The sequence below is a fragment of the Gouania willdenowi genome, chromosome 17, assembly GCF_900634775.1.
Source record: "Gouania willdenowi chromosome 17, fGouWil2.1, whole genome shotgun sequence".
Taxonomy (NCBI): domain Eukaryota; kingdom Metazoa; phylum Chordata; class Actinopteri; order Blenniiformes; family Gobiesocidae; genus Gouania; species Gouania willdenowi.
Window position 1 is genome coordinate 28,695,904 of NC_041060.1, and position 72,089 is coordinate 28,767,992.

The following is a 72,089-nucleotide window of genomic DNA, read 5'->3' on the forward strand; positions in this document are numbered from 1 at the left end:
TAAATTGATTTTGGTATATGACTGAATCAATGAAAACAATAAATGAGCTTAAAAAAACAATATTTAATCCCTGAGTGCTCAAATAATATGCAATATAAATAAAGAATATTGTGATTGCTTTGTTCAGAAAGCACAAACTTGAATTTAAGTAGACTATATTCAGGCTTTTCTGGATTTTTTGTTTGTTCTTGAACAAATGTAGTTTTGTGTATTAGTTAGAAGATCTGTGGCATGAAATAAATAGACCAACAGATGAAGCTGATGAATTTTGTTTGAAATTGTGTTTAGTCATAGCAGTTCATAAGTTGGGTCAGACGATCTGTATCTGTAGCATCGCTTCTAGCCCCATATCCTCTACCACCGAGAGTGGTCGACAATCCGCTACATTCATTCATCCAGTCAGTCATAGACCTACTCATATTGTCTCTGAACCCTGTCATCTTGTCGGGTGTGGACTGGCAACACTGCCTACTTGGACTAGGACCGTTGTCTGTGCTAGCTGCTACATGTTTGCATTGAAGCGATAGTGGGGGCTGGAAGAGCTCTGGTGATCCACAAACTCTTTCTAGCACAATTTGCACACAACTGGGCTTTTGTTTTCCATTCAGTGTTTTTTTTTTCTTTTTTTGTTCATTTTTTTAAAAACAAAATTAAGGATCACAAAGCATCGCACTGACTTCTCCCGTTTCTTGTGTTGTGGTCAGTGCATCAGTATTATGGGTATACCGGGAAGAAAAGCAATTAACTGCATTATTTATTATGTGTGTGTTATTTTTTATGTAATTAATGAATCACAATTAACACAATAAAGTCCCAGCACTAGTTTAAATGTGTACTTTTTATGCTGTAAAATGCCATTTGAAATTATATTCAAAGAACGGACACTAACAGTGATTGATTGATAAATATATACACTCTTTACATCTGTTTAATAGCTTCACAGACTTAAAAAAAAAAAAAAAACTCGGGAAAAGGAGCTCAAAGTATGCCTTTAAATGTGGTTTCTAATAACTTTCTGGCAATAAACTCAAACATGAATCATGATGAAGAGATTTTCTTAAAAAAAATCAACATCTATAATAACATGAACCACACCTCTGTAATTAGACCATTATTGGGCTATCTGGGAGAGTTTGAGCTGATAATGATAACTTTCTGCCCATTCATTAGTCTGTCACTCAGTTTTCCATGTGTGAGGCCAAATTAAAAATAATTATAATGTTTAAAATGCTTCAAAGCAAAAATTGACAGAAGTTCACATCTATAGACTTATCATATGCACATTTAGCTTCAATTAGGAGTGCAGGGTGCTGGAGCCTGGGATGCAGTGTTGCTTCTGTAAGCAAAGTTGGAATTAAACTGAGTATAAGGAAATGATTCAGGCTGATCTTTTGAATCAATTAATCATTTATTAAAAAAAACTTTTATTAAAAAGGAAAGTAAATCAACATAATTAACAATGCATTGGTTTTTACCAATAAGATACTCATCTGCTTAACTGTGGGCACAAAGCAAGCCCTTGCTTAAACGCACAATGACCAATGGCACACAGCCAAGAGCATGACAACCATGAGACTGGGCTGAGATATCACATTATGATTTATCTACCTTGTCTTCTTTCCTAAGCTGTGTGTCAACAATACACTGCAAAATAAAATAAATAAATAAATAAAGGAACACTTAAACAACACATCCAAGACCTCAATTAATCATTATACATTACATTACGGAATGCGTTGAGAGCAAAATAACGCAAAAATGATCGATGGCTATCAAAATCAATATACAATGATTTCAGAATTATACTGAAAATAAAAATAGAAAAAATCTGATCACAGGCTTATCCAACGTCTATGGAAATTCTTAAGGAAAAGTCAACATGAGTCTTAGTAGTGTCTGTGGCATCCACGTGCCTGAATGCACTCCATACAGGGCCTGTTCAAGCTCCTGACCTGGATGAAAACATCAGTTGACTCCTAGACAGTCTGTGGTGCGACGTGGTGTTTGTGGTACCTTATCAGGGTACCACGGGCTAGCGCATGGGGGGATGAGCGGCCATACAACAAAATGCCTTCCCACACCATCACGGACCTACCGCCAAACTAGTCATGCTGGAGGATGTAACAGGGAGCAAACATTTCTCCACAGCCTCTCCAGACGTATCTCACAGAGCACAGAGAAATGGTCCGTGATCCCCACCTGCATTACTTCGTAGAGATTGTCTTGCTATATGCCTCTCATTTCCACCTGTTGCCCACATTTGCACAACAAAATAAGGTGAAATTGATTTAGCGACAAGTTGGTTTCACAGAAGTGTGATTGACTTAGGGTTAAAGGTGTCGTTTAGGTGTTCCCTTTATTCATTTATTTATTTTTTTTATAGCAATGTACTTATTTTGTCTAAAACTACACAGTAAACATATTGAATGATTGAAGCATTAGATAGTCTATGTTTACTATTTTATATGATACCTTTTCATTGAAAACAGCTTGATTTAAAGTTCATAATGTCAGCTTGCACATGATTGGAAAGCCCCACTAGTTTTTACAGCATCACAAGTCTGTAATTAGTTTTCGAAAAGGTTCCTTGATGCACGGAGAAATACTTTTTCTGTTTCCTAGCATAGTCAGAGCTGCCACCCACAGTCACACACAAGATTAATTATGATAATGCATTTCTTTACCCCTTTGTCATCGTAATGAATGTCCGCCTTTCTGGAGGGAAAACACACACAACACAGGCAGAGACAGAGAAACACACTTTTCCTTCAGTCTTTGTTAGTGCAGTTGTAACAGAGGCATTGTCAGATGTGGATAGCCGGTGGTAATGCCAACACAGACCTATGGCTTTGAAAGCAGGAGTGAAGCCCCACCAGTGTGATGTGGGCTTGTCGGTATATAAAAAGTAATATATGAAAATATCTTTCAAAAAGGTTCTAGATTATCACTTAAAATCTTTTTGGAACCCAAATGTAATTTTGAGTTACAAGCTATCCACCCTAAATGTGCTTGAAAGTCTTTTATCTCTTGCACATCTTCTTATAAATGTTCTCTTTTTTTTTGCTTTAATCTGAGTGAAAAGAATAGTGTAAATCCAAAAATATTTGCCTTCTAGGACTCTTGGAATTGTATTTGAATGGAAATCCTGATCCATATGTGGAGCTTCACAATTCTGATTTAAAAGTTAAAGGGCAGGGAGTGACTGTTGTGGAGTTATAGTGTGTTAAAACGTCCTTTGATTCAATAGTTAGAAACTTGAAGCAGCAAACCATGCAGCTAATGAGATTATGGAGAAAAGGGCATTACAGGATGTGACGCTGGTAACTTATGCAAAAGATGTGATCGTGATGAAGAACAACCCATGTTTAAGTCATTAGCTAGGTGCGAGTATGTGTCAGCAAGAATGGGTAGCAATACCTGACTGCCTGTGCATCACGGTTGTTTTCCTTCAAATGAATGATGCATGCACTTTTTCTTGCTTAAGCAGCATAAGCAACTGTTTTATCTAAACAGCTTGTTAAAAAGGGTGATTGTGTGCATTCAGATGAGATGTTGTTGGTATATATGTGTGGTGAAAAAGAAGAGGAGGGTGGCCTGATATTCATTTGTGGCCGGAGAACACAGAAGACAAATTGAGGAAGTGTTGTGCTAATGCGTAGGGGTCAGCAGCAAACACACGCAGGTTTCTGACTGCCTGCCACTTGGGTGGCCTCCTCTCTCGCTCTTTCTTTTCCTCTCTGTGTCTGTCTCTCACTCGCCCACAATCAGCCCTCAAGCCATGAAGCCACCCATCTACTAAGCCACACCCCCCGACCACCACCCCCACACTACCTCCTAGCATCTGTGGATGCATCACTCTAACCTCCACCCAATCCATCTGTCTCATACAAGGCTTCTTTATTTCTATATTTCCACTTACAGCACGACTGCACACATCGGCCACACTGTGAAGGATGGGAAGATTCAGCTCCCTACAGTTGTATTACAGTATTACAGTTTTATATGAATTACTCAAAGCAAAAATAAGCTGGGTTTGACTGCCTGAAATATGAGATCTCTAAGGGTGGAATTTGCATTTTCTTCCTGTCTTTGCTCCCAACATTCACTAGGTTGGCCAAATTCATGATGAAATCCCAATTATCCAAATCCCAGTGACAAAAAAAAAAACAGAATCTTCGACAGTGGTCAAAATCCCTTCTGAGTTTGAACTTTTTTCTATTGATTATATTTTGATGAATCATTTAAACTGACTCAACCATTTTCCTGACCATTAAGCTAGATTTAAAATAAGTGTAACGTGAGTGTTAGGGAGACGAATCATTTGAGAAACCAGTGGAGCTTTTTGGTAACAAAGCTACTTTTCAGGAATAAAACTCATTAAAGTTGTTGAGTTGTGAAAACTAACAAATTAACATCATCGTCTGACTAGTTTGTTCCTCTTCAGGGGTTTTTGTCATTAATTTAAAATTCCAAAGCATGAAAAAATGGGGATCGCTTTAGCAACAAGTCGTTATAGTCTGTTACATTTGTGTTCGGTTAGACGTTCTGATTAAAAGCGTTTTTTCCCTTTAATGAACTACTGAACTATACAAGCTGGACCACTCCTGGGTAAAACTAGGCTGCAGTAGCCCACATGTAGCTAGAGCGATATTACTGCTGTACAGGATGAAGCCAGTTTAAAAGAGGAGTAAATAAACTCCAGTGCTCCAAACAAATGTCTTCATTTCCATTTCATTCTTGCCACAGGGGGAAGTGAGGTCGTAAAGCCCTGCACTGAGTGTTGTGACTACATATTCTTTTGGTTGAACTGAGCCTTTAAACTAACTACCAGCTGGAACTCATTACACAAAGCTATTTTTTGGTCGGCAGATGTAAGAGAAGGGCTGGTGTTAGCACAACATGTTCAGAAGTGACATTTGATGCATACATCATGGCCGAATGCATCAAATGTGGACAATCATACAAACGACAACGTCACCACCCTATGGAGTCTATTCCCAGACTGTTAAACTGGAGACCTCCAAAAGCTTTGAAGTCTACACAAAAACACTGAATAAGGACCCGTGTTGCACAGAAATACACAATAAAGAAACCCAGGATTGCACTTTGAGAGACTGGTGGCTTAAGTTTATAATTTTAACCCACCCACCCATCCATTTTCCGACTCGCTCGTTCCTTTTCTCAGGGTCACGGGGCTCTGCTGGTGCCTATCTTCAGCTCTCATTGCGCGTTAGGCGGGGATACACTGCAGACAGGGCACCAGTCCACCGCAGTATAACTTGAACCTTCACTAATAATTTTAAACAGTCACAATTGTTTTGTAAAATAGGCTGTTGTCGCTGATTCCTTTTGTTTAAACAAATCGAGGGGACAAATGTGAATCCAGCTGCTGGTACACTTTGTCTCCGTTTGGAGCATCATACAGTAGGTATATGTGGGATGCATATTTGTACACAAATACATAGGTTGAATATTCGTGCAATACTCGCTGACACGCTTCAAAACACTCCGATCGGTGTTAAATGCTGCTGATTTGGGGATCAACAATAGTTGCACACACATTGCATGAGAAGACGTGTGTTTGCTGGATGACTACTTCAGCATCCCTGGTGATGCAGTGAGGGGATTTTGGAGTCTCTGTGTAAATACAAAAACTTTTCACCCAAATGCAGCCAAATGTCATCATGTGGTTGAGGAGAAAAGGCAGAGTGTGACACTGTTGGAGGGCTGACAGCAAAAAAGCCCAGACAGGGTTAGAATTAAAAAGATGATTTCAAATGCATATATGGATATAAACTACTATAAATTGTATCTAAAACACGTAACAGCTCATTTTAGGACATATTTAGTTATCTGCATAAAAAATTTAAGATTTGCTTTTGCATTTTCTATTTCATTGGCAAAAATCAACCGTATTAATATAGCTGGGTTAAGTATACATCATCAGCTGTTTTTCTGAAACAACATCAACGTCCTAAGCATATGTGTAAGGGTTTTCTCAGGTTGCTAAGGTGACAAAATAAGGGCTGGACTTTGTGCAGGTACCAATCCTAAATTAAATGCTCAGCCATGTTTTCAGGCTCGTTCTCCATTGGCTGCAACCACATGAAATGAATGGCTAATGCTGACTTTGCACCTGAGTATGTTGCCTAAGAATTTAATGATGTATGTAACAAAGGGAATCACGCTGGGCTGAGGGTAATGCGAGACTTTGTGTCACCCCACGTGCACATCCAGGAGTCCTGCATTATTATGACACAGTGAAGGGAAAAGGAAGAGTTGTCTCAGCGTTGGCTGCACAGGGTTAGCTCTTGAATCAGCTCGTATTGGGCACCTCTGCTTGTCTAGAAACCTATGATAGGTCATCAGATGAAAGCTTAATTGAATGTATTTTCATTGAATACAACTTATTAAAATTTAGGGTTTTTTTTCGTGCTTGATGCTAAAACAGCTGTTTATATTGTTTTCCAAAGATGTATCTTTATAGGCTTTGATTAAAATGTTGCTAATGAATAAATAGTATATTTCCTGCTCTAACGTCCTCATTTTAAATGAATTTTGGTCCATTTCCTTCCTTTTAGACATTGGCCTATTATTGTATATTGTATCATCTCAGCTTTTAAAGCACCAAATATAGATTAATCTCACAATTCAACCAGTTTTGAACTACTTATAAACACAACAGTGTGACAAAGTAATGTGGCCCTAGATGTTTCATGGGCTCAGTTTGCGTTTGCCTTGGTACGACGTAACCAGTTTATGTTGACCATAATTGTCTGCATCCTCTGACTGGTTCAAATGGTGCACCATTATTTCCTTATGTTCAGATAAAGCCATCAACACTGAACATAAACTGAGGTTCATCACAAACACAACCATTGAACATTAGGCTATATTATAACCTCAGAACTACACCAGAATTTAAAAAACACATTTTTCTCATGCTCGCTCAAAGACCACATAGCTAGGCCACAAATGACAGCCTAAGTAACCAACACACACAATGGAAAACAGAGGAGAGTAAATCACACACACACCAACGCCTCTACAAACACCCTGATTCTCATCTCCGCCTCATGACTTCAAACCTGTAGTTTGAGAAAAGTCTCTCCTGTTTGAATGTATAATAAAATATAATATAATATAATATATCTGGTCAAACAGCATAGAAAGAAAAAAGGAAGTGGAAGGTAAAGGGAGAGACAGAAGTCGGCTTCCTCCTCCACTGCATCTGTGTGTGTGTGTGTGTGTGTGGTGTCGATGTTAACTGATACACAATCAAGCTGGGTGGTCCTCCTTCTACACATGCATCGTTTTTGTGTACAAATAAACTTAACCCCCCCACACACAGTCTTTTCTCTCCATCTCTGGTCTTCACAGCTGCACAGCGTGCATGTGTAAACACCCATGTAGAGTAAGCGTGTACCATCCCGTGCCCCTCCCTCTAAACCAGACTGAATTAAGGTGGCTTCTGAGGAGACTGTAATGATCTGATAAAACCTGGTGTGATGACATCATTACTGAGCTCTACCTTCAGGTGTCAATCATCACTGATCACTCAAACACGTTGAAGAGCAAAAAAAGAAACTAAATGTAAAGATAGCTCAGTAGTAGAGGTTAGTGATGCCATCATACAGTGAGGTGTTTCTAAGGTGGGGTTCTTCCCAATTACAATTAAATTACTATTATTTTTTCAATTACAATTACATTCTCAATTACTAAAGTTCAATTATTTTGCCATCTATTGCTTACCTTGTTAAGGATTACTCATCAATGAAAATATAGGTTTTAATATTTTTGGTGTGGATGTCTGAGCCTTTTTCTTATCAGTATAGCCTTCAACTTATTTCTTTTTTTTTTTTTAAATGGTAAAATGTGTGATAGCTTGATATTAAACATATCTGAATTAATGTACATATGTGCAAAACTGTACATAGAACTGTAACATGGTTCCCCAGTTTAGCGTTAAATTATAATTGACAATTTTTATGGAATTTTCATGGCAATTATAATTACAAAGTCAATTATCTGAACTCAGTTACAATTTAATTGTGATTACGACAGAAACGGTTTTTTTTTTAATTACAATTACTCCATAATTGTAATTAATTATCAATTACACGATTACAATTATAATTGAGCCCAACCCTGGTGCAGAGCGTGCAGTGATCAGGCACCAACAGCTGTGGATCGAACACGAATTAAAACAAAAACATACAAACTGTAATGTTTCATACTGGCATGTGTTTATTTGCACTTATTATACAAAAGAAGGATGAGAACATGCTTGTGACGTGTCGGTTAGTCCAGGGGTTAGTCAGCCTCTTCAGCATTTTCACTGAATAATGAGATGATGTCTCTTCTTTGTAAAAGCTAGATTTCCATGAGCTGGTCCGTTCCAACGATGACCTCGTTAGTCCGCTCGGCTGAGGAAAAGAGAGGAAAAGTAAACAGTGTGTAGTGCATTTAAACACCATCACCTTCATGACACTGAAAAATAATCTTATGAACAACCACTGATGATTGATCTGATCTAAGGGGCCTGGCTACACAGTAACTAGTGATTTGACTGTGTTGGCATCCTTGTCGACATGATATAGTGATACTGATAAAAAGTTTTTGGTGAGTGAGTGAGTGCAGCCTCTATGACCCAGGTGTATTTCAGAGTGTTTAAATGCTTTGATTTCATTAAAAAAGAGACTGGAGGACAAAATACAGAACAAAACCTAAAGCAAACATGGTTGAACCATTGATTTCTCCACTACACAAATCATTCTCTCACCAAGCAGCACTACAATGAACACATCAGCAGACCTGAGCATTTTACGGGATACATTCAGCCTCCCCCCCCTTTTTTTTTTTTTTTACTCGTGCACAACTTTCCCGGTCACTAAGCAATGGTGGTCAAATAAAAGTTTGTATAATATTACATACTGACATGCACTTATTTTGAAGGAAGCTGCTGATATAGGATGTAGAGTTTGTGGTAAATAAAGGCCATGTAAATAAGAAAAGTAGATGTGTTTTAATTAGCTCAGTATATGACAACCTTGAATTAACCGTATTTATGAAAAAACTGAATTTGAAATGATTATATGGCAAAGATATTACAGTTTGACAAGCACAAAATTGGTAGAAAAACACATTTTAGCATACTTATCAAAATGTTCATTATTTTAATGATTGATTGGTTAGGTAAAGATAATAAGAAATACTTAAATACAGACGACACGCAAACATCAGTGCGGAAAACCAGGAGTATAATTTGTGTATGTTTATTAGTGAAATGTGACCCACACAATAAAACCTCATACGATCATGGACATTCTAATGCAGGTTTGCATGTGGAGAGGAGGCTGACTCAGTTTTCTTCTATATCCAGCACCAGCACCAGCGCTGATCCAAAGCTAACGGTGACTGAGAGTTATGTTCCTTCAACACAGACAGGTTTTAGTGTGAAGGAATCTCCTGCTCAGAGCAAACTCAGGCTTTGCTGCACAGAGAGGAGGACAAATGAAGCATGGACAGCCCAGAGAGACAGGAAAGGTTATGCAAGTAAGGCCAGATGATTTGTCAGTAAATAATACAGTTTGCAGATGTATTAAAACCATATGTATTGACATAGTTATGCTGCTGGGCTGGTGACATGTTTTCTAAAGGGAACAACTTTGATCAGCAGAATGAAAAAATATTGTTTTGGAACTAATCAAACTTAGATATTTTAATATAAGAACAAATGTATTTATAAGATATTTAAGAGACAAATGAGTGTTGTGAAAAGTTAGCATTGTCTGTTTAGCAGTGCATGACTGGCAGCTGCATTACCACATGTGCGATCATTGCTAAAAAGCCAGGCATGTATCTTTAAATGTATCAACACGTGATGGATCTGGACGTTTGTGTGTGTGTGCTAACTGTCAGGGTGGTCCTTTGGCTGCCGACAGATTCAGCAGTGAAGTGGGTGTGTAATGTCTTTAGCAGCCGATAGTCAGCAAGCTCAACTTGTGGCGTGAGAACATCGCATTATTCCTTACCTCCCAATGAAAGGTAGAAAGGAAAATGACATTTATTTAAAATATCAAACCATTAAACGAATAGTTGGGTCAAGTCTGTCTGTTTATGTGAGGATTTACTAATGTTTTATTTTTTTCTTAGATCTCACTCTATCCCATAATTAAGGCTATTTATACATGTACTACTTACTCTAAGTCAGTGGCTAATTTTAAGGTATGGAAAAGTTGGTGAGGACTTGAAGCCAATCAGAACTAATCATTGTATAGATATATTTTTATCTGACAAACTCCATAGATTATGTGTCAAACTCAAGGGCAGGGGGCCAAATATGGCCTGCCAGTGTCCAGTACCAACATTTCAACTAAAACATGAACCACCATATCCATTGTAGAGATTCCTATACTTCATAATTCACAAGTTCAGTGACAAACCCCGATATTTACAGGGGCTTGCAATTGCACACTACATGATTATAGTAATATTTATTCACTAATTATTTGTAAGAACTCTGAATTTTCTTTTGCTAAAACCCTACAATCTCTCAAATATTCCTACAGAATTCCAGCAAGTAACAGTGAATGTTTGAGTCAAGGTGCTGGAGGTACTGTTGTCTATGACATTGCTTTACAAATGACTTATTCATATTTTTTGCATGTCAAAGTGAAAACTAGGACACAGCAATATTAAAATGGAGGTTTATTATATCTTTCTTTTCTTATTTGGGGGGGATTTTTCTAGTCTGGTTAAATTAAGATCAACATCTGTGGCCTCTGAACCTAAAAAGATTTTGACACTCCTGCACTATATAATAAATTGATTTAAATATTTTTTATTTACTCAACATAAATGAAAACAAAACTATTAATAATACCTAATTAAGTGTAAATTTGCTGTCAAAATCTGCACTGATTTGATCCGCAATTTCTTAAATTAAATTGTTTAAAAGCTCTAAGAAAATATGTCACCAGCGCTACAAAATAAATATATAAGATATATTTCCCCCAACAATTGTTTTGAAATACAAAATGATTTGAATTCAATATACTGTAGTTAATGGAGGTGGGAAATTGTTAATTGTTAATTGTCCATGTTTAGTGTGGTCACATGTTCTTACTGTAAAAGTGCTGGGTTTAAGTTATAGGTGCCAGGTGTAGCCAAATGTGGTGATATATTCATGTAAAACTGATAAAACATCTTTTTTTATAATAAATAAGTTGTTTGCATCGATAGTTTATTGCCACCTTACATGTAAGGTGTTACTACTGTAAAGGTAAGATCACAAATAGGCCATTACTCCGTTAGAAACATTAGCTTGATGGACAACGTGGTGTTGACAGTGATATAATTTAACAGCATTACACTCACTGTGTATCATTTTAAAAACTGGACACAAAGAACAATACAGTAAATCAGAAAAGTTGGCCCGCTTGTTCCTTTTTTCAGGGTTGCGGGGTTCTGCTGATGCCTATCTCCAGCTCTCATTGAGCGCTAGAAGGAGGTACACCCTGAACAGGGCGCCAGTCCATCGGGGAAATGCAATACGTTTAGAGGAGAGAACTTTCAACGTTTTCTATCTGACATAAAACTAAGAATAATTGGATGGAATAAGTAACGGTTCCAGTTGTCAAAAAGAATGCTGTGAAAAGTGTGGAAAAGTTTATGGTTCTTTCTACAGTGAAATGCTTCACGTGCCAAATGTAGTAAACAAAGTAGTTTAAATTTAATTTAATGGATGATTCAGCAAAAAGTCATGCTATTTTTTAAAAATGAATTACTATTATTTTCTAATTTAAAAAAAAGTTATTTATAAATGTATGTGTTTCTTTTTGTGCATTTCAATATCAGTGTTCTAAAGACAAAAATACAGTCCATATAGACTTACTCTATATAAAATGATCAGTACTCACTAGTGATGTAACGATTCACTCAACTCCCGATACAATTCAATTCACGACACTGGGTTCACGATGCGATTCTCTCCCAATTTATTTTATAAAATGAGAGTATAGACAAATGATGACTGAAAAATATTCATTTTTTTCCCTTCGAAAATAAAAACTAAAATATTGTACTATTTTCTTTTAACCTTCAATTGTCAATATAATCCCTTGATAACCTATACAAAACAATGCAATTTAATTTTAAATAAATCCTGAATGAAATAAACAATAGTACAAATGAAGAAGAAGCCTATTCATTGAAATTCTGGCTCTACAGCAATCTATGCAAAACTGCATAATAATTCCTTTTCTTTTTAAAAGTGCAATTCCAAAATTATTTTGTGCAGTAACAATTGGACTTTAAAACAAATCCCATATCAAAGAAATAATATAAATAAACAAACTATGGCTTTCATTCTCTCTCTCTCTTGTTTCTCCCTTTCCTCTCTGTGACCCTCTTACCTTGGATTTCACATGTTCTCTCTTTCTCACCTCTTTCATTTTGTCTTGGGGAAGCCAAAATGCTTCCACACTTCTGATTTAAAACACGGTGGTACGTCCCGAATTTTAAATTCTAAATAGATAGTGCCCTTCGCTGTACAAAAAAAAAAAAAAAAAAAGTACTGCGATTTTAATTTCAGAGTATCGATGTGAACCGTGACATCTTTGAATCAAATTTAACGGCCTCACGATTAATCTTTACAACCCTAGTACTCACTGTAGTGAGACAAATACAGTAAATTCAATTTAATCTTACTCAGAGTGCCAAATACCACTAAGTCATCTGATTTCACTTACATCACATTTTGAGTGATAATCATTAAACATAAAAAGCAGGCCAGGAAGTTTGAAAGAAAGGTTTTTGTTCTGCCGTGTTGTGACAGGCTTGGCTATCATCTGTGTGTGTATGTTTATTAGAAACTTGCAACTTCAAAAAGCAACCATTGCTATAACAATAGTTAACGGGATGATCCAAAAAAGACTGGTTTCCAGGATTTGTCAGAGGAGTTTAGCTCAAATTCGGAATGTTGTTACTTAAAGCACCCTGTTGTTCACTCAATTAGGCAGCCCAGTCTGGTAGCAGATCTGGCTCTCTTTTCCTCTGTGTGTGTGCGCGCGCGTGTGTGTGTGTGTGTGTGTGTGTGTGTGTGTGTGTGTGTGTGTGTGTGTGTGTGTGTGTGTGTGTGTGTGTGTGTTTGTGTGTCTGAGAAGATTGCTGCTGTTGAATTCTGGGTGGTCCTGATCTGGCCTTGCTCTCTAACCTCTCCATCAATGTGACACACACATACCGGTTCATACACACAGACACACAGTGAACTTTGGGTATGAGAGGATTTAGGAAATTAAAGAACTGAATCGAACTTGATAATAAAAAAAACCTGACTTTTATCTGCTCAATGCAATTAGCTAACACACATACACATTTACATGAGACGGACACTTAACAAAAGCACTTAAAATATGACACATATAGACCTTCTCGAAGGTAAAAATTAATAATTTCTTGCATCACATCCTCTGCCCAAAAGGTGTGATGATACTTTTAATTTCTTATATATAAAATGTCTTTCAAATTGGAAACGCAATCTGTGCTGGTCAGTGTTGGGTAAATTACTCTAAACTTGTAATATATTTACATTACTAGTTACTGGGATAAAAATGCAATATATTTGGATTCCAATAATACAGTTTTTAAAAATGTAACTGAGTTATGCTACTTTGAGTTACTTTTGGTCCAGAACACTAATTATATCACACTGATAGTGTTCCAATAACATCGGTCTAAGTTTTGTTTCTAATACTTCTATTGTTCCAGGAGCAGAAAGCTCCTTTTTTGTTCCCCATAAGTTATATTTAACTATAATGATCACCTGTTTTTTCCTCAAATAATTGCAAACAGCGAGAAAACAAAGCAAATATGCACGTAAATTAAATATGTGTGTAACTTGAGTTACTTTGATTGTAACTAGTAATATATTACCACTTTTCACTTTTGTAATGAGTTACACTACTGAGTTACTACAAAAAGGAAAATATTACTGTAATATATTACAAAAATAACTAGTTACTCCCAACACTGGTGCTGGTATTACATTACTTGTAAATGGCTCTGCCATTTCAAATAAGGTACTGCTTTATAAATGACACAGAAGAAAGATCCATAAGATTGGTATGTGCTGACATAGCTGAAAACATATTGTCAACTAAGTGCAACAAAGGAGATGCAGGGAACTAGAAAAATGGATGGAAAATGGTCAGTAGCGTTACAATTTATCAGTGAAATTATAGCATACCTATCATTACAATGCTGGAAGAAGTAGGAGATTTGAGACATTCAGGAAAAAAAAAATCAAACCAGCCCAAATGTAACAGAAACTTCTAAAAGTATGGATTTCTTTGTGTTTGAGTATGTGTCACCTTCTGGTTCGATTCGTTGTCCATTTCCTACCAAGCAGTATTTGAGGTCCGCACCACGTCCAATCACAGCATTACTGCAAATAACACTGCCTTGGATGTTACACCTGAAAAACACACATGCGTGGAAACAAATTAGTTTCTATTATGCCTCCAATTAATATGTGCTAATCAATAAGTCACAGAAAGAAGAAACTATAGTCTGAACTATTTTCTAGCTTTTTTTAATAGCGCAGATATTTTGAAATAAAAACATACAACTTTTAGAATAAACGTAACGAATGTGTTAGAATGATGCTACAATACTGAAACCTCATTCATAGCGATGCAGGGAGACTGTTCAACCTGAATATAGTAACCAGTAGGTTGAAACATTTCTTTTAAATTTGACAAATAGCTTTACTTGAGGGCTTATTAGAGCCCACTCTTCCTATTTCTTACACAGTTGTGTGCGAAAGTCAGGGCACCCCTTTAAAAACAGCATATTTTATATATTTAAAAAGTTATATTCATATTTACTGTCTCTCTGGTATATGGGAAAAAAAGACAATATTGTCAGGAAACATTAATGTATAGTTACATTTTATTTTATAAATTGAACAAAATTACAAAAATGAAAAACATAATTTTGGCATGTGCAAAAGTCGGGGCACCCTACAGCATCAGTACCTTCAGTACTTAGTAACACCCCCTCTGGCAGATATCACAGCTTGTAAACGCTTCTTATAGCCAACAACAAGTCTCTGGATTCTATTATTTGGGATTTTTCCCCATTCTTCCTTGCAAAAGGCTTCCAGTTCTGCAATATTCCTAGGACGTCTTGCATGCACAGTTCTTTTAAGATCTACCCACAGATTTTCGATAATGTTTAAGTCGGGAGACTGTGAAGGCCCTTCCGAAACCTTCAGCTTGCGTTTCTTGAAGTAGTCCATGGTGGATTTGGAGGTATGTTTAGGATCATTATCCTGTTGTAGAAGCCATCCTCTTTTCAGCTTTAGCTTTTTTACAGATGCTGTGATATTTGCCTCCAGAATTTGCTGGTATTTAATTGAATCCATTCTTCCCTCCACCCGAGCAATGTTTCCTGTCCCACTGGCTGCAACACAACCCCAAAGCATGATGGATCCACCCCCATATTTAACAGTTGGCAAGGTGTTCTTTTCATGAAATGCTGCTCCTTTTTTTCTCCAAACATACCTTTGCTTATTGTGGCCAAAGAGTTCTATTTTAACTTCATCAGTCCACAGCACTTGTTTCCAAAAGTCATCAGGCTTCTGTAGATGTTCTGTTGCATATTTTTGACGTTGTATTTTATGATGAGATATTAGATAAGGTTTTTTTCTACAGACTCTTCCATAAAGGTCTTGTTTGTGCAAGTATCGGCGCACAGTGGAAGGGTGCACCACCACTCCTGAGTCTGCTAAATCTTCCTGGAGGTCTTTTGAAGTCAAATGTGGGTTTTGGTTTACCTTTCTGACCAGACTACGAGCTGTTCTCTCCGAGAGTTTCCTTGGTCTTCCAGATCTCTTCTTGACCTCCACAGTTCCCCTCACCTGCCATCTCTTAATTATGCCTCGCACTGTGGAAACTGCAAGCTGAAGGTTCTGGAAGGGCCTTCACAGTCTCCCGACTTAAACATTATCGAAAATCTGTGGGTAGATCTTAAAAGAGCTGTGCATGCAAGACGTCCTAGGAACATTGCAGAACTGGAAGCCTTTTGCAAGGAAGAATGGGGAAAAATCCCAAATAATAGAATCCAGAGACTTGTTGTTGGCTATAAGAAGCGTTTACAAGCTGTGATATCTGCCAGAGGGGGTGTTACTAAGTACTGAAGGTACTGATGCTGTAGGGTGCCCCGACTTTTGCACATGCCAAAATTATGTTTTTCATTTTTGTAATTTTGTTCAATTTATAAAATAAAATATAACTATGCATTAATGTTTCCTGACAATATTGTCTTTTTTTTCCCATATACCAGAGAGACAGTAAATATGAATATAACTTTTTAAATATATAAAATATGCTGTTTTTAAAGGGGTGCCCTGACTTTCGCACACAACTGTAAACATCAACATAGAAAAAGCTGAGAATCCAATGTCCTGGGCACCTTTGAGGTGTGGAACAGTGGCTTATTAGTGTTAAAATGTTGTTTTCTAGCTTGACTGTTTGCTCTGTGGACTCCTGTGTACACACAGGAGTCCACAGAACATTGATACTTGGAGCTGCCCAGTACAGCCACAGCCTTCCAGGGTTGGCTGCTGAAACCATCTCCACTTGCTCCATGATCGGCTGGAGAACCACTTTGTTTACCCATCAAAGGTGTCCACACTTGCTAAGAAAATCCCCAATCCAATGAACCCAATTACAGGGCATTAGCATAAATAATAGGTAACAACACAGCCAAGGGTGTGTGTGCGTGTGTGTGCATGTGTGAGTGATGATGCTGTTGGCTCTGGTGAGCCTGTCCCACCAGAGCTGGTGGGGCCAAACCGCTGTGCATGCTCACATTCCACCAAAACATTCCCATAAAATTCTTGGAAAGAGACACACAAACAGTCTTGTGTATCCTTCCTGGACTGACCATGTAAGTGTGTGTGTGTGTGTGTGTGTGTGTGTGTGTGCGTGTGTTTGTGTGTTTCGGTAGCTTGGGAAGCCCAGTGGAGAACACAAGTTGGTTTTGCGGAGGCAGTGACGCACACACACACTTGGCCCGACGAGTCTCACACATTGGGCCATTCTAGTCAGGTAGTGAAACACAGAAAAAGAGTGTGTGTGTGTGCGTGTGTGTGTGTGTTTAAGTGGCTACCTAGGAGGTGCTAGTTGGTGATGGGGGATTACAAGATTCAGAGTTTTGTAACATTAAAGAGACGGAGACAGAGAGACCACCAAAGGAGCCATAGAGCTGAAACACCACTAATTACTAACACCAGGACTCCCTATTGCAATGCATCCCCCTCCACCTCCTACACACACGCACACACACCCTTGTACCAAGTCCCCCAATAAAGCTGACCCATACTATCCCCTTCCCAAACACGCATCGCTTTGTCAACAAGCTCTGGTCAGCTCCAAACAAAGACAGCAGAGATGTGAGAAGTTTCTGCTAACATGACCGGGGTCTTCTAATCCCCTCAAACTGGCTCTCTTTCTTTTCTTCTTTAGCCTTCTTTCTTATGTCCCAAAAGCACTAAAAGAAAGAATTGCAATTTCTTTCTTGCATGCTTTCCCTCTCACGTCTTTCTTCCCTTCTCGAGTCTCACTCCCTCATTCTTTCAAGCCTTTGTGCGTGCACCTACACGGGCACTATGAGGGTCCCCATGCTGGCTGGCTACATCCCTGAGAGGCTTAAGAAGCGATGGCAAGAGACATAAAGCAAAGTAAATGGTGTTGAGGTCTCAGTGGCAAGATAAAGGAAGGAGTAAGAAATTGAGGTAAAGGAAAAAGCAAATGAGAATGAGTGAATCAAAAATGGACACAAGGCCAAGATCCGTTCCTTTCTATCGAGATGTCAGGCCAAGAGAGCGTACAGCTCAATCAACATGCTAATTCTACTGTAGAAACCATGTTCTCTGCACAAGCCCTCTTTATAGCCGCAAACAGCCAGTTTTCCAGTTGACTTACTAAAGCTGTTCCAGATAAAGACAAAAAAAGTAAGAAATCTGGTCATTCAATAATTCCACTTAGTACAAACAATTAAATTAGGAGCAAAATGAAATATTTTGGTGTTGTGTGTTTCACTCCAGCTGCTCTGTTTGTTTGGCGCTGGTATCTGGCTGGTCGCACAACAATAGATTAATTGTTAACTCAGCGATCCCTGTTTGACCTCACAAAGCAGAGAAAACAAAACCTGTTACACACATCAACTCCCTCACAATCACAGGCTCTCATGCACACACACTGTTTGCACATAGGAGTGCTCATGTGCTAAAAAAGCAAGTAGAAAAAAAATTCCCAAATATCTATTATCTAAAAACACACTTATCCTAACGATAAGAGAGAACCATTTATGTATCCCAAAGAAGTGTTTTTTAAAACACCCCTTTCAAAGCTATTCAATATACAACATCATATACATGATAACACACACAAACACACACACACACACACACACACACACACACACACACACACACACACACACACACACACACACACACACACACACACACACACACACACACACACACACACACACACACACACACACACACACACACACACACTATATATAATACATTTGAAAGCACTTATCCTGAAAGGATTTAAATGCCTAAAGGTGAAACTGATAGACCCTAAATGTAAAAAATTTAATTATATTTAAACTTATTTCTGTGGTTTTGGTACAATCAGTAATGTACATAGAGAAAGTATTGACCACATAAGCTTGATAAAGTAATGTATGCATAAACATGGTAATCGTTATGATAGTGTAAAGTAAGATAAATTTGATTCTTTAAGTAAGATAACACTATTGAGAGGTGAACTAACATTGAAAATTGCTATTGAAAAGATGAAAACATCTTACAAGTACCCCAAAACTCCCAGTGTCACAACTAATATGATTTTTAAGTCATTCTCTGCTCAGCAGCGAGATACAATCTGTAATCAACACTGGCGGCTCGGTCTAGTACAAGTCTTGAGTGTCCTGATCTAATGTTAGAAAAACAAAAAACCTACACAGGCTCCTCTGAATCTAGAGTAGCAGTTCAACACCTCCTCCTGAGTGGCTGAATTCCACATGCTCTAACTCTGAATGCTCTAGGTCTGCCACTATGTGACAGACGCTTATCTTGTGGCAGCTTGTGTTTCTTTCCGTCAGATTCAATGACCCAAACATACAAGGGAAAGCATGTAGACTTAACAATAACCAGCCTTACCTTTTGACTCAAAGGTAGGGTAGGCCATTTTCAAAACCTAGCATGATTTTGAATGTAGCCTCCCTGATGGCTCCGCCTTTACCTCCCTCGCCCCTCCCCTCTGTGCTCTGTCTCACTCACGTGCACACAAAGGGCTGCTGGAGAAGTAGAGCTCAGCTCATCGCTTCTATTGTGTAGAAACTTTGTTGTCTCATGTCTCATTCAGCAGTAAGTAAACAATAAACTTTACCATTATATATGTTAAAAAAACGTGACCAAAAACTCTGTTTTAACTCTGTCAGCGGTGACGCACTTTCAGTGTGAGCTTGTGCTTGTGTTGATGACAGATTTTCTTAGTTCCTTTTTCAAAACATATAAGATCTTATATTCTGTCAGGACATAAAGACAATTTCAACCAAAAACTTAAAGTGTATCTGGAGGAAATCGCCTACCTTAGCTTCAAGTCACCCTTCTTCATTTGAGCATAAACCAGAGTTAATTTTGACAAGAACATTTAATTTGGTTTTAGTCTTAGTCACTCACCAAAGACCAAATTTAAAGTCATATTTTAGTCTTTTAGTTGAGTTAAAATTTAGTTGTGGAAATCAGTTTTAGTTTTAGTCTCATTTTAGCTTAATAAAAAAACAAAACAAAAAAAAAAAAACGATTGTTCCGTTATACTGTAAGAGATTTTGCAAAAAGATGGTAGTAAAAACTTGTAAGGACACTGCTTTAACTATGTGTTCAGTAATTTAAAATAAGAATGTGACATATTACTTTTGTTTAATAAAAAAATCTAATGCCTCCTAAAAAAAAGTGTAAAAATCATGCTCTTCACAAGTTGTTTATTTTCTGTATACTTTAAGAAATTAATTACAATCTGCAAGAATAAAGATAATCTCAAATAAGATTACAACCACTAGTGGATGCTGAAGTACAGATTGCACCAACTTTCTGCAGAGACAAAAGCTAAAGACCTCCAAACTTTACATGATCTTAACTTAGAGAGTTTAATGGAATGGGTTTCCATGGCCGAGCAGCTGCATTCAGGCCTTACATCACCAACCGTAACACAACAGTGGTGTACAGCACACAGTGACTGGGCTCTAGAACAGTAGAGATGCTTCTGGTGTCTTGTCTGGTAATCTGATGGACAATTCTGGATTATACTGTTGCAAGAAAAACAACACTTGTCTGATAGCATTGTACCAAATTAAAAATTCGAGAGTAGGGGCGTAACTAACGATATGATATGAGATACAACATAGAGCTCACAATACAAAATACTCACGACTTAGGTCTTAGGGCCTTTATAGTTTGGACTTTCCATTCATTAGCTGTCTCTTACTGCATCAATGTTTTGGCCTGTGTGTTATTCAAATATCGCTCGTGTTTGGAGCACGTAGCTTTTCATTTCCCAATAACTGTCTCAATAGTGTGGGCTGGAACTGTTGTGTAGCTTGGAGTAGCACCTAAGAGTGAAAGTTTCATTATTTCCAGTCCACCGTGATCTGTCTCAATCTTTGCTTAGAAGACGCTTTACTGCTCAGATGTGTTGAAATATGGCCTCTCCACGACACGTTGGCTCATATCCAGAAAAGCAAGTACTGTTTCAGCCAGGATGTTTTTTTTTTTTTAGACTTTTGAGTCGACGGAGCATCCATTTTGTCCGCTATCTTGTAAACACAGCACTGTCTGAGCTTCTACGGGAAGCAGAATGTTCAAATGTCATTGGGCTGCTGTGCTTTTTTTTTTTACTAGATTTTATTTTCTGAACTTTTGAATTTTATATCACTTATAAAATTTTGTTACATTCCCAGTGGAGAAAAATTATGGTTGTGTGGTCGTTTTTCGGGATTTGGGTTCGGCCCCTTAGTTCCAGTAGAGATTGCTCCTTCCTGTTCCAACATGACTGTGGACCAGTGCACAAAGCAAGGTCCATAAAGACATGAACTTGACTGGCCTACAGAAAATCCAGACCTCGATCCGGTGGAACACCTTTGGGATGAAATAGAACCATGCCAACTGGGCCTTCTCATCGCACATGTGTCTGACCTCACAAATGCTTTTCTAGGGGAATGGTCCAAAATGTCTGTAAATATACAACTAATATTGTGGAAAGCCTTTTGAGACAAGTTGAAGGTGTTATGGCCGTAAAGGGCGAACACACATAATGTAAATCTGATGGTTTAAAGCAGGGGTTCCCAAACATTTGGTTTGGTGTGAGTAGAGAGGGACCGGTGCGTGACCTTGGGAAGGAGCGGGCAGGCACGCGCCCACAGCCCCGTGGCCCGACAAAGCGATAGCTCCCATGCCCTTACCCCGGAAGGAGACCGCCATGGCTGCCGGAGCAGAGTGGGCTTTCGGTAATGGGCGAGGGAAGGCAAACGGGCCGCAGCCTGGCCGGGCATTTCTCCACTCTCCTTTGTTGCCCTTGTCTAATTTAGTGTGTTAATTTGAGCTAACTACTGCCTCACACACCCGTGTGTGTCTGTGGTGGAATTATCACTGATTCTGATTCACCTCCTGAGGAGCATTCTTAAAATCATCTTGCGAGCCCCACTCGGCTGCTCGTGACCCCCCAGGGGATCGGATCACTGAATTAGGAACCACTGGTTTAAAGAATGGTATGTCACTCAAGTGTGTGTTTGAAGGCAGGATAGCAAATACTTGGGTTGAAATAGTGTATAAAATCAGCTACTTGTTTATCTAATCTAACAATATTATGTACAGGTCTAATTTGTTATTTAAGAAAGTGTCTCTAACCATGTCTGACACTCTGGATGCTACAAATGTGTGGTCATTTCAAATGTCCTCTAGAGATGTGTGCAAAGATGCATGTATGAGTTCTCACCCTTCTTCAATGGTAACCCCATGCATAATGATGGAGTTGGTGACTTTGACCTTCTCTTTCACAGTGGTGGAGATACCAATGGTGGACCTCTTGATTGAGGTTTTATCTGCCACATGACATCCAGCTCCAATCATACTGTCAGATCCCATCTGAGGGTGGAATACAAAATGCAGCATCAGTAAGGGATGCACAACAAAGTGTGCACTTCGGTGACAAAACCACCTAGTATTACTTAGGATACAAGTTTGAAATAAAGAAGGTATGGAAAGGAAGGTATCTACAGTATATTACCTGAAACCTCTCAGAGATGACAGCAGATGGATGAACTGCTGGTTCCTCAATAAACTTTGGAGCCTGTCAATAAAGAAGGGAGGAAAAAGCATGTTTTTTGAAGGATAAACCAGCTAAACTCTGGTGAACTTACTTCTATAAATGCATATGTAAGAAAAACCTGAATCTAAAGTTCACATATGACTCACCATTCTGTTCGCTTCTATGTAAGCTGATAGAGTGTTGACACGATAGCACAGACCCTGGTCCATGATGTGAACGTAGCATCGCAGCTTCCCACCATGGTATGCTTCACTCATGTCACCGCGGTGATCATTCCAACAGGAGCGCTCCTGAGCCAACTGGAGGAGAGCCTCATCCCGGGAAGGGAAGAACAGATCTGTACAGCAGAAAAGCTTTAGGCGATGCACAAAGCTACAGAGTCTTCAGTTTTAGACTAACCTAAATTTCAGATCCATCAAAAATAATGGGACCATTGTGTGTATATTCCCTTTAAAATAAAATAAAAAAAACATCACCATCCTCTGGTTATACACTCAACTACCAATCATCTGTGAATGTTGACCCCCTCAGATATTACATCTCCTCACATAATGACTCCATTATGCTACAATCAGGACTCTATTATTACTTTAACATGATAAGAAGATCTTTACTTTACTTACAATAAACAACAACCATGCTCTCAAAAAAGAAAAGAAACACTGCCTGTTGCATTAGTCAAATATTTCTCTGTTTGAAGCACTGGTTGCAAGTTTTCATAACTTCGGTTGCCCTGTTTTTTGGTATATTTAGGTTCTTTGGCCTTGTTTTTAGGAAGAAATCAAGCAGCAAGTCTACTGCTTTTACATAGGAATAGTCGCGGTCTCAGAGGACAGCTGATCATTTTACCACCTTGATTTATGCTCACAGTGCACTTTTGGATTTGATCCAAAGTAACAGGAATAGCTCTGTCAATTAATGAGCTACTTGTAATTTGATTGCATCAAATTGTACATTGCGCGTATTATTTTTAGCAAAAAGCCAAAAGAAAAACAAGACAAAGGTGAAGCCTTTTTTTTAAACCCAAGAAAGTCCATTAGTCCATTATAATAATGTGCACGATAAATCAGAATTCTGCATTTCTGAGAGAAAATCAGAATAAATTTGAACCTTGAACTTTCAAATTTGTTTAGACACAAACTATTGCACTTTTACATTCAGCTGCTGAGGCTCAGCAGTCTGCCCACCGACCTGTCTCAGTCTCCCATGCTCTTCCACATTAATAGTATGGCAGTGTTTAGCTGCCATTTAGCGATATCACAATATCTTATCACACAATATTTTGTCCCATCTTTACAATAAAATTATTTCATGAATGAAAATAAATAAACTCTGTGTCTCTGTGTGTATGTGATATGCTTATATAAATATTAACCATCATTTGTTAAGCCATCATTCTTCTGGTCCACAGTTTCTGTGTCGTCCATCCTTTTCTGGCCAGAAGTCATTTTGGAAAACTGCTTACGCACCAAAAATGGCACCAACTCGCCACGTATCGATGAGATTGACCTAAATCAAACAAATACATTCAGTTTTTTCTGCAAAACTGAAAGGGCCTGTTGACATTCACTTCTACATATTTGGAGGCATAAACATTTGATTGGAAGTCCCACTTTCAACCACCATTACTTCTTTAGCAGTTTGAGCTATATGTTAACATCTGTTCAATATAATCAAATACATTATTTTATAGCCCACCCAATCTGAGAAGAAGAACAAAATCTGTTAAAGCAACCATAGCAAATTCAACTGTGCATGTCATGACATTGCTGAAAACTACAAAAAGGAATCTTTTTTCTCTCCCTGTTGCTCAGTCCAAAGATCGGTGTTCCTTTCCGTCACCCCCCAACATGCACATGCTCCATCTTATTTTCTTTTAAAAGGAGATTGGAATTTCCATTTGAATGAGAGGAGAAAAACAAGTTTTATTTCTCTCAAAACAAGACACAGAGAGACAGCGAGGGGGAGAAGAGAAAGAGATTGACAGAAGGTCGAGAGAAGTGCTGAAGAGTCAACTAACCCAAATCATTTTGTGCTGGCATTGCTAATATTTTCATTCACTGGTCAAGCATACAGTAGTCATACTGACATAATGCCCTTCAGATTTATTGCTTAAAATTAGTGCTGTCTAACAATTTACATATTTATTTGCAATTAATTGCATGATTTTTCTGGGTTGATCGCAATTTTTTTGTGGAAACTGTGTATTGTGTTGTGGCAATATGAATGAAAAATATAAGCAACTCAAATGCATAGTGCAAAACTTCAACAAAGGTTCAGCATTTGTTCTTAAACAAATATTTCCTTTACAAATATATTATAAATATCTATTACTTTTTTCCTCTTTGGAAATCTGAAGATGAATGAAACCAAGTCATATGTAGCCACTGCTCGGTGAGTTATCCCCTAGGTGTGAGCAAAACTACAAAGTCATAACAACCCCAACAAGTATGATCTTTCTGCTTTTAACCAACTAACAGAACATGCATTTAGCTAAGGCATTGGCCAGGTTTACATGGGAGCTTTAATTCCTCTTTAATACAGAATAAAAGTTAAATCCTCTTTAAACTGACCTTGTAAACACTTGATTCCAAATGCAAATTTAATTCCGAATTAAACTTAACTGTGAATTAGGTGGCTGGTTCAATCTGATTTGAATTCCAAATTAAATAATTCCTCTATCTTGTCAACACTTAATTCCGCTTTAAGTAAATTCCGGTAGTTCAGTGCATGCTCGACTTGCCGCGATGTGACTGCATAATCCAGGATGGCTGCCCGGGGTTATGTAATGAGTGTGTATCGTACTGAGATTGTATATGCGCACTACCGAATAAAAAATATTTTTGTTTATTTTTGTTTTCAGTGAATGGACACGTGTTTTATTTGTTTATTGGATTATGTTAGGGTTAGGGTTATAATCTCAACACAAAAGTAAACTCAGACAGTGACACTGGACTCGAGCCAAGACTATTTATTTAATAAGAGCCTTAGAAGACATGGATATAATGAAGAGTAGATGGATGAAAGAATTAACATGCAGACATTCACACGGACACACAAACTTATTATGCGAACGGACCTCGGCAGACAAAAAGGCTTAATCGTGGCAAGAAGCCTTCCATGTAAACACGAAGCAGAACACCTTATTTTAAAATTTTTTTATTTGGAATAACTAATTCTGCATTAAAAAACATCATGTAACCGCGGCCAGTGTCAAACATGCCGTTATGCAGGAACACGGGTACTGAAAGCTGCAGACTATGTGCGGTGCAGGGAACATGTTCATAAGGTTGAAGTCTCATTGCTGCCATCATATTTCTTGTACCGCCTGTAACAGGTGTGCTTACTTTTTCAGTTTCAATCAAGCAACTCAACAGTAAAAAGCCAACCTCCAATGCTGCTAATGACTCAGACCATAGTTGAGATGTGTAAACAATCCTAAAACTTCTGTGACTTCTTGAGACAGAGGTCTGTATTTTTTCCTCTAATGCACTTTAACGCCGGTCATAGCGTACACACATACTTTGCAGCACATCAAGTGAATGAGTGGAAACAACAACAAAAACTACACTTCCCAGACATGATAGGCCTCCACTTCCCATAATGCACCATAATTAAAACTGTAAGACCCAAAATGGGTTGACGTTGTTACATACAGTAGATTGATGGACTGCTCTTTGGTTAATTTGTGTGTTTAATCATCTTATGTTTCTCCCAAGGAGAATAAACACTTGTATAAAACAATATTTATTTAAATGAAGATCAAACACCCTGCAAAGCTACATAAAGCTTTCTGTCACATACTTTTTTTACTTACGATTTCAGAGGCGGAGTGCCTCATATCCTGTTTCAACAACACATAGTAAAACAAATTAACACCTTGTTCCAACACCCTGCTAACACAACCGCTCAAAGCCCTTTACACGTCCACTGCAGAACACTCACCACAGATAAAACAGACAAAGAGAGTTAACAGGGATGTGACTGTAAGTTACTGGCATGTACTTAATGTCAACCTGTGGTTCAATGTATACAGGTAGTCTATTTTTTTTTGCTTTAAAACCTGACAGGCCAAATATTTAAAAGAAACAGGTAAATGTGGTCAAACATAGAAAGCTTACTTGTTTTCAGCCAGAAAGTCAACCACTGCTTTTTTAAGACAGTATAGGTGAGCGTCTACCAGTCCTGTTTTGATGTGCATCCTTGGATGTCTGCATGTAGAGAAGAAAAACAAAGCAGTAAATTTCCAATCAAAGTCCTCAGCTCACCTTCATTCTGTAGAAAAGAAAACATTCATTACTTTAGTATGTTAAACCTCAGGATCATAAAAAATTAATTAAAAATACAATTTAGGATATCCATTTGTGTTCCAAACATTTACTACTTACTGAAACCTGAATGACAGTTTTTCCAATGTTTCCCATGGCCAATGACAGTTCATGTCGGCCATAAACACAGACACAGTCTTAGGTTGACATTCTAGCCAGGGAACACTAACATCTGTCTATTGTTATCTGTGGACTATCTCCTGTGTCACCCCACTGAGAAACAGCCAGTTAGCTAGGTTTATGCATTCACTTATACACATGTTTGTCTTCACACAAAGCTGCAGTGTTGCAGTGTGTCCAGACCAAGCTTGACATTTATGAAGCGAGAGATAAAAAAGCCATGGCATTCTTCAGGTTTCAGTAAACAAATCCATCATCACCCTCTCCCCCTTCCCCTCTCAGACTACCTGTTCTCTCTGTCTTCTGGCCTTAAATTAAATCAAAACTGTAGGGTAAATTGTTCTTGAAAAAACCTTTACCAGTGCTTACTGTCCTGCTTACTACAAAACCCATCACCTTTCATACCTGCTCAGGGTTGTAGCTGGCTGTAGGGATCTGGACGTTTAAACACTAAAAGTAGAATGACAATAGCTTCCACGATTCGTTGTTGCCGATTCGATTCAAGGACGATATTATTTCATTTAAAACAATTCGATCGGAAATGATTCAGGGATTTGAAATCAATTTAGTAACTTTTTAGCCAAAACAATAATTCAACCAGTGTGACTTGAAATAAATACCTAGATACTGTACAGGGCAGGTGAGGTTTCATAGATTCCTGTCTAACCAACAACTTCAGTTTAAATTAATTCGATGTTAACCTTTTCTGCTCTTATTTTCAATATTCAATACATTTTGAATAAAAATACATATTAGGTTTACCTGAATCTTCTGTTTGCTTTTTCAACATAAAAAAATACAATAATAATATCAAAAATGAAGTGCAACCAACATCTGTTCAGGATAAATGAGCAGTGTTTAAACCTGATACTTTTTGTTTTAACTTGATGGTGAGCCTTAGGCATCTGCAGAGCTAATGCTAACAAGCTAATAGTACCACCGCTGCTGCTACTGCAGTGACGCCGTCAGAAGGGCCTGGTGGTCAATGATCAACACAGTGAGCGACTACTTTAGAATATCTCTGTCTGAGCTAAAACCAAAGTGTTTCCACAAACTGGACCCCAAAGGTGCTACCATCCATTTCTCGTTTGCCGGCTTCTCTTCCATGCTATGTTGTTGTCTGCTGGCACGTGACGCCACAGACAGCCCGAGCCGACAGAGTCGGTCATAACGTCTTTATTATGAAAAGCGCTTTTAGAACACATATAAATGTTATAACAGTGTCTGCTAAATAAAATTGTAAATTGTAAGGTGCAACTTGGCATCTCTAATGATAACGAGTTGGTTTTGACCAATGTCTTAAATCAGCTATAAAATATACTAATAAATATTAATTTATATCTATCATCTAATTTGTTCCTCATCTTTTGGTTATCTTTTTAGGCTTCCTTGTCCATGAAAATATTGGTATTAATATTTTGATGTGGGCGTCTGAGCCTTTTTTCTGTCAGTTTTTAAATGGTACAATGATCCTCAAGAGAGCTAACGGGTAGTGCCGAGTGTGAGCCGGAGATAGGCAACCGCAGACCCCGCGACCCTGAAAAACAGGAACAAGCGGGTCAGAAAATAGATGGATGGGTTTACTACATAAGCCTATGTTCCCCAGTTTTGCATTTATCGCAGTGGTGGGCCATCAGGGCCAGCAAGGCCTTCTCTGCTGACCTAAACATACACAGAAAGGTAAATGTATGTTTCTTTTCATAAATAATCTTAAATTAAATTATTCTCCCTGGTATGTCTTTTTGGTTGTGCTGCTTCTAGTGTTATATATTATGGTGTAAGGTGTAGCCTCTGATGAGCTCTCATTCTCAGCATTGAAGTGTCTTAAAACTTACACCAGAAACATGATCGGACAGACACGGCTTTCAGCATTAGCTTCCATGTCCATAAAAAAGGACTTACTCATGGACCTGAAGCGCACAGATCAACTGTACAACAGAGCTATTGAGGTCTTCTTGAGAAAAGAAAGAAGGATGGATTTTATTTTCAAATAAACAGACGATGTGGAGTAGATCCATGTTGGTGAGTGCAAGCATTTTATTTGTATTTTTAATATGTTAATATTTTTTGCCATTTTATTTTGTTAGTAATCAATCAATGGTAGTGAAATAAAATGGCAAAATAATTTAAAAAAATAAATTATGATCACTGCAATTTATAATGTCAATAAAGTGGGTGCGCAGCTGCGCAACATGTTCAGTTGATTTCCTGTTGTATTTTATCCAAAACAAATGCAAATAATGTGTTTGCTTTACTTTTTTAATTTTCAATGAATTGCTGGTTTCGTTATCTCCTTGGTGTCTTTTATGAAATGGCAACAATGCACATATTATTGGACAAACTTGTTCAAGCTCACATATACTTTTGGTGGACTTATTAAAACTTTGTTGACTAATCTCATAAAATCAGCTTTTATTTTTTAGATTTGGCAGTATCCATGATCTTTCCTACTCCTAATTGTGAATGCAAGCTTATTGATTTTAAATGCTCCGGAATATACAGTAAGTGTTGCTTGAACAGCCTATATTACAGGTGACGTAATGTGCATGTGTGATTCTGTATGGATTCTCAAGCTGTGGTGTCATATTTATTGTATTATGAGGTGCATTAATTTAGGTTGGACTAAGTAGGCCAGACCTAAAGCGGAATTGATTAAAGCCGAATAAACCGGTTTTCCAAGTAAACCTCAATTTGGAATTACCATTTCCATGCAAACACGAAGCAGAACACTTTAATTTCAAAAAATGTAATTTGGAATAACTAATTCTGAATTAAAAAACATCATGTAACCGTGGCCAGTGTCAAACATGCCGTTATGCAGGAACACGGGTACTGAAAGCTGCAGACTATGTGCGGTGCAGGGAACATGTTCATAAGGTCGAAGTCTCATTGCTGCCATCATATTTCTTGTACCGCCTGTAACAGGTGTGCTTACTTTTTCAGTTTCAATCAAGCAACTCAACAGTAAAAAGCCAACCTCCAATGCTGCTAATGACTCAGACCATAGTTGAGATGTGTAAACAATCCTAAAACTTCTGTGACATCTTTAGACAGAGGTCTGTATTTTTTCCTCGAATGCACTTTAACGCCGGTCATAGCGCACACACATACTTTGCAGCACATCAAGTGAACGAGTGGAAACAACAACAAAAACTACACTTCACAGACATGATAGGCCTCCACTTCCCATAATACACCATAATTAAAGCTGGCACCAAGCCTGTAGTGGTATGAACTACGGACTCCTTAAAAAAAGAGATAATGAATAAAAACACAATAACTTTGACAGCTATACTTGAATCATTTTGCATTTGAAGAGGTAATGCTTCAACCTTAAGTTTAAGTCTGTTATTATTATTATGAGAAATAAATAAGATAACGTCACAACGCACAAAAAAAGTACCAAAAATTGGTACCGTTGAGTACAACCAAGTCACGTGTGAAAGGTACCCATCCTTAAAACTGTAAGACCCAAACTGGGTGTGCGACTTTCGTATGCTGTGTATCATAACAGAGCATCTCGCCCAATTGAATCAGAAGCTGCAGGGTCATCATCATGCAGATGTCCAACATGGTCACCTCTTTCTAGCTTAAACTTGCCCGATAGATGCCCACTTTCCCGTTTGGCAGAACATCTCAGCCTCATTTCCCAGTACTTTTTCATGTGCTCAGTTGGCTACCAAACTGAGCCGGTTAATGAATGAGTTTGATTGGTGCTACATTTACAGCACTCGAGCATTGGCATCTTTGCCAATCCTTTACCACCGGTGTTTACAGTGCATCCTATCACCTTCCGATGGCGTTAATAAAGCTTCAAAGCGATTGTGGCCTGAGAGCAAAGTTCCAGAATGTTGCAATTCAGTGGACTGTTGATCGTAAATGAGCAATGTGCAACATGAAAACGCAGCAATCAGCCAAGTAACTTGTGCTTTAATTTTCAGGTTATAATTTAAAATAGTTCTTTAGGTGCAGTGATATACATTTCTTTAGCCTCATTCAGAGGGCAAAAGTTGAAAAAGTTCTGTTTCCTCCCTCCATTGTTATTCCACATCTTGTAAAAAGTCAGCTCCAAATGGGTGAGTTGGATTTTCCCCGTCCCGAGACGTCACACACTGGGAACTCTTCCTCGTTTTGCCTATGAGATCTGCCGTCTTTGTGACACAATGCGACGCAGCGATTGGACAAAACAGTGGACTATCACATTGAATGGACTATCCTCGTAATCACTAGAGGAGATGATTACAAGAAAGCTCCGGTAAGCGTTTTAAATGTTTGAACTCCTCTGCTTCTGCTGCCGCTGCTGCTCTGGCTCTGCAGACATACAGTATACTAATGGCGTGAGGCGCACACACTTCATAAAACAGTGTTATTCTGTCTCACAATCACTATAGCTGCTTAAATAGCTATGTGTTTTACTGTAATGTGCAGTTTTTTGGCTGAAAACAATAACAAGAGTTTGTGGATATCGTCTATAGACACGCCCACTCATGAATATGCATAAGTAGGCTGCAGTTCAGCCCGTTTTTAAATTGCTCAGAAAGTCGTTTTTCTGAGGGCATAAAACTCCAGAAAACAGGAAACTTTGGGAAAATAAACCTCAAATACTTTGTTGTTGGGGTTCTTAGAAGAAATGGGCATGGGTAAAAAATAGCATAATACTGGACCTTTAAGAACATTTTAGTAATATCTATAAAACTGTAAGTTGTATTGAGTGCTTCTGCCTATCTTGACCAAGACACATTTGATCTCTACGTAGTTATCCTGGTTAAATAAACTTGTTTTCCCCAACTGTATCACTATAAGTCATTTCCATGGTTTGCAAAATACCCATACATTTCATAACAAAGCATAAACTAGCAGGTGCTCCTGTTAGGATAAGACTACAATAGCGCTGACATTACCTGAAGAACAATTGTAGTAAACATAGCATGATGTTAATGTTCAGGTGTGCATTATTGTTACAAACTTGTAACATTTCTAACATTTATCTTTGTTGACTCACTTCCTTATGATGGAACGCCTGACAATTAGTCCGTCCTCCAGATCTGCCTCATTGGCCATGAAAAGCAGCCTCTTCCCCGACTGATCCACACCGACAAAGTCTCTCTGCTCGGCTGTGAAGAAAAAAACCCACAAAACCTGAGCTGGTACATTTCTTTTTCGTTATCAGCATGTACAAAAATACATAATACAATAGAATCTATAGTGGTTTTGATTGAAGTCAATTACTTTACTGCTACCTGTTTTCTTCTTGCCCTTCTGACCTGGCACTGTCTCTGTAAACTCATGAGCTTTGCTCATTAGCATCGCTACTGTTGCATTGTGGGCCCTGAACAGATCCACCACCTCGTGAAGTGCAACATCTGTGATGAGATCACAGCTCACCACTAGGATGTCCGTCTGAAGAGAACAAAGACAAAAAGTAAATGAGGACACTTGGGCCGACCTCGGTATACTTAAAGCACTTGACGTTTTCTGAATCTACCATGTCACGGTAAAATACAATATAGTAGATAAACAACTTTTTATTGTCCATAAGGTTTAAAAATTCATACTCTCATTATCAAAAAAAAAAAATGACTCAGTCAATCACTTTTGTAATGCATTATAACAATCTATCCTTGAAAAAGTTCACATATACCTTCTTAAAATTTGTCAATCATTGAAACAAAGTGAAGCGTTTCCTCCTAGAAAGTAAAATGTATATGTTTTTAAATGGGAAAAATATACATTAAATATACACTTAATAAATAACTGTGAATGTTTGCGTCACACCGTCCCATGCTGACTTTATTCTGTCTGTTGTCTGTGGAGACGGGAAAGTGGAAACTTTACCTTAACTTCCTGTAAGCTAAGTTTCTGACAGTGGCTCCTTTTTAAAGGCCCTCTCTGAACCTCCATGGAGGTTTTATCATCCAGGAGGCTCTTCCTGCTAACATTTTTTAAATAAATCACCAGTATTTGGTCTCTTTCAATCTATCTTGGACTTTAGCCTCTGCTGTGTCTGATGATTTAGTCAAACGAAGTGGCATCTTTAATGATTCCAGCACTTGTGAGCAAAATGACCAGAATGACATGATAGTAGCTGTAAAGGGTCCCTCGGATACCCAGACATTTTGATGAGTTTGTAAAATCTGGCCGGATGGTCCGGAGAAGAAGGGAAAAGAGGACATGTAAGGGTAAATCCAGACGTATGGAAACCCTAAGTTACTCGAGGTCAATGTTATAAATTTTGCAAAGCAGCAATTCTCTTTTTGCGGCGATTGGCCGATCCTTGCATATGAAACCGATTTTCCACAAAAAATTATAAAAAAGTAATGAAATTCACAGCTTTGGGTTTTAAGAAAAAGCTGCCTCTAATGTACAACTGACTACAATAAAAATGTTCTAAACTTTTAATTTATATTTGAGATAACGACCTCATGTCCAGTTAAAACAATGAGTTTGTGTTGTTTCAAGGGTATTGTTCAATGTTTTACAATAAAATAAAATTGCAACATTCAAGGTGTATGCTGTCAGTTATAAAAAAAACAAAAAATCAGGATTGGCTACAATCGGTATCGGCTGGTCAGGCTTTTAAAAAAATGGTGATCTGCCAGAAAATTGCAATCGGTGCACCCCTAAAAGCTGCCTCTTTTCTTTGGGCAGATATCAGCAATGTGATGGGGACTGACAGATTAGCCACATTAAATTAGGAAAAAATAACATTAAGTTTTTAAGTCAATTTAAGTAACAGCACATTCATTTATGTTTATTTTGTTGGCTACATAATTACATGAATTGTGCAGCAGACAGAGAAGACACCTCAGTCTAATTCAACTTCTTCAAATGTAAGTTTGCCTTTCATCCCACGCAGCTCCATGTTTAACGTGCAAAAAGCTAATTTAAATAGGGCAGTCCAGACAACTACTCCACATGCACCAATTTGCATTGCAATCTTAGTAAACTCCCCACAACAGATAGAGAAAAAGCGCCACCAAAGTATTTAGGCACACAAGTGGTTTAGCACCCTTTATTTGAGATCTTAGTAAACCCGCCCCTTGATGCAGTTTGACAGGATAATGCTTGTTTTACAGTGTACACTAGATTTAGACTTTTGAAGAGAGAGAATGGACTCATTCTTACTTTGCCGTTTGGATCTAAATCTCTCCACCTGCAGCATTTCACAAAGATAAACACTTACGGTAAGTCCACCAAGACACGTTTGAAGAAAAGTTTGAATTCCATCCTCGGCATCTGTGCGGCATTAGATTATTATACATAGAAAATAATATGGCAAGTGGTTTTAAAAAGGACAAAAACACTAACAGTAAGGGTATATAAAACACAGTAATGATAGCTTCAACCTACTGCATGTACTAATTACTCAAAATATCTGCTCGTATTTAGAAATCCTATTGATACAAACCAACAAAGAAGTACCACCAGTGACCAGTGGAGGCAGTGCGGCTCTATTTGATTCTTAGTGTATCTGGAGTACAAAACAGACCATTGGGGTTGAACAAGGACAGTTTTTGCAAGTTTTTGAGAAACTTAAACAATCTGTACATGTCTCTTGCTTTCTATCTTTATGTTACAGTGTGTTCTTGCTGACTAGGTGCTTCCTTTATCGGGCGTACAACAACATCCACGCAAGCTTCTGTATTTATCAATTTGGACTTGAGCATACGCTTCAATCAGATTTCACGTCAGGCCTGAGCTCGTGTACGCAAATATGAGTGTGTGGATTTGCAGTGCATGCTGTGCTGCTGTATACCCAAGAGAATGTGTATGACATTTTTAGCCTGTTTTGCATTGCATTGACAAATGGAGCAGCCAGAGCAGCAAGCCAAACCACGGGCAACCCAGCCTTTACTAGGATCTATACGGAGGAGACAGGACCTTACTCATTGCTTTTAAAAAGTAATGTATACCATTAAATTCTGCAAATTTACTGCAGTAAATTATCATTAATGTGATGAAGTACCCTAGGTGAAATTGGCTTAAAGCTGTAATATGTAGAATTGAGACTTTTATGGAATCAACCACACTCGCCCGCGCTCGCTCATTTATCAACACCCACTGAAATTGGTCAGATACAAAGGTTTCATAAATCCCACGGTTGTCCAGTTATACAACCAAATGTGCACTCATTTCACCCTCTTTCATGCACAACTGATGAATGAGGGCCAAGCTACACAAGTACACAAACCTCTGACTGCACTGCTACTTTGAACAGATTTTTATATAAATGGGGCATAAATGAGCTGTGTGCCTGTGTTAAAATATTCATAGAAATTAAACTGTTGTGGGTAAGCTACTAATCAACGCTATTACCATGTAAAATAGTGTGTTTCCTGCATAAAGCGGTAATATGAAATAATACTATTGGCCAAGAACAAGCACGTGACATACAGTATCCGTAAAAAGTTAGTCTTCTTTGTAGACCATAAGTTTCAGTGTATGAAATGTCAGCCATAGAAAGGTGATTATGTAGAGACAGATTTGAGCCTCCTTGGACCTTCCAATGATTTTTTATTAATTTTTGAAATATTGTGAAAAAGCATCTCATGCTCAAGCGTAAGTGGCGCTGTGTCTACAGTCACTTCTTTTTATTGCTATGTGTTAGTTGTTGTAAAGTGATAATTTCTGTGAAGTTTCAGATTGATAAGACCATGTACAGCAAATATATGACATATTTATTGTTTCAGGGGTAAAAATGGCGATCTCGACCAGATTTTAAGGCTTGCCACGCCCACACTGTGTGAGATATTGAAACACTTTCAAGACTTATTGACTTCTCATTAGTCCTTTAGTGATGAACACTCAGCCACCACCTCTCCCAGTATAGATCCTCAACCCGACTCATCCCTTCCATTTTCACACCACCCTCCCCTCCCTATTAGTCATTACAGAAACTGATCTCACCAACCACTTCAACAAAATCCACCTCACAATCTGCCCACTGGACCCCATTCCATCTGCACTGGGCAAGCTCCGCCTCCCGTCTCAGCCCACTCCTCATGGGCATCATAAACTCCTCTCACCTCTGGAACAGTTCCCTCCTCCTTCAAAGTTGCCGCCATCACACTAATACTCAAAAAACCTAGCCTGAATCCTGACAACCCCAACAATTTTCGCAACATCTCCAATCTTCCTTTCCTGTCGAATATCTTGGAACACTCGGCCATCTCTCAACTACAACATCACCTCCTCTCGAATTAGCTCTACAAAACCTTTCAGTCTGGATTCTTGACTCATCACTCCACTGAAACCACACTACTCAAAGTAACAAACGACCTTCTGCTTGCCTCCGACTCTGGTTCCCTCTCCATTCTTCTTGCTTCTCTCGACGAGGACAGTCACACTCTCTGTTTCTCCCTCCCTTCTGTTCTTATCTCTCCCAGCTGCTGCTTTGTCTGGTCTTGTGAGCCTAACAAGAGCCTCTCTCTGCAACTCATCCAAAACTGGAATAATGGAATTAGTTAGTTGGTCTCTCAGTGCTATCGATCAGAACCGGGGGTGGTGAACCCGCATGTCCAAGTGGGACGTTTGCGGCTGGATACGGACTTGACCCTTGGAACAAGTGGCAAGTTGTGTGTCTGTCCATCCTTTCCGTGGAAGACGTGGAGGACATCTACATGATTGGAATAATGATAGTAGGCATGCTGCTGATCGGAGCTGGTGGTTTCCTTATCTATCGAAAATTCCGTACTACGCTTGCGACTGTTTTGGAAAAGCTGCCAATGATTTCTGAAGGATGTAGCAGGGCTCTGAACACTCAGACTCATGTGTTGATCGATATCAAAAGCAAGCTGCTTTTGGATCGTCTACGCGTTTTGGATAACAACTGGGAGAAGTTGGAGAAGTAGAAATTAGGCCACTCATTGGATTACAGCAGAGAAAACCAGGACAGAAGGCTATTGAAAATTGACATTGCCTGTATCAAATCACATTGCTTATCTCCCTTTCGGCTCCCCAGCCAGCCAAGGCTAAAGCCAAGGTTGTCTCATCTCTTATCACCAGGAAGTTTCTGCAGACGGCGGCTCTTACCCCCCACTCCCTCCCCCCGCTCCTTCCCTACATTCCCACCTGGAACTGTTGATGCAGAACTTTGCCACACGTCATCTGGCTGTTGTCAGCAGCGCAGCTACAGGTCTTCAACTTCAAATGCCTCGACGGCCATCTTTTCCCCCCCCTCCCATCCGTAGCTGTATGGAAGCGTGGTTGCCTCCATACTGCCTCCAACTGTACCTGGTCAATAAAGCTCTTCTGATTCTGATTCTCCTCCTACTCAACCTCTCGGCCGCCTTTGACATCATCGACTATTCCATCCTTCTCCAACACCTACAGCACCTTGGCATCTCTGGCTCAGCTCTCTCCTGGTCCACCTACTACCTCACCAATAGATCCCAATTCATATCCATCAACAACTGCATGTCTCACACCATACCTGTCAACCACGGAGTCCCTCAAGGCTCGGTGCTTGGTCCCCTTCTGTTTCTTCTGTACATGTTTCCCCTTGGACTTATTCATAATCACAGACTACAATTCCACAGTTATGCAGACGACACACAACTCACACACTTTCATTTCATGAAATTGCACCCCTGGGAAGGGCCTCACAAATCCAAGTAAAGTGGCAGGTAAAGAATAATAATAATAAGAAAAATCCTGACGAGAACAATAGAAAACGTACTGTGGTTAGCCTGTTGGCTAACACTACAAATGGCTTGAGTTAAAGGTCCCATAATATGAAAAACATGTTTTTTCTGATCTCTACATCTATAAACTGGTCCTCCTTGAGCCTGCCAACTCCCAGAACGTGGTCTCTGCAGCCCACCCACTGCTAAAACGGCACTCCTACAGGCTATTCAGATTCAGCTCCTATCGTGATGTAACCAAAGAGGTCATTTACATAGGCCGACCTCCTCTGAGTGGTGATAGGAAACATCCAAGAGGGGGGCGTTCATATCAGTATATGTGTTTTTTTCCATGTCTGCGGTTTAATTTGACGTGCAAAGTGACTATATTATTTCATGATTAGTGCAAAGATGGCACTGTTAGCTCTGTATCTCTTATTGTTCCCCAATTGGAAGACTCCCGTTTGTGACGGAGAACTGCACAGTGCCTCAAATTTGAAGAAAACGTGTTTATGCTGCTTTGTAATGGAGCAAATTTAATATAATATCAAAAACTATAAGTTACCTTTACCGTTTACAGGAGCTAGCATTAGCTACATGGTAGTAACTGTAACAACACATACAAACAAACAAACATTATTCAGACACACTAACCATTCAGAAATGTCCTGCTGCAGCCGCAGAGTCTGCGTTTCTTCAAAAGCCTCTCCTACTGGGTCCGATTCTGGATGGTACGGTTGAACGACAGCATCTCGGCGAGCCATAGAGATACATCTACTGTAAACATTAACGCATGCTACCGGCTAGCGTAAGCGGCATCCTCTCCATGAGAGGAACGTGTCACATGTAAGGCCATTGGGCAAGGCTCTCCAAGCAGGTGACGACAGATAGCATTTAAAGGGGCAGGCACAGAAACAGACTGTTCTCAGGACAGCTCAGCAGAGCTCCTTTGAGCAACTTTTAGACAGCTCAAATTCAGGACCACTAATGGGTTTGGGGCAATGCAAATCGAATACAGTGCTGTCGGACCTTTGACAGCTGTGTGAAATTGATGAAAAACAGTATAATATGGGACCTTTAATAATACTAATAATGATAATGTACACTTTTTTAATCACCGTAGTAAAATTCGTCTCTGCATTTCACCCGAGGAGTAACAGTGGGATGCCAATTGCAGGAGTCCAGGGAGCAGTTGGGTTGTGGTTAAGGGACTTGCTCAACATCCTACAGTGATGGCCCGGGGAGATTGGAACCAATGACCCTCCGATTACAAGCCTCTTCCTTACTACTAGGCCACTACTGTCACAATGTTTATACACATGTTCAGTTTCCAGATACATTAATATAGACACAGGTTAGTATAGCAGAGCTGTCCCAGTTTGGTTTTAGAGCAAACAAGTCCACTAATGATGTGATTTTTGTTGTTAAAAATGTTATTGACAATCACGAGGGCGAACTCTACTGCTGTTTTATTGATTTAAAAGCAGCGTATGACTGGGTTGACCGAGATACTCTTTTCAAGATCCTGGAGTTATGTACTGGAGCGAAAACGCTTGTCAAACTACTGAAATGCATATACAACGAGACAACAGCAGCAATCAAGCACTCAACATTAGCTTTTGAAATAATATCAGGCTGCAGACAGGGAGGCCTTGAATCCCCATGTATTTTGAACATCTTCCTTGACTTTATTCTGAGATGTGTTCTTGACCGAGTAGATCGAGAACTCCATGATCCCGGCATCCTCATAAAGTATGTGATCCCAATTACCTGCACTAATAGAAGCCAACGAAGGGATCACCCTTGTAATGGAGATACACGCCTTATCCAAGTCAGCTACGCAGATGACAATGTCATGTTTTGTAAGAGCACGACTGAACTAAGAAACATGTTGAGGATATTTGATGAAGAGTTTACTCGGTTTGGGCTAACAATTTCCGTAGCAAAAACGAAGACAATGTGTTTCAATGTTACACAAGAGGGAAAAGATCTGAGGTCCATTGTCAAGATAAAGGAAACACCCATTGAGAATGTTACTAGCTTCACATACCTTGGCCATGTCACATCAAATGTGGAAGATTGTTCTGCATTTAATGTCCAGCGTTTTGCTTCAGCTGATAATAAATGGAATGAGATAAAAACCGTGCTCACAGATCGTCGGATAAAGCTGTCCACCTGGGTAAAGGTTCTAATGGCATGTGTGCGCAGCCGTCTTACTAACAGTACCCAAGCCTGTCATCTTAATGCCTCACAGCTAGCAAAATTGGACTCCACATGGATTAATTTTCTTAGAAAACTTTTCCAAAATGGGTTCAAACGTGTCGATGCACCACCAAGACGAAGAGATAAAAAACACCATCGTTAGAAGAAGACAACGTAGACTGGCGCTTCAAATATACCAATCTCGACAAACTCCGCCTCACCCACTCTACAACATCGACCCATAACTTCTGTCTTGTCCAACACCTTAAGTACACTGCTCATATAACTAGACTCCTAACTCAGCCCTACAAAAACTAATTCTGTTCCACTCTAATAATAACCCATATACCCGTGACACATGGAAAAACTACGATAAACTTACAGGACTTTGTTCTATTCAACTCCAAATGCAAGAGAAGTCAAGGTTCCTGCCTCTGGTGGAGCAAATCCTTGGCATCCAACCCGCTGAAGCAGTGGAAGGGGAAAGTTGGTGATGATGATCAGACTTCCGGACTTGTTTGCGGACATACAGTATTTGTACTGAGAGGTCTGTATGACAGGTTTAACAAGGGATGCACCGAAAAACCAAGAAATTATTTTGCCAATTATTAGTTTATTATTAGTGCCATTGCATTAATGTCAATGAATGTTACTAACTTCACCAAAATTAATGCATCACAATTGCATAATTTAATATCAATGCTTAAAAAAGAACACAATTTATAGTGGAACTGTGAAATATCAGACACACACACGACAGCAGAGTGGAGTCAGCTGGAGAGACAGAGACACTTTGGCCTTTTCAACAGCCAGGATCACTGGACAGGTCAGGACCACACATACGCACGCACGCACACGCACACGCGCACACACACACACACACACACACACACACACACACACACACACACACACACACACACACACACACACACACACACACACACACACACACACACACACACACACACACACACACACACACACACACACACACACACACACACACACACACACACACACACACATACAGTACATACATGCCCCTGTGGTTGCTGACTCCAATCCCAAACTGTTGCTGCTTAGAGGACACTTCTTTGTATGTGTGTGAATAAACTACTTGAATTATTCTTACCACTATTTAATGGAAATATCTATCAGGATGTCTAATCTAGTTATTAATGGGCACATGACACCAGTTTTGACATCCATTTTTAAAGTGTAAGTACACTCCAAAACAACTTTTTTCTGCTGAATACATAGTATATGATTAGGTATGAAGTAATGTAGTTTATTGATCCCATTTTATTTAAAGTATTTAAATTTAGCGTTTTTAGTTAGTCAGAGTGACTGCCCTCTATGGGTTGAACACCGGCTATTACAATTGAATTTTCCTATTCACCGACATGGTGTTCAGTGATGTTTTTCAGTGTCATCACTAACCGCCACAATTAGCCCCCGTGTTTCTTCCTCTCTCAGCCCCAGGCGGACTGCCTTCAGCTGCTGTGATTCGTGTTAAGCTCTGTGCTTCAATAAAGAGCAGATTCTGGTCTAATCAGAGGGTTAAACAAGTTCTGTGTATATGTACAGCCAGATCGTGTGCGTATCCCCGTCTGCGTGCTGGACGTGTGTGTACTTCGCTCTGTGTGGTCTTCCTGGTATGTGTATATGTGAGTTGGTTTTGCAGGGCTCATGGAAATCAAACCCTATAGTGTCTCTAGGCTTGTGTGTGCATGGGTGAGCGTCACATGATTGTGTGTGCATGTGTTTGTAGTGAGCATAGCTCAGCTGTACACTGCGCACCGCTGTTGACTGCTGTGACTGGGCGAGTCTTAACTGCTTCAGCAGCAACACCCACAATCAATGGATTTTTTTTAGATTTCTCCCCTAGTGGCAGGTCAACAAAAGCCTGGGGGTTTACTTACACTTTAACAACTTATTCTATGAGAACAAAAATTCTGCTGATATTCGGTAACAAAAGTGCCAAAAGATGCTCAGTTTGTACGTAATCTTTCATTTCATTTAGAATCCTATTTTACACTTCCACTAAGCCCCGCAGCTGAAGTCCCAGCAGTATGACTGCATTGTCAGCTCAGAAACTCTCAACTCATGAGCTGAACATCTGAAGCACACTGAATTTAGATTTTTGGAGACTCCCGTCTCCTCAGTAATAAAGGCAGAGAGCTCCGTGGCTGTTTAATTCCTTCCAACCTGGCAGCACACACACTCCACAGCGAGTGCTCGAAAACATGCAGGCATTGTAGTTGACATTGTTCCTTTCTATTGGAAATTTCAGCTTTTTCAACTTTCAATCCCTTCATCCCTTCTTCAACTGATTTTGACCATTCAAAGTTTAACATGTTTAGCTACTACCTTCAACCCATTTTAACCTTTTTCAACTTTTTCAACCTATTTTAATCTTTAACTTTTTCAACCCATTTCAGCCTTTTTCAACCCATTTCAGCCTTTTTCAACCCATTTCAACCTTATTGCTAATAATGAACTATTGCTAGGTTAATGCTTAGCTAATGCTGTTAATGCTATTGCTAGACTAATGCTATTGATAGGCTAATGGCAATGTTAGCCAATGCTAATGCTAGCTAATGGTAAGCTAATTCAGTGTGTCGCGGACCAGCACCTGCATCCTCACTTGCATTTTCTTCAGAAAATGCAAATATTGTAGTTATTCATGCATTCCTCTCCTCACGTTTAGACTACTGCCACAGCCTCTTCACATGCCTCAACAAGAGAGACTTGACCCGTTTACAGTATGTCCAAAATTCAGCTACGAGGCTTCCGACACACAAAAAACAGGATTGCCTACATCATTCCCATTTTAAAATGTCTTCATTGGCTCCCTTTCTTGTACTGAGTTCACTTTAAATTCCTGGTTCTGACCTTTCGAGCCCTACATGGACAGGCTCCTGTGTATATAGTCGACCTGATTAAACCTTACAGCTCGTCCCGGAGCTTCACGTCCTCAGGGCAGAACTTGCTGATGGTCCCTCGTACATGTTTCAAAACTCAAGGAGATCGGACTGAGCTACTTCTCGCTCTTCGTTCTTTGGACTCTGTAGATTCCTTTAAACAGCACCGACTCAGTCAGAACTGCCGATATTGAATGTGTCTTTGTGAAGCACTTTGTGACTATATGTCTGTGTAAAGTGCTATATAAATAGTTTACTTACAGTAGAATGAAGTAAAACAATGCATTAAATAAACTCTTTTCTTAACTCCAAATACTGATTTTAATTAAATGGCTGGTCCACTTAGGCAAAAATTTGTCATTTTTGATGTCAAGCAATAAGGAATTGTATAAAAAAAAATAAAAGATTCCAAAGTAGTTTTTTTAACTCAATTATTAAAAAGAATAAAAAAATACGGTCTCTCTCTCTTGCAGTCCATCGATGATGACAAAGACTGTGCTATGATATAGGCTTGGGTTTAATGATGTTTCTTCATGCAGCCCTATCCGTCGCTGTTTGTTGCCAGCACTTAAAGTCTATTCCTCGTGATAGTTTCTTTTTGTGACATCCGTGTACCTAAGAATAGGTCTCCCATGGTTACGTTTACCTACATAGAGCTGAAAATAGTTGTCATTTTCCATTCTGTGTACATGGCCTAGCCATCTGAGGCCCGTCTCAATTAAGATGTCTTCCATAGATGGTAGTCAGGCACAATGCAGGATTGCGATGCTTGTAATTTTGTCCTTCCAGGATATGTTCATAATAATAACAATAATAGAGTGGATTTATATAGCGCCTTATTTTGGTCACTCAAAGTGCTTTACATCGCATAAAAACCCTCAACTGTCTCATAATGTAGGCTTCTTGGTCTGACAGCGGTAGATATTCCAAGATTTTGCCTTTGTAATTTGGGTTAAGTATCCCTTTAAGGTTTTTTGAGTTGGGCTGTGAATTTAACCCCTTAGTGAACAGAGGTTGCTGATGTAGCCTCTTAAGTTCTCCCAGAAAGAGAGGTAGAGGTGTGTGTGTGTGTGTGTGTGCGTGCGTGCGTGCGTGCGTGTGTGTGTGTGTGCGTGAGTGTGACCATTCGTCGAGAGATGAAGTCCCACTTTATGAACTACTGATTTATTCCAATGTTTCAATGGACTGATATTTTGTAATATTTCAGGGCGTATCATCTATAATCTCAGCCACAAGTGATGTGGGTTAACTTTTACAGAAATGCACCAGCCCCTTGGGTTCCTTGGATAAGTATACATTTGCCATGTCCCTTTCATGAAAAACCCTCTGCTTAATCTCTCACTCTTCTTCTACTTCACCTTTTGTTTCGAACTGACTAACAAATGTAGACTAAAGGGGAACCTTTGAATCTGCAAATCCAGTGTGTAAATATGATTTTTTTAAGCTAACAGACACTTGTCCTCCTTGGTGATTAAGCCTAAATCACAATAATAATGTCTAAGGGGTTTAGATATACAAAGAACAAGCAGATAAAGGCACTCCTTTCTACAGCTTTGCTTATTTGGAGAAGCATTCTTCATCTGTGTATCCATCCACTTTTGTGCAAGTTAACTGTTTGAAGAGTGAACAAAATATGAAATCCTCTCTATAATCACCCTTTTCATTCATAAGGAGGAATGACATGTTCTGCCTATGCAGTGTGCATTAATTCATGTGAGTATTATGTTTGATTACTTACGCTAAATCCTCTCATTGGGCGTGTCTCTGCAACAACATGAAATAGACCGAGTGTGTACTCGCAACTATGCTGTGCTTGTGCACAAGTCGAGTAATCTCTATGCTGGGATTTGGATGGTTGTGGTTATGGCTCCTCACTCATCACCTGGCAGTGTGAGTGTGTAACTCAATGCACTTCATCAAGCTCTGTCAAAAGGATTAGGAATTGGTGATTTTCAATGGGAGCATGCCAGAGCAGGTCCATTATTTGTCCATCAGTGGCTACATATCCATCTATTGAAAGAGACTTTTTGAAAGAGAATGACTCCTACATTTACAGACAAATTTAACGATGAAATACAACCAAGATACAACCAATAAAAAGCACAAACAACCTAGATATAGTTAGAGTGATTGAATTATTAGCATTGGCAATACATGTTACATGAAATGGTAAATAAAGCACAGCACAAGTTATGTGCACCCCGTGCTATAAAGTAACACCCTTATTAGTATTGGATTATGAGTATTAACTTACTGATAATGCAAACAAAAACATGCAAATCTTTTATTTCTATTTTTTTTAAATTATAGTGAAAGTATTTTTAATCGTGAAATATTGTATTATTAAATATATTGTAATTAAATACTTTGTTACAAGTTCTAGCATTAAAGCACTGTTGATTTTAAAAAGGTAAAGTTGCTAAATATGTCTGTCAAGTATGTTTGTCCTGTTTTTTTTAAGTTTTAGTCTTTCAGACTGAACTCAAGCTAATTCTGTGCAAATGGACATACTTCGTTCGCTAGCAACATCAAATGATGTCTGGTTTAACAATTACTTGCTAAGAAAAAAAGTCCACACAACTGCGTGGTTAGCTCCCAATTTCAGTTTTAATTTACATTTGATTTAATTTTGGTGTAAATTAAAACTGAAATTGGGAGCTAACCACGCAGTTGTGTGGACCTTTTTTCTTAGCATCTTTGGACCTTTTGATCCAAAACACTGCCTCAAAAAAAGGGAAGTGCGTGTTTTTTGATTGTGCTACATTAACAATTACTTGCCTCTATACATTCTGGATTATTTTATGATCAAACTGCACCGTCCTTTATTTAAATATGTTTATGAAATAGACTAGTATCATTTCTTGTAAACGCAAATGTCTTGGAAAATGTGAACTTCAAGCTTGACATGTCTTTAAAAAGTGTCAAATGGTTTCATAACAAAACACCCTTGATATGCCACCTAGCACATAACATGAACAGATAAACATTTTAGGGACAGCATGCAAGCTGCCCACAGCAAAATGCACCAAATATGATTCCAAGTTTGCTGCATGTCTGTGTTTGCATGTAACTTGTTGAGGCAAAAGAGCTTCCTACTGCCTCACCATACCACCCAATTCAAACCCGTCAAACTGCACAGAAATCAACATCAAATGGAGCGATTGCTTTAGAAACACATCAGCAATGGAAACCACACAGAACTTTATACAAATATTTCTTGACGGCCACAGGATGATAGTCAGTACCATGGTATATGCATAAAGACACCATAAACCCAAACACAAATGCTGCCCAGATGTGCAACAGGATAAATGGTGCTCTGGGTAAACTGGCATTGTACGGATGTTTAAGTTTTAAGCATGACCTCATCTGTTTGCAGTGAGTCGGATGAAGGAAAAGGGGGATTAGTTGGCAGGAAAAATTGCAGGCTGTGTCTGGGGGAAGGTTACTGGAAAATGGAGTAAGAGATTATGAACAATGGAACGGTAAAATTTGAGTGTTAAAAAAGGTAAACGAAGCAGTTTTGGTTAACTGGATAAAATAAAAAAGGAATGCATCAGTGATGCTAAATACTCCCCTACTATCACCACTTTACCTTCAACCACAGGTTTTCTTTTTACAGGATGGACATCTTGTTAACAGCAATTAGAGCTTGTTCAAAACACGGATTGTGACTAATGTTGTGACTGATACTAATAAAGTAAGTTTTTCAGTAATTTTGGCATCAAATTCAGTGTGCTACTGAATTTGATCACAAACACGTTCTAAAAATACAATACTTAATTTGTTTTTATTTACTCCTTTTTAAGTGATTTACTCCATTCTAGTTAGTTGGTTCAACTTTACACACCTTAACCTTCTGATGGATGTGTCTGAGAGCATCAGCTGTGCCCATGTCTCCATCCTCCTGGATACAAACCACATCAAGTTTCATCTTAATATCCAGTTTTGTTTTGGGATCTGTGCTCATCATCTTGTGGACCTCTCTGGTAGTGATTACAATCACCTCTGAAAAGAAAAAAAGGTCAAATTAACACAGTAAGTATTAGACAAATCCTGTGATCAGAGTTAGGGTTTGACATATCAGGACTGTAGAAAAGATCGAAAAGGTTTTAAAGTAAATATATTGTCTGCCTGACAGGATAAATTAATAACAAATAATTATAGATATGTAGAAAATGTTTAAAGCAATACCCTGATCTAGGGCTTGAGGCGACAATGGTAGAGTGGGTCGTCCAATAACCGAAGGGTTGGAGGTTCGAATCTCGCTCTATCCAAGTCATTGTTGTTGGGTCCTACGGCAAGGCACTTTACCTACATTGCCTCGTATGATTGGGTATGAATTGTGCATGAATGTTGGTGGTGGTCAGAGGGGCTGTAGGCACGAAATGGCAGCCACGCTTCTGTCAGTCTGTCCCAGCGAAGCTGTGGCTACCACCACCACCGGTATGACTGGGTTTTGTTTCACAATCCTCTCCAGGGCGTGGTTATCCCTATTGCTTGTACACTTTTTTCTACGACATCTTTTCTTTCCCTTCGCCTTTCTATTAATGTGCTTGGACACAGAGCTCTATGAACACCCAGACTCTTTAGCAATGACCTTTTGTGTGTTGCCCTCCTTGTGCAAGGTGTCAATGGTTGTCTTTTGGACAACTGTCAGGTCAACAGTCTTCCCCATGATTGGGTAGCCTACAGAACTAGACTGAGAAACAATTTAGAGGCATTTGCAGGTGCACCAGGTGTCTTCAATATTGAACCTCTCCACGATATTCTAATTTTCTGAGATACTAATTTTGAGGTTTTCATTAGTTGTCAGTTATAAAATCATAAAAATTAAAAGAAACAAACACTTGAAATATGTCAGTCTGTGTGTAATGAATATATACATTATACAAGTTTCACTTTTTGAATGGAATTACTGAAATAAATCAACGTTTTCATAATATTCTAATAATATGACCAGCCCCTGTATTGTACTTTATTGCCATATATTTAAATGCAAACTGCACCACTTGACGCTTAAACTGCATTACTTTTTCTGCTGCCGATCGTGTTGGGAGTCACTGCTTGGAGCCATGGCCATTGTTCACAGACATCAGCTGTTAGCACTCCGTGCTAATGCTACCACAGCCTATGCAGCGAGACCCAACATCGATTGTGAACTGAGGAGGAAACGATGGAGATGTTTACGGATTTGTGGCTCACAGCGCTAACAACGGACTCGGTTGTGGAATTGGACAGCTTCCAACTTTTACGCGGCGACGAACGACGGACAGCGGTAAGCGGAAAGGAGAGAGTCTGGCTGTATTTGTGTGCAGAAAGGAAGAGCTGCTTCTGCTGCTCTGATTCTGCAGCAACGCATACACACTTTTCTGACTCTAAATCTTGATCTTGATTGCATCATTGCGTCACACGCTACTATTCAGCCTTGCTTTTAACTCACTCTACCGAAGGCCGAATGTGGCTTTTTTGCAATATTTGGCCGAATATATTCGGTTACCGAATATTCGGTGCATCCCCAATTCTACGCCATTATTATTATTATTACTTTCCTGCAGTGTCTTTATCAGGCATCCTGAAGGGCAGCATGATGTTAAGTTTTTGTTAAGTGTTATACAATTACCACCAATTATCTCTTTTTCACATTTCCTGGTGGTGGTAAGGTTTAGATAGATTTATTGTACCAACTAAAGCTTATGTGATAGCATCAAGAAAAGTTGAAAAGTATAATGCTTTGATGGCATTTAACCAGACTTCATCTGAATCAATTAGCCTCATCTGCAATAAACAGTTTGTCCTGAGCATTTGTTCTCTTTCGCTGTGTCAGCCCCATAAAATGTAATTGCACTGCTTTGGCGGACAAGCTGCATGCTGTAAACTGCCGGCCACACAGGATGAATATGTATAGAACGCAACTCTTATTAAGGAGGGTGCGGGACTACAGGCTCCGATAATGAACAGTCCAGTTTATGAGTCCTAGGCCTCTGCAACCTCATATTTATGCATATGGGTCACTCTATTGGTGTTATTGTAGGCATTTACTTCCTCATTTATAATGAAATTGTTTCTTAAAAAAAAAAAAAGCACATGAAAAGCAAAAATAACTCCAATAGTGTTTTACTGTTTAATCTTGTTTATTTTATATCTGATAATGAGTTACATAAAGTTATGGTTGATAAATATCTCTCTGATTTCCTATAATTAAACCAGATCAAGCTGATGATTTAATCATTCAGGATATTTAGGTGTAATAATTACAATAGTTACATTACTGTCTAATGGAACCAGCTTTTTCTGCAAACACGTGAAATATAATGTAAAAATATTGAGCTTCACAAGTTGGGAGGGATGAATAGTGATGTTAGTATTTATGCTAACATTTATTTCACACAACGTGTGACAAGTTAGCTTTTATCCTTCCACACAAGTGTTAAATCTGACTTAAAACTCTGTGGTTTTAATGACAGTAAGCCGTGTACTTTTTACTTGGTCTATTCCTTTTATGAAGTCTTTAGCATTGGCTCTTAGCCCAGTGTGTGTGTGTGTGTGTGTGTGTGTGTGTGTGTGTGTGTGTGTGTGTGTGTGTGTGTGTGTGTGTGTGCGTGCGTGCGCGAGAATAATAACTTGACAAAAAACTGGAACAAGGTTTTTAGGAGCATTCGGCTAAATTGTGGTACAAAAGGCCCTTTGCCCTCGATAACTTCCGACATGGGCTTTTATCATTTTAATCGTGGGATAACATATTCTTACCGGTGAGAATGTCTTTGACAATATATCATATATCATAACATATTGCACATTCTTACTTCGCACTATTACTCAACAACAGCCCGTGAGGAAATATATACTGTAGCTTGTATAATAAAACCTTTGTCTCTCACCTTCAAAACCAACCCTCTCCAGCAGATTTAGGGGATACCACATCAGAGGCTTGTTGCCAACTGGCAACATGGGTTTGGGGGTGTTGTATGTCAAATCAGTCATACGAGATCCCCCACCAGCCGCCATCAGCACTGCCTGGAGCTCCATGGTGTCGACCAAAGGAGGCTAAAAATGGGAGGGGAACAAGTTGAATAACAAACAAATAGACAGTTTGAAACAGTGTTTTTCAACTATGGGGTCGTGACCCCATGTGGGGAAGTAAAATAGGGTCACCTGTAATGTTTAGTTACAGTAATTGATCCCAAAAAAAAAAAAAAATGATTAAAATATATGTTTTTCTCTTTTTTTTTTTTAATAAAAAACACCACACACAATCTTAAACAACTGTATTCTATACTTTTACTTTCTCAAATATAAATCTACAGTAGTTCAAATAAAATAGAGTATAAAAATACCTGAGCTGGAGCATCTAGTCACTTTGTGCACTAATCCTGACTACTGTGTATTTGAAACAAAAGTATAACAAATATGATCAAAAACTATTTCTAGAAAAAAAAATCTCACTGGGGTTGCCAGAATTTTGTGATATCATAATGGGACCATGACTGAAAAAAGTTTGGGAACCACTGGTATTACAGAAACATAGGGCCTGTACCACAAAGCTGGTTAACTTCTACCGGGGTGAATCACCATGGTAACTAGGCTGATGGAGGCTCATGGTTAACCTTTTAAACTTAAACGAGCACAAGACCCTACATCCACTCAAAAAATAAATTCAAAAAATGCTAGTTTTCTAGACTACCGCTTATTTCCACATTGAGTTATCACGTCTACTTGCTGCTGAGTCATACAGGTTGTGCGTTTGCCCGAGTGCCAAAATACGGAGCAACGAGCGCACGTACACAGGCGCCCGCACAGCTGACATAACCAAATGTGTGTCACTCTGAACCCAGGCAGACCCGTCTGGTTCTGCCTGGTCCCGTCAGGCTTGGATCAGGTATCATATCCATCCTGTGTGAGAGAGTCTCAGAGCAAGAGCAAGGAGGAGTGGTGACGGATAAATCCCATTCTTGTTTAAAGGGGCAGTATTATGAAAAAATAATTTTATAATGGTTTTGCTACAGCGATATCCATTCCTTTAGCCTCATTCAGAGGACCAAAATTGAAAAAGTTCTGTTTGCTCCCTCCCTTATTATTCCACGTCAGCTCCAAATGGGCGAGTTAGATTTTTCTCGCATTGTGACATCACATTGTAGAAACTCCAAATCCTGATAATCCCTGCTACTCCCACCCTATAAGACTGTGAGCTCCTACCTCTCAAACTACATCAGAGGTAAAAATAACACTGCGGTTTAATATATGTGTTATACTTTATTGTCATATATGTAAAGCTACATAAACAAAATGTGTTCACTGCATTTAACCCCTCCCTGAAGAGCAGGGGGCAGTCACGGTGGAGCTGAGGAGGAGAAGAAAGTGATTTAGCAGCTTAACACTCTGGTGAGTGTTTGAAACAGCTGCTGCTGTGATAAACACACACCCTTAAGCAGCTTTTGTTGGACTCACAATCACAATAGCCGCTTAAATAGCCATGTGTTTTACTGTAATGTGCAGTTTTTGGCTGAAAACAATAACAAGAGTGTGTGAATAGCAAAAGAAAATCGCTATGGTAATAAAGCTGTGGCGTGGGGTCTGCGTCTACAGACACGCCCACTCATGCATATGCAAGAAGGCCCCAAAACAGCCTGTTTTTAGAAGAGTCATGAAATTGACTTTTCAGAGGCTAAAACTCTGGAAAACAAGTGAGTTTGGGAAATTAAACCTCAAATACTATGTTGTTGGGGTTTTTAGAACAAATGGAGATGGGTGAAAAATAGCATAATACTGGACTTTTAATGCCATTCAGCAGCGCTGCAGGTGTTGGTTGGGTCTTGCTTTCCGTTTTGTATTATTTATCAAAAAATATATTTGTATTGTATAAATGGGCACATTAAGAGAAACACATAAAGGTATAAATGAAACCCAGAATCATCAACCACTCTCATCATCCGGTATTCCCAGTACATCATGTTAAAAACGTTATTACTGTTTAACAAAAAGGTAAAATAAACAATTCAGCTGACACAGGCTATTTGTTTTATGACAGTTTTACAACAATATTTCTTGATGGTAGTGGACTCTGTTGGCAGAATAAAGCACAAAGGGTTCAGGGAACGCAACAGCTAGTTTAAGTTGTGAACTTGACCTCTGGATTACACGACACACACAAACAAACAAGCCATAGAGCCAACACTGTGCACCTATCTAAAACATGATGATTTATATGTAGGGACATTACATTCTGCCTTTATGTGTATGCAAAGTCTAAACTAGTAAGATAATTACTAATCACTGGTCATTTCCAAATAAAAAAATGCGTAATTGTATTTGGATTTTCATAGTGAAAGGGAAGTTAACACTTTGATCCTTCTTGATGATTTCAAAATATTTCTTCATGCAGCGCTCTGAGGTCGGACTGCTCCCTTCTAAATTAAACTCACTTTTGATTACTTTTCACCCATGAATTGCAATCTCGTGGGATTATTAGTGTATGAATTGCTGTCACGGTGTGGCCAGTGTTGTGCCAACTCAAGGTGCAACAGTACAGTAGTGATTAGCACAATTCCTTATAAATTACCAGCATTCATTGACCAATATTTAGATTTCTATTCCATTCTTATTCCAAATAGATAATTTACTGGACATTAGCTTTGGCTACACTCCTACATATTCACAGGTACATGTTTTCTTAGCATTTTCTTGTTTTTAATATGCATTGTCCCTTGAATAAATAAAACAATTCAAAAAGTCTTTTCTTGGTTATTTACAACCCCCTCAGTCTGCATAAAAGCAGTGTTGGAACACACTGTGGTACCAGACTGTCATGAGCATCAGGTGAACAGTATTGTTCATGGATTCCATTATTTATTTTTCAACTCAAATTGCTTATTTGTTCTATAATTTCATTTCAGAGTGCAATGGAAAAATAAACTGAATAATTTCAGTGAAAAACTGGAAAAAATGTGGTGTTCTAAAACTTTTGACCGTTATATGTTATATATATATGTTATGTGTATTTTTATTTTTTTACATTCTAGCTGGAGCATGAGCTGCTATTTCCCCTCAGGTGTGACAGAAACTTTTTCTTTTTATTTAAAGGATGAGTCAGAAGCCTTTGATTTAAATTTAGATGGTGACTTGTATTTTTCTTGTTTCAATTTTTATTCTTATTATGAAAAACCCAAAATGATGGCGATTAATAAGTATGTCGGGGGGATTGTTTTTCTTTTTTTGACTGGCGACTAGGGGTGTTCAAAAAAATTTGATTTGGCGATATATTGCGATATTACGTTGCGCCATTCTCGGATTTATTACAAATCAATTTTTTTAATAAAAAAAATTATATATATATATATATACACCTTTATTTAACCAGGAAAGTCTTTTCCACTGCATGAGACATTGGAGCTGCACAAAGAAGTGCACTGAAACCTGGGAATGTTGACCAGCTTGTGTTTTTTCAATAAAATCTATAAAGAAAGTACTAACTTTCTGCATTTATTTGTTGTTCTAAGCATATACCTCAGTTAAGTTGCACTAAAGTCAAAGTTGGTATAAAAGCCACAGGCAGATTGTAAGTTATTTTTTTTATTTTAAGTTGTTGGCACATGGCATGTTAAAGCCAATGTTTTGAGTGTAAAATATGCCAATAAAATATATTTCATACATAATGTTCTCATGAAGGTGTACACATTTACAGATTAGTTGTTTCTTAAGTCATATATTTAAAATTTTTTTGCAATAATCACCTTATAGTTTAATATCGGGATATATCATATAATATCGTTTCGTGACCTATGTATCGGGATATGAATCGTATCACCAGATGCCAGGCAATACACACCCCTACTGGCAACTGATCGGGCCCTTTCAGGAATGAGAGGTCTTCTCTTTGGGAGGATGCAGTACAAGAACTCACTCAGAGTTCTTCTATGGACCACACCTATTGAAGTAGCATTGAACACATGATGATCTTAATTGGTTCACAACTTAAGTTACTTTGTTTTTTGTTCGCTGCAGTTCAGAGCAGCATAAGAGCTGTCACACAAACTATTTAGAAATCTTAAGAGGTTCCACTACAAAAGTAATGTTGAATAATACTCCTATATGGTATCCTTTACCCAATCAAGAGAAGTAAAATATTTTTAAAGTTTAGAAGGGAGCAGGTGCAGGTGTTGTTTCTACAGGAAACACATTTAACAGATGCTGAACATGTTCAACTGGGAAGAGGAGGATTTAAACACCTATTCTAATCTATTCCTCCTATAAATCGGGGCATAGAAGAGGATCCACTATCCTTTTCTCAAAACAAGTTCAATATGAACATATCTCAGAGATTAAGGATAAGGAGGATCGATATATACCGTAATATTCAGCAGATGAACAAGCTGCAATATGAAAACACATCCCTGAAATTAAATGTTGCTTCATCCAGTCAGAAAACAAGTTTTAATTTCTGTGTATATTATCATATGCACATCTGTGTGTGTGTGTGTGTGTGTGTGTGTGTGTGTGTGTGTGTGTGTGTGTGTGTGTGTGTGTGTGTGTGTGTGTGTTATCATGTATATAATGTTGTATATTGAATAGCTTTGAAAGGGGTGTTTTATGATCCTTTAAAAGGACATGAATTAATGTTGTATAAAATTTTAAGTTTACATTTTAGTGTTTTGTTTTTTAATTGGCTCCCTTTGATCAGTTTTTAATGCCTGTAATAGAAAAAACTAGTGATCAAATGCACATTTTGTGTTTTCACAACCCTGGATCAATCTGACACTGAGAATGTTCATGTACATACCTTTAATTTAAATGTTCTCCTGCACTACTTATCAATGCTCTACTGCACTATTTTCCTTTTATTATTATTATATTTTATTATTATCTTTCTTTTCTATTATTTTCCTTCTTTTTATTTATTTTTTTATACTATTATTATTATTATTATTATTATTATCTTGTTATTTTATCGAGTTTGCACATTCTAGTCTAACTACTGTTTATATTTATACTTATGTTTATACTTATTATCATCTTTTCTAGTTGATTGTTTATTATTGAATGTTTTCACTATTGGAGAGAGCACAGTTGACCGAGTCAAATTCCTCGTGTGTACAACATACACTTGCCGAATAAAGATGATTCTGATTCTGATTCTGATGTTCTTTCTGGTGGTCTAGGTTTGAAGGTGTAATTATAACATCTCAACATAATGTAACATTCCTAATATCTGCTTTTAACTGTTTCTGCCAGAGAAGTCTAAGTAACGGTGTTACATGGTATGCAGTCAAAGAGTTGTAATAAAACAGCAACAACTCTATGCTTACAACTGTGCATTTGTGTCTCACATTTGTCATATTGCAACTTCAACGTGAACGAAGCAGTGGTAAACTCAGTCTGAAACTGAACTGAGGCTCACAAAAGTTCCCCAGATTACAACTCAAATGATAAAAAGTCTTGAAAACTGGCGTCATACCTGTCAGAGTTTCTTTGATAGATATGTTCTGTCTCCTCTCCGGTAGTGACAGCAGGCACATGTAAGTCAGGTACAGTCACTGTTGTTAGCAACTAGCTAACAATTACCACAGGGAAAATAAAACAACACATCCGTTTAAAAGAGTTTATAATGTGCTGGACACGTCCTTTAAAAGCGAACCAAATAAACAGCCGGAGCTGAAAATGAAGCGTCGGTGAATAAAACGAGAAAATAAAACTAAGAAAGAAACCAAACGTTAGCTTCAAATGACGACATCTCTGGTGTTTCACTGAAATATGTTCGACTGGGAATTCAAGCTGCCTTGGTTAAAGTTCCGAATAGACGTAAACAAGTTCATTATGGAAATGTTTTATTTAATGTTTAATGGAATAAAATGACCGATTATTATTATTATTATTATTATTATTATTATTATTATTATTATTATTATTATTATTATTATTATTATTATTATTATTATTATTATTATACCTTTAATTCCTGTTAGATGGCAACTTTTTTTTACTGCCAAATTTGAAACAGATGAAATGAACAGTATAATAATAGAAGCTATACATGAATAGAAAAACGGTTGCCGTATCAATATACGTACGCAGCGCCCCTATTTGGCCAGTTTAGGTCACGTGATAGGTCAGTCGTTGGCCAGTTTAGGTCGCGTGACTAAGACTAAACCTTACCCTAAACCAAAACTTAAGCCTAACTTAACCCTAAAAATTGTTGCTATATTGGGTTATAACCTAACCCTAACCATAACCCTGAGACGCTACGCGTAGTCGTACTTTGGTAACCGTATCAATTGCACCGGGGGTTGCAACCGTACAAATAAAATAATAATAATGAACATCTCTAACCTTAAACCATTCATAATTGCAATCTGCCCCTGTGCTGATTTGCTTTACATCAGTGACAGATTCATTGGTGATAAACAGAGCATTGACTGCATGGAGGCAGGCAGAAAATAAGTGAAAAAAAATGGAAAATAAGATGATCTACCACTTGTACTGCTACAAGCTCAACAGAAACCATAACTATTTCCAAAAATTTGAAAATGTCCTTTTTTCATCAAAAAACTTACTACCGTACGTCACAAGCAAGAATCCGTTTGTTAGGCGTGCATGTGTTAGCAGCGAGAGAGGGAAGTTGGAGCAAGTTGATTCAGTGATGTATTCTGTTGGCCATTAACCCTAGATGTAGTGCATGTGACTTATCATACGTTTACATGTTCTAAAGTGGTTCCCAACCACTGGATTGCAGACCGGTCTATGAATCATTTCATACCAGCCCGCAAAGATTATTATTATTATTGTTATTTCATTTTTTTAAATGAATTTTGTTTTACTTGTATGTATGTTCCTGTCATTTTATTTTGAAAAATAGAGACAAAAGGTTGGGGGAACTAGTGATTTGCGATATGGAGAAAGTTTTATATCACGATATATTTAGACTTACATCCTGATAACAATATATATCCTGATATAGTATTTCTTACTTACATTTACATGAAAGCAATGTAAAATTCATATATATTTTTCAAAATAAAATGGTACTTTTCTTTTAAGAATATACTCAATGTAGGAATATGTATGACTTTTGCTACATATACTGTTGTCATGTGTTCTGATTTGTGAATTTGTATGTGGAAATGCCACAAGGGAGCACAAAAACCAACAATAATGGCCACTGCTATTGTTTTAAACTGTACCTGTAGTGAATTGTTCCATCAAAGATCATATATAATATTAGAGGTTTGGTTTGGTTATATTCTTTAAAAGTCCTTCTAGAGCAGCAGGAGATCAATTAACATACAGCTGTGAGACATGTTTGCAGATATTTTGCTTGGAAGAGTAATAATTGGCTGTCGTGACGCCGTTTGTAACCAGACTAATTGATGATTCCTGTCCCTCCCGGGGACCCATTCTGGCTGAAAAAATGCAGTGTTTCACCTCTGCATACAATAGTATCTGTTTTCTGCATCATTATCAAGCTAAACTAAAGACTTAACGCTTATGTCCGAGCACGGCCGGGCCTGGTGGTTGACAGTGGCCGCCGGTTTCGCAGCATCAGTAGCTGATGATGGCTTACACAAGGTGAACCTACTTCAGTCACGACAACTGGGACCAGCTTGCTCCCAGTGTGAACGCAGCATTTTGGTGCAGTAAACCAGTAACTCCAGGTGATGTAAACATGCTACTGCAAAGTAGTAGCGTTGCTGTGAGTAGAGCAGCCTGCTTCCTGATATTTTAGCGACTGAGTGGGGCCAAGACCACACATTACATTTGCGATATAAACAATAGAGGGCTATATCATACGGTAGATGTTTTTATATCGCACTACGATATACAGTATATCGTTATATCGTACACGTACAGCATCAGGAGGAACTTATGTTCTAGGTAGCAGCTGGAACGATAGAGCTATGGGCAGTCTGAAGCAGGTGGACTGGCCAAGTCTAGCTTACCCTTCCTTATAGGTCAGCTGAGAATCACAACCATGCAATATAATAAACATATTATTTTTAGCCCACTGTTTAGGCTCAGACAGTGGTGGCGCTCTGCAGATCTATCACCTTAACCTTCTGAAATTATGGCTGGAGGCGGTGCTTGATTTTCTGGCGTCTACAATCAAGAGGAAATATGACAATCTGACCTCATCAGAATCACTGGTTATTATTGTTGGTTACAATCATTTGAAGACAATTGAACAAGTCAGCATCTTTTCATAGCCTGTGTGAACCAAAGCTTTTACATTAAACATGACATGGAATTTGTGTGACTGGTTATTAGGTGTTTGTTTAAAATGATTATTTGTTCAAGCATCCATTGAAATGCTTCTCAATACCAAATGTGTGATTAACAATGGACTCTTTAGCATTACGCATTTAAACTTTTAAATTTTCCTGTCTGGTATTGTCAAACTTTTTTAGTAATGCTTTAATCTTGTCTTAAGAGACACCAAAGTTCACTCAGACTCAGTCCAGTCTAGGTTCTGCCCTGTGACATCAGCTACAATCAGCTACAATAAAAAAGTAGAATGAAGAAAAGAAGGTAGTAGGATGGATATGTAGAACTCAATGAGTGAAGCAGTACATATTGCATACAGCCAAACTATTGGTCAAATAAACATTGCTATATTTTTGAAAGACATTGAATATGTAAAAGATGTTTCAGGTAGAGATGGGAATCCTAATCACACAGTAGCGCTGCATGATTATGGCCAAAATGATAATCCCGATTATTAATCACAAGAGTTAGGGAAAACCTCCGTATTTTTATGGAACCACGTTTTAACCAACAACGTGTGAACAGTTTAGAGTGAAAAAGAAAAGCTTTAAAGAAGAATTATGATAAATACTAAAATGAATTATCAAAATACACGAATGCAGAGTGGCAACTCCTTGAGAATGTTACAGCGTATAAAGAAAGGTTAAAAACATTAGGATTAAGCCTACAGGTTTTGGGCAAGAAACACCAGCCTGTCAACATTTTCTATCTTGAGTGTCCGCTGGATATGGACAGGAATTTAGTGAATTAACATTAGCATTAGCTTTCATGTATTTATCGTATTTGAGTTTGTGATGTTTTATCAGGTGGTTGAACAGATAAGTTGTTTTACCCTGAGGGGCAGACACAACTCTGCTGCACTCTTTACACATGACCTGAAGTCCAGACTAGAGATGCTCATGGTTAACTGGTTAAACAAAAACAAACCGATTAATACTAATTAATTAGGCACTTATGTCAATCAACTCATGGGGGTGTGTCAACACGTGCGGCAAACTCCAGTTTTCACTTCCACATTACGTTAATGGAGTATTATCACTTCAACTTGTTGCTGAGAGTCATAAAGGTTGTGTGTGCCGCAAGTGCTGACACACACGGAGCAACAAGTGCACGCAGCTGACATACATACGTCCAAACCCGGCCTGTGACCTGTCTGGTTCAGTCGGGCTCTGGTCAGGTATGATATCTATGTGAGACAGTCTCAGAGGAAAAACAGGTATAGCCTGACATGTACATTAGATGACGGATCCAAGTTTTATGTCCACCTGGCTTCATCCCAGCCGACATTTGAATCAAAGAGGAGGGGATTATGGTTCACTGACCAGGCTGACCTCAGAGCATGTCAACATGTTGCTTTTAAAAAAAATAAAAATCAGTATAAAAAAGCAGTGCTGCAGGTCGGTCGCAAGACATGAATCGCTCTCATCAGTCTAGTTTACCAAGTGACCCGAAGCTGTCAAGCTGCTGAAGCGCTGCTTGCTTCTTATTAAGGTAGCTTAATGAAGCCTTAATCATGTCTTCGCCCCCTGGTAGTAGGATGACTACTGGGGTTGAGAAAGTTCCTGATTAGCAGCAGAGCCTGCATTTTAATGTAAAAATCACAGAAGCTCAGGTTAATTTAATCGTGGAGGCCAAGATTGTAATCACGATTCAAATTTGATTAATTGTGCAGCCATATCACACAGACACTTTTGCAGGTTTAAACAAAGTCTGACATGAAAAGAAGCCAGCAGATTTGATCAGATTTACTTTGAGCCCCTCATCCATGTTGCTGCATCTTGTAAATCATTCCCACTTCACTGCAAACAAGCCAGTTGGATTAGTTTGGTTTACATCATAAACATTTCCAGCACAGACCACCCAAGGAGGGAGCAGAACTGGGGCCTATGTGTGTTTGTGTAAGTATGTCTGAATATAAAACTCTGACTAAAGAGCTAAACGCTGCCGTAAACAAAACTCAAAGGTAACGCATTGGAGGAAATGCACCTTTTTGCATTCATATAAAGGACATTTTAGGTAGGCTACTACCTAATGCTGTGGGCTGAGTTTGAATCACTGCACTTTAGAGCCAGTTATTGTCAGAGATGAACACACTCACATTTTGGAGACGGAGAGCACTGCCACCGTGCAGCAGGTAATGTATTCTCTGCACAATAGACTGTACATTTTCAAAACAACGTTATTTGTTCACTGCCCATCTCAAAAGCTGCAAAATGTAATGTAAAGCTTTTCCTTTCAGCCTACAGTGCAACAGTCTTTTACCAGACCGCAAAATAAATATATTTACTTAATTATTCTCTTGTTTCTATTAGGGCTGAACGATTAATTGCATTTGCGATATTATCGCAATATCATAAACGCGATTTTCTAATCGCAAGATTAGAGAGTGTTTAAGAAGTGCAGTCCACATGTTTACATGTTTCATGAACGTGAAGTTAGTTAGAAGTAAAGCCACAGATTTGTTTGCTTTATTGTTGTATTGTTGTGTTGTGCTTTAAAATTTACATTTTATATTTATTTAAAGTTTAAATAAATGTGAAATGGTTTATTATGAAACCAATGAGTGATTCATTGCTTGTGTTCATTGAAAAATACATGACAAGAGGCCCTTGAAAAAGGCCAGGTTAATTTTAAAGGGGGTGGTTTTTTTAATTTTTATTTATTGTTCAAATTTCTGCTGAAAATTTCCAAAGCGAGTTCTCCAATCAGTAAATTATTCTCAATGTGAACAAAAATAAACATGAATTTCCATGTTAAATAAATTACAAAATGGTCCGTTTGTAGGTCTGTCCAGAAATGTTTTTTGTGTAGGAAAATAACTTTTCTACTTTTAATGTAGTGTAACATTGTATCATTACTGTTTCTTTAATTAAATGTCTGTCCTTATTAGATTTTTTTAGGTTTGTAAAATGTATTGAATGCACAACAGCAGGAGCCTTTGTGCCTGTAAGGTTGCAATGTTGAACTTAAGTTTTTTTTTTTTAACCAAACAAACCATCTGTGTGAAGTGCATGAAAGTCAACCACATGTTACATTCCTCTATTTACACTGTGTCTCCTCTTGATGGTGCATCACCAGCTGTTCGGATTGTAAACATGGACACACCTACCTATTGTTAGACGTCAGCAGCAACCCACAGTGTTTATATCTATGGTTCCAAAACAGAGATCCAAATGTATTGGGTGTTTGAGTGTTGGGTTTTCATTTATGTTGGTCATGATGCTTGTCAAGCAGAACTTTGCTGTGTGTGTCTGTCTGACTGATACAGATTTGCCTACTCAAGGCACGAAGCAGTCACAGAGTTGTCCGTAAAACTATCGAAAAAGCAACGATTATACGGCAGGGCAAACAGGATCGCAAACCATTTCCTAAGTATTAAACAAACTGAGTTTTTTTAATTCGTATTTTTTTTACTTCTACTTACTTCTACCCCAATTTTTTTAACCTTCTTTAGTATTTCACACCTTGTTTGTTGATTAAACATTTAAATCTTGCACTGTGGAGGTGTTTAGGTGGATAGTAAACAAAGGTAGATATCCACTTACTGTATAAGGAAAAAAGTAGACATGTAGATATCTTCATGTGTGTATTTTTCAGGTAAGAACTTAACCAGTCCAAATCCTGGGTAAATTGTAAAAGAAAAGGTAGGTGGCTTTTAGTGAAGTTCAAAATATATATGATTTTAGTCCTATCTAGATTTAAATAAATTATTTTTACTTTTAAAGTGGTCTTCTGTGAGTCACTTACAAGTAAAAAGCGTAAATGCTCAAAAATAGGATGCTTAGGGTGAATCACATCTTTGAAGTTCATGCAAAAAATGGTGAAACAGAAATGGTTTAACTCTATTTAAATGTTAATGTTCCATTTTATAAGCGCTGCACCCAAAATATTTGTTCATGTTTCATCTCTCTCTTGATCTAGTGGCCTCCACAAGGAGTCAAGCTTTCCTTCCCTTTCAACAAAAACAGAGACATGAACCAGCAAATACAAAGATCAAAACACATGCATGCACGCACGCACACACACACACACACACACACACACACACACACACACACACACACACACACACACACACACACACACACACACACACACACACACCAAAGTCTTCTTTTCAGTTGAAATAAATGTTTATGGCATTCCAAACATGTTGTGTGTAAAGCAGTATGTGTGGTCCTGTCCACACCTAGAATGAGGTTTGAGGTTAAGGTGCTGTGTCTAAGTATGTGTGTAGTAGAGAGGCATTTCTTCTCTTTTCATCATCTTTTCATCTTTTCATTAATACAAGGATAAAGAGAGTACAACATCTAAACGAGGAGAAAAACACAGGGTTTTTGTTGTTCACGAAATACATTGTATTCTATAAATGGCTAAGTCACTTCACCTATTTGAGTTGTACTGTGCAAAAAATATAGTCACATTCTGAAAGTCAAGTGAGATGGACTCTGATTAGATACAAGTTATTAAAGCACATTAGCTTTCTCAGTATTCAACAGGCTCCTCTGGACGTACCAGTCCATCTGATGACTAAGTTCAAACACATACGGTCACTTTAGGCTATGTTAGGAAAGAGGACAGGGACAGTTTTCCAAAACTGACGATTGATCACTTTTCATTGTGATTTGGAAACTTTTAAACAGTTATAAAGTAGGAAATGACAATGACCCTAAAACGGCTCAACCACGAGGAACCACAGCTGAATCAGGGATGCATTTGGAGTGAGGCGCAATGGTTCAAACCTACAACCAGATGGCTGATGTTATCCAGCGCATGAGCTAGCAGCTCCTCCAAATTTCAAGAATCTGATGTGCTTAGTCAGCAATGTTCATCATCGTGCTCAACTTTTTATCCTTGAATATCCCAAGCTTTTTTTGGTTAAACCATGAGTACCATATCATTACTTAATGAGGGCCTTATTTTTTCTAGGTGTCATGTGTCAGCCTTATGCACTAAGGGAAACAGTAACAACATGTTTGAGCTATTTTTTTGTTTTCCAAATTTTGGCTGTTTTTGAATGTCTCTTTCCGCAATCTGGATGGAACCAATTGTGCAGCTAGTGCAAACAAACTTTCTTCGAATTAGGCAAAATGACAGGGAATTGTGTCGTATTGTCTTTGAAATTGTGAATGTTTCAATTTCCAAGGACCCACTGCACTATGCTCCTGTACCTCTGGGCATACACAGGACCCTGGTTTGTAATCATTGTCCTATGTTACATACTTTATCCTTACATCTAGGTCTAATAACTTTTCTCATAGTGCTAGGAATTTTTCAAAGTTACTATACATCAGAATTATTACTACACAGTATATGAAATAAAAATGTGCATTAATGATCTGCAGCCTATTTTATTGTGAAGGGTCAGTACACATCATTGTAAAATAGTTAGCCCTAAAAAGGTTACATATAAAGCTCTTCCTTACTGTACAATGCAGATTGCTTCAACTTCCATAATGAAGACAAACAATTTCATATTCATGTTGCTTACCTTTGGGATCCACAAAGTAATTCTTTTGTGGAACACAGAGTTAATTCATCCACAATAGCAGTGAAATCTTACAGTCACAAACAGCTCACCCAACATTTTACACAAATCCCTGTTAATGGTCTAAAATACTCATTTGCTTGGTGCAATTAAACACATGGAAACTGTTACTGATATGTAGAGCTCATTCAGGTAAATAGGGCAACAAAAACTTCTAATAAACTAAACGCATCCACTGTCACCTAAACACACTAAGTATAGATGAACATGTGAATACTCTCCGTATACTGTATGTTGCACATTGACATCCTCATGCTCACTGGTAAGTCTTTAAAATTTTAAAAGTCTTCTCAAACTTTTTTGGTTCTAGTAACCCCTTTCATTTCTCTTTTAAGTCAAACAACTCACAATCAGCCAGAATATATATGTATTAATGTATACGTGACATCAAATCTACTTATACCAACATGTTTTTAGCCAGTGGGAGAGTGCTTGTGTGCTTACGGAGCACCTGCGATAGATGAAGGTACATTTATTAGGTACCTTAATCTATTTTTAAACTCAAGCCTTCTTACAGAGGAGTCATTGCTAAACCTTAGCACCAAGTGACCAGAAACATCTGATTAATTAAATGAAACAAAATTTTGCTCATATTGTTTTTCTGTTTTCCTATTTTCACTCTCACTAACCTTAAAGTATTTTCACGCAGCCAACATTGTTTTTTCGCAGTCAAATAGCCTGATTGATAAATCTAATCTAATTTGTTAAAGCCACAGTTTCATCAGCGGTATAAGGAAAGAACCATGTTTAAACAGTTTGAGTATACACCCTGAGATAACATCCAACATCGGCCCATCTCTACACAATGGTGCATACTTCAACCTATTCAACTGTATTAGTTTTTAGGCTGCATGCATATTTCATTTGAAATGCTATATCATTTTAATATAAATGTTAATGTGAAGACACAGAAAGACTATCACATTCATGCACATAGATGCATATACCAGGGCAAAGAAAAAAAAATAAAACATGTAAAAGAAACCTTCAGTTTAAAATATTCCTTTACACTAACTAATCTCTTTACTTTTCCCAAATTCTTGAACAATCTTGCATTATAAAAAAAATATTTAACTTGTGCCAAGAACTAGCAGCCATCTCACTTATATTTTTCTCAAATTTGAAATAGATATCAGTTAGTGACTGCCATCTGCTGGTTTAATGCAGACACTACTTTTATTTTGGTAATGATGTTCAGTTTTCATAGACTCTAGAGCAGACATGGAGACCTGGCGGTCCGGGGGCCACATGCGGCCCTCGGTCTAATTTTCTGCAGCCCCCAAACTAAACGTACAAAATGACAGAAAAAATACACGTAACGAAAGCAAGAATACATTAAAAATGACAAAGAATTACAGCATTCCAGAAAAATACAGTAAAAGACAAGAAAAACAGAAAATACTCCAAAAACAAACAAAACTACTGCAAAAATGAACAAAACAACAACAGTAATGCACAAAAATTACTCAAAGAAATCCAAAATGACAACACAAACACACAATATGACTCAAAAAAACATACATTTTACAGGAAAAATACACAAAAGGACAACAGAAATGCACAAAATGCCTCATAACAAGCAAGACAATAACAAAAATACACAGAATGACAGACACAAAATTAGAATAAAAACTATTGTTGTTTCGTGTGTTAATGTTCAGACTGGTAATTATTCTAAATGATGACATGAATGTTGATAATGTGGCCCTTCGATCAAACAAACACATTTTTGTGGCCCCCGCTCGCTGTGATAGAAGTTGACCACCTCTGCTCTGGAGCGTTATCATCATACCTTCCAGGATGTTTAGTGATTTTAAGCAACTGCTGCTATGTTTGATATTTAAGTGGGGGAAAAAAACTTCACATTAGATGCTTGCAATAGTCAAAAGGACTTATGATTTACTACAATTCCTGCATTGGTCATGTTTGGTTATGTTTTAGTGCTAACACGTGAAACCCAAGAGAATTGCCTATTTAAACTAATCAAGACAATTGTAGTTGTTGCTTGAATATTTCAAGTGTTTGTATGTGTGATTAAAAGTGTATGTTTTCTGCACCAAGGGGGATACACACTGGACATGATGTGACTGACCATGCTTTCAACTCATTCACATTCCTGCCCTGCTTTACTGGTGAATGTCACGGTGTCACCCACCAGGAAGAGGAAACACACACACACACACACACAGCAGCAGCAGCAGCCTCCTCAGACAGATCTACGGTAAAACCAAAGCAATGCTACTGCTTCTTCATCCAAGCCCCCCAATACCCTCCCTCTCTCTCCACTCTCTTTTTTGGCTCTAACCAAATCCCCTCAAGCTGGCCCCGCTCTTTTCTGCTGGTTTCCATAGAGATGCTAACAAAGCCATCACGTTTACCAATTTCCTTAGAGACAGGTGCTGGCACAAAGGCTGCTTCCTCGACGGCTGAAAGAGGAAGGGGCATGAGGGGTCCATGGGAACTGCAGGCGGACACTCTGAGGCCTGTCCAAGTGTCCTCCTCCCTGGACCCTGCTGAGAAAAGAAGGCTAATTTGTTGTCCCTGTTTTCCCAGGGAGGGGGGATGCAGGAGATAGAGGGATGGGGGAAGAAAAATGGCGTAGGGAAAGAGAGAGAGGGTGGATATTCAAAACACAGTTACCAAAACAGACCACCTTATATCAGCTGGCTCTGGATTTCTCCTGCCAACGGGTGGAAGAGTCCTGTCTGTCTTTTCTCACTTCCCATGTTCTTCACAACTCTTTGGGCAGAGAAACAATGCTGAGTCATGACATCATGACTGGAAATGTTTAAATTTTGCTTTAGCAATTGCATTAACTGTTAGGTTAACGAAGCGATACACAACCCATCACGTGAATGCACTTAAGATGATAGATCTATGGCCAAATAATAAAACTTTCTTACTATTTTCCATAAGAAATGTCTTTGATGTAATTTATTTTACCTTTTGGTCTTCAAATATACATAATATCCCTCATTATGAGGGCATCATTTTTTTGACATTTCAGCTAACCATCGTTTGTTCATTTTGTTCTCGTCAAGTCAGGATTATGAAAGATAGCATTTCAATTCAGATGAAGTTTTATCATCAAAGATGAAGAAACAGAGACTGTTCAAAATTAACTGTTCAAAAATGTACATTTTGGGAAGCCATAATTTACAGGTAACTTCCACAACAGAGGCCAGGGTATTTACAGAAATAACAGGCAAAATAAAAAGATCAATGTAAGGCAGAAACAATGAAATGTACTGGAGGTAAATAAATATTTAAACCAATATATTGACAATTTCTTGTTTTGTCCCAGTGTTCTCATAGTGCAGTGTGGAAAGGCAGCTCCCATTTCCAGTGTGTGACACACTTCCAGCCAATGGAGTATTTACACGTTATTTACAAAATGTCAACAACGGAAGACTTGTCCATCCAGCTTTAAATGTTTGACCCGGCGGAGAGAGATGAAAATAGTGTTTCTGCAGATGATGAACCTGCAGAAACCCTAACAAGTGAGCTAACACAAGTGTCGAGCTAACGCTAGGGCCAAGCTAACGTCACGAAATGCATTTTAATACAGTCTTTTAGGAGACAAAAACCGCAAAATGAAATGGCTAATGAAAACTTTAGACTTAAATTAAATCACGTAGGCCATATCATCAAGGATCTAAAACGAGCACACAGCGCTAACATATAAAGACGGTGCAACTGCAAATGCTAACAAAACAATGACAGGGATGTCGTATCATCACAATTTTTAGCGTTATTTACAGCTTACCGAAGTGCTCTGTTTGTCGTCTTCAAAGATAGAAGGAATTGAACCCTCAATCAGACAAAGTCTTTCTGTAAATCCTTCTTTATACTGGCGGAGGTTGCAGAAGCAGTCATCCTTGAAGTGCTTCGCACACAAAAATGACCTTACCCACAGATGTGGGTACATTTCCATAAAAAATAAAACTCAACCAGGCACTTTGAAAATGTTCTGATGCTGGGAGACGGTGTAATGAAGCGTGTGGGTTACTACATCCAACAACCCAACATTTTGACTAATCCTCTCGTAACTTCGGCATCCTTGAGCTTGGACTACAAAATAGAAGCGAGAAATAAAAATGGCGGATTGCTCGAAGTGTTGGACCTGGAGTCGATGTCCTAATTTGGCAGTTCCGCTGCAAATACTGTGACATTATTGTTCAAAAAACGTAATAGAAAATAGAAAAATTGAAACAGATTGAAAAATATGACCAAAACAGAATATAAAGATATCAACGGAGCACCTGAAGAGACTAATTTGAACTTTTCTGTACTTCTAAACACTCTAAATATACAAAAAAAATGCATTTAAGGGCTAAACAAGTGGATTTTGCATGATTTGTCCCCTTTAAGTGTGTGATGCTGTGCACAGCGCTTTTTTGGCATCCCAAAAGAAAATGAAAACACAGTTTGATCGAAAAAGTGTTAAAAGAGAATTCCACATTGGTGATAAAGTTCTGATCCTCCTTCCTATTCCTGGTTCTGTCCTTCAGGCAAAATTTTTCTGACCTTATGTTGTAGAAAATGAACTAAGTGAAACTAATTATGTTACTGGAACTCCAGATAGGAGGAGGAAGACCCGCGTGTGCCACATCAATATGATGAAGGCTTATTTTGACCAGGACTCGCACTTTCCTTTGCTTGTGCTCTCTGTGTCTAGTGTCCCTTTTCCCTCTCAGTATTTTCCTGAGAGTGATGGACTTCGTGTTTCCTTTGCCAATCCTTGTCCTCGTCTTCATAACTCGGAAATTCTATCTGATTTAAAATCACACTTGCCACATTTGAATGACAGAGCCAAAAATGACATTGTCAAATTGGTTAATAGTCATTGGTCATTATTTTGTGACACTCCCTCCCGCACTACAGTTCTGTCCCGTGACACTGATGTTGGTGATCACGCCACCATTAAGCAACATTCCTACCGTGTGAATCCGACTAAACAGCCGCAATTTCAGCAGGAGGTAACGCACCTGCTAGAAAATGGGTTGGCAGTCCCTAGCTCTAGTGTCTGCTCGTACCGAAGGCAGACAAAACTCCTCATTTCTGCACAGATTTTAGGAAGGTTAATTCCATTACTAAGCCTGACTCCAACCCCCTGCCAAGGATGGAGGATTGTGTTGACAGTGTTGGTTCTGCCAAATTCGTGACAAAACTTGATTTGTTGAAGGGCTATTGCCAGGTCCCTTTAACTCCTCGTGCCTCTGAGATTTCTGCATTTGCTACAGCTGACAGTTTTTTGAAATACACTGTAATGCCCTTTGGTCTGCGGAATGCACCTGCCACCTTTCAGCAGCTTATGAACCAAGTTCTTTCCGGCATAGCAACTAAAAGCAGCATCACAGTGTTTACTGTGAATGAGATTTTAAAACTGGAGTAATGTGTTATACATCTCCATGTTTCAACATTTCTAACTCTACGAATAAATAGTCATCATCCTGCAAAGGTTCTGATTGTTAAAGCTAAAAATCTTAGAACGTGAAACCTAAATGAGCCTCAGAGGTCTCCTGCAGACCCTTGTTACTCTCCACAGATCATCCAAATGTCAAAGATCAAAGACAAATCATACACAACTAGAATATTTGCATTTCCTGAAGAAAATGCAAGTGAGGATGGAGGTGCTGGCTTGCGTTGCACTGCATTAGCAGAGCATTAGCACTAACATAGCATTAACCTAGCATTAGCATTAACTTAGCAATGGCATCAATCTAGCATTAGCACTAACCTAGCATTAGCCTAACCCTGTAAAGCCTGAATCATTAAATAATTGACATAAAATTCCAATGTTTTGAAACTGGAGACTTTATTGGTCCCATACATACATAAGTAAATTTTTTAGTGCTATTTCTAAGCAACAATGAGATATCCACCAATGGAACTGACACGGTGAAGTCCATAACAACATTTCACTTATTTTTCCTCATTTTGTGGATCACAAACTTTTAATTTTGCATGGTGGTGTTAGGCCTGAAAACAGTTCCTGTTCTTGTTCAGATAGAGATGAGTTCGGTATTTCTCACAGTACACATGGGAAAAGTGGCTTGCACAGTGCTTACATCTCTGTCTGTTTCCCATGTTGATTACCAAATGATGCAATTTATAAATTTATTTAACTGCATCAACCCAGTAACTGTTCCTATTGATGTTTCAGTTGAATGTTTTTCTTAATCTTTTCAAAATTGGAAAAGTTCTTCCACTAAAACCACCTGTGCATCTTTCATCATAATTGACAAGCTTGTAGCGTTGCAGGAGAGGCCTCTGCTGAACTAATTACTGCCTCATGGTGGATTACCCTTGTTTTGCATGTATATAATCATATACTTTGGGTTTTTAAAGAAAAAAAATCATGTAGAATTCCAAAACTCATGTATCAAATATGATACGTTTGGCATTATAAGGCCAACTATAGCATTAACCTAGCGCTAGCACCACCCCAGCATTAGTGTTATCCTAGCGTTAGCATTCACCTAGCAATAGCATAAACCTAGCATTAGCACTAACCTACCATTAGCCAAGTATTAACATAGCAATAGCTGAACATTAGCAATCAGGTTGAAAAAGTTGAAATTGTTTTAAAAAGTTTGAAAAAAGTTTTCAAAAGTTGAAATGGGTTGAAAAGGTTAAAAGATGAAATGGGTTGGAAAAAGTTTTCAAAAGTTGAAATGGGTTGAAAGTGAGGATGCAGCTGCTAAGCCACGTTGCAGTACACTGCATGAGGGAATTAGAAGATCTATCCATGTAACGATTAATCGTAAGGCAGTTAAAAATTGATTCATAGGTATCACGGTTGATATCGATTTTCTGACAATTGAATCGCAGTACCTTTTTTAACCATCCATTCCAGCTATCTGGAAGTGTTGGCGGCCGGCGGAGTCTGCTAATACTTTCTTTCTGGCTGCCTTCTACTCTTAAATATTGTAGCGTCCCACAGAACGCTGGAAAGGACGACAACCTTCTTGCTTGTTAGCCGCTTTATTTCCGTACAGAACTGCGGTTACTGTCGGCCGTAACTACGCCAAAAACAACAAAAAGGGTCAAAGCTTATCAGGCTCCTCTCATTCATCTACCCCCCAGCTCTCACTCCCACACACAGGGGCTCACCTCCTGTCTCTGACCCGCCCCCTCGTTCACTCAGCCACTCACATCCCAGCTCCCCCAAAGGTGCATTCAAAGAACAAGCGATAATTGGAACCATCAACATTAACATTAGAACGACAACACTACAACTATAAAACCTGCAGGGATGTTACACTGCCCCCCCCCCTTACTGAATCCCTCGCCCCGAGGGATCGCACAAAAAGTCTCTGAGGAACCTAGGGGGTCTTATTTGTCTCTGGGGCCTCCCCACATGGGACACAAGGGCCCATGTCTGTTGTCCTGTAGTACCCTGCGACTGAGCAGGGGGCGAGTTTAGGGTTGAGGGGGATTGTGGGGGGGTCAGCAGGGGAAACAGCCCATGTTTCTAGGGGTGTGGCTGCTCTGTTTCTCCGGAGGATTGTCAGGGGTCTAGGAAGTTGGAAGGGGCCAGCCTGTCTCTGTGGAGGGCCACCCGTCTTCCCCGAGGTGGCAGCTGAACCCTGTAAACCACCTCTCCAAGCTTTTCCAACACTTCACATGGCCCCAGCCAGTGACAGTCTAACTTAGAGCACCGGCCCTTCTTTCGCTTCGGGCTATAAACCCAGACCAAGTCACCAGCCCCAAAGTCTGTCCCTCTGGTCTTCATGTCATAGTTCCGTTTTTGTCTCATTCCCGTTTTCTCTAGCTGGTCCCGGGCAAACGCGTGGGCTGACTCCATCCTGTCTTGGAGGCGCCTGGCATATTCTGGTCCCGGTGGAACCATCGGTGTATCTGGAGGTTTTCCAAATGCCATTTCCGCAGGGGTTTGCAGTTCCCGTCCCAACATAAGCAGGGCAGGCGTGCATGCTGTAGACTCCTGTACAGCAGACCTGTAGGCCAGCAAGACAAGGGGGAGGTGCATGTCCCAGTCCCGTTGGTGTTCTGCAGTGAGGATGGCAAGTTGTTTTGCCAGGGTTCTGTTTAACCGCTCGACAAGTCCGTCACTCTGGGGGTGTAAAGGGGTAGTCCATGTTTTTTGCATTCCAAGGCGTTCACACATGGTGGAGAAAACTGCTGACTCAAAGTTCCTCCCCTGGTCGCTATGGATAGTCTCTGCAGCCCCAACTCTGGAGAACATGCCCTCGACCAGCATATCCACCACAGTTTCTGCTTCTTGGTCTGGTAAAGCATACGCCTCTGGCCATTTTGTGAAGCAATCCATAGCGACCAGGACATAGCGGTTCCCCTTGTCTGTGCGCGGGAATGGACCCATAATGTCTACTGCTACTCTCTCCATCGGGGCTCCTACTGCCAGCTGCTGGAGCGGGGCGCGTGATTGATCTGGGGGGCCCTTGTGCGCTGTGCAAAGGTCGCAGCGGCGGCAAAAGTCCTCAACATCTCTCCTGAGCTGACCCCAGTAGAAATTTTGACGAAGCCGACAGAGGGTTTTGGAAACTCCAAAGTGTCCCTCTCCAGTCGTTCCATGACAGGAGTTTAACACAGCTTCTCTGAGGACCCTGGGGACCACCACCTGCCACTTACTTTCACCTGTAGCCGGCTCTTTCCAGGCTCTCTGAAGCACTCCATCTTTCACCCTGAGAGCAGTG

At 38.8% G+C, this 72,089-nt stretch overlaps 1 protein-coding gene across 1 annotated transcript; it reads right to left on the minus strand.

Moving 5' to 3' along the window:
* Positions 1-8,222: 8,222 nt before the first annotated feature.
* Positions 8,223-55,346, minus strand: eif2b3 (eukaryotic translation initiation factor 2B, subunit 3 gamma). Its single transcript, XM_028472062.1, has 12 exons — positions 55,063-55,346; positions 49,493-49,658; positions 46,462-46,619; positions 32,101-32,260; positions 31,863-31,974; positions 26,534-26,623; positions 23,788-23,921; positions 22,559-22,749; positions 22,371-22,433; positions 22,080-22,228; positions 14,373-14,476; positions 8,223-8,426 (listed from the first exon to the last, which is right to left on the minus strand). The coding sequence occupies exons 2-12, from the start codon at positions 49,638-49,640 to the stop codon at positions 8,374-8,376; spliced, it is 1,362 nt and encodes a 453-aa protein (XP_028327863.1). The 5' UTR covers positions 49,641-49,658; positions 55,063-55,346; the 3' UTR covers positions 8,223-8,373.
* Between the last annotated feature and the right edge of the window lie 16,743 nt (positions 55,347-72,089).

Excerpts from the sequence above, each read along its gene's own strand:
- eif2b3 (XM_028472062.1), bottom strand. The coding sequence starts at position 49,640 with ATGGAGCTCCAGGCAGTGCTGATGGCGGCTGGTGGGGGATCTCGTATG. Across the intron at positions 31,975-32,100 it reads GAAGGGCAAGAAGAAAACAG|CCGAGCAGAGAGACTTTGTC; the intron begins GTAGCAGTAAAG and ends TTTTCTTCACAG. Across the intron at positions 8,427-14,372 it reads ACAACGAATCGAACCAGAAG|CCGAGCGGACTAACGAGGTC; the intron begins GTGACACATACT and ends TCTTTTCCTCAG.